Below are 69,170 nucleotides of genomic sequence, written 5' to 3'. Positions count from 1 at the left end.
GCTTGCCTGCAACTCGGGGGCCTGACTTTACTCTTGCCGCAGAGACCAGCTTCAGGGATGGTAAGACTGAGCTGGGGAAGGGATCTGCAGCGAAAAGGGCCGACGCAAAGCTCTTTTGGGGGCTTTTGGAAGCCGGCAAAAGCCCTCGGCCTGTGATGAGGGCTGTCTGCTGCTGGGCGGGCTGCTGAGGGAGCCTGGGGGCGGAGACAGCACCTCCCCCGATCGATCAAGCCACCAGGTTATAGGAAGCCTCCAGGAGGGCAGGGACTTGTCTTTGCCCAGAGCGAGCAACCAGTGCTCCCCTCAAGTGACCGTCGAGTCACAAGGTCTCGCTTGTGTCTAGAGATCCAGCCGTGGTTGCTACCCGGTCGAAGGCGGCTGTTAAAAAAACTGTGGGCACCCAGACAGAGGCCCCGCGCAAACATGTGGGCATCCAGGCCTCTGGCTGCAAAGAGTGCCGGAGCCTGGCACTCGCCATGGAGGGCAGCGGAGACAACACCTGTGTCAGATGTGAACAGGTAAATGATCTGCTCATTCTGGTGGCTGAGCTGAAGGAAGAAGTGGAAAGGTTGAGGAGTATGAGAGAATGCGAGAGGGAGAGTGACTGGTGGACCCGCTCCCGGAGAGAAAGGGAACAGGGTGAGGCCCCACACAAGTCAGAGGACCCCCTCCCCTCTCGTCACCAGGCAACAGGAGGGGATGGCAGAGACGAGGGGGAATGGAAACAGGTCCCTGCTCGGGGAAGCAGGAGAATCCCCTCCCGGCCCCTCCCACCTTCCCAGTTACCTTTGCAGAACAGATATGAAGCCCTGCAGGAGGAACTGGCTGTTGGAGAGGAGGATGATACACCCAGGCCAGGAACGCCAGAAAGACCAAGTCGCCATGGACCCAGCATCACAACTGGCTCCAAAAGGAAAAGCAGACGGGTCATTGTGGTGGGTGACTCTCTATTGAGGGGGGCGGAGGGGCCAATATGCCGTCCAGACCCACTTCACAGGGAAGTCTGCTGCCTCCCTGGGGCACGGGTCAGGGATGTGTTGGACAAACTTCCGGCCCTAGTAGACTCCTCTGACTACTACCCCCTCTTAGTATTGCAGGTGGGTAGTGATGAAGTGGGTAGGAGGAGCCCAAAATGGATTAAAAGAGATTTTAGAGCCTTGGGGCGACGGCTTAAGGGGTCAGGAACACAAGTTGTGTTCTCCTCTATCCCTTCAGTGGCAATCATGAATGAGGAAATTAACAGGAAGAGGCAACAGGTCAACTCGTGGCTCCGGGACTGGTGTTATGGGCAGGGCTTTGGGTTTTTTGATCACAGGCTGCTATAGGAGTGACCTGACCTGCTGGTGGCAGGTGGGACGCACCTGTCCCAGAAGGGAAAAAGAATTGTGGGGCAGGAGTTAGCAAGGCTCATTGACAGGGCTTTAAACTAGATATGAGGGGGGAAGGGGAGACAACTGGGCCTGTCAGGAATAAATCAAAGGGGAGGATAGCGAGGACTCTCACTCTGACATTTCATTGGAGAGAAGGGATAGACGCTTAGAAATCATGGAAGCACCTGAGAGGGGTCTGGTGGGAAATGGGGCCCACACCCACAAAAAGGTGCTGGAGTCATTAGCACATCTGAAGTGCATCTCTACCAATGCATGCAGTATGTGCAACAAACAGGGGAGCTTGAAGCCATGATGCACCAGGGAAACTAAGACATAGTGGCTATCACCGAAACGTGGTGGGATGCGTCACAGGACTGGAGTGCCACAATCGATGGCTACAAGCTCTTCAGGAGGGACAGACAGGAAAGGAGAGGTGGAGGAGTGGCCCTGTATATTAGAGAATGCTATGAGAGCTCAGAAATCGAGTATAGTGATGACGGGGTGGAGAGTGTTTGGATTAGGTTAAGGGCCGATAAAGCTGCTATCGCTGTGGGAGTCTGCTATAGACCTCCCAACCAAAGCAGTGAGGCGGACGAAGCTTTCTATAAGCAGTTGGGGGAAATCTCGCGATCACTTGCCGTTGTTCTTGTGGGGGACTTTAACCTCCCGGATATCTGCTGGGAATACAACACAGCTGAGAGGGAACAATCCAGGAGGCTCCTGGAATCTGTGGAGGATAACTTCCTCACACAGCTGGTAAGTGATCCGACCAGGGAAGGTGCCCTCCTGGACCTACTTCTTGTGAACAGGGAAGAACTTGTCGGGGAAGTAAAGGTTGGTGGCTGTCTAGGGCACAGTGATCATGAGATGATCAAATTTCTGATTCTTGGGGAAACAAGGAGAAGGGTTAGTAAAACTGCCACCTTAGACTTCCGGAGGGCAAATTTTGACCTGTTCAGAAGACTGCTGGACAAAGTCCCTTGGGAGGGACAGGCTGTGGACATTGTCTACCTAGACTTTCGAAAAGCATTTGACACTGTCCCCCATAGAATTCTCATGGAAAAACTGGCGGCTCACGGCCTGGATGAGCATACGATCTTCTGGATCAAGCACTGGCTGGATGGGCGGTCCCAAAGAGTGGTGGTCAATGCAGTTAAATCCAGCTGGCGGCCGGTCACAACTGGTGTCCCTCGGGGCTCGGTGTTGGGACCATTTCTGTTCAACATCTTTATTGATGACCTTGATAAGGACAGAGAGTGTATCACCAGCAAGTTTGCAGATGACACGAAGCTAGGCGGGAGTGTTGATCTACATGAGGATAGGGAGGCTCTACAGAGAGACTTGGACAGATTGGACCGATGGGCCAATGCTAACGGTATGAGCTTCAACAAGGCCAAGTGCCGGGTCCTGCACTTGGGCCACAACAACCCCATGCATCGCTACAGGCTTGGGGCAGTGTGGCTCGAGAGCTGCCTGGCAGAAAAGGACCTGGGGGTTCTAATTGACAAGCGCCTGAACATGAGCCAGCAGTGTGCTCAGGTGGCCAAGAGGGCCAATGCCATCCTGGCTTGTATTAGAACTAGTGTGACCAGCAGAAGGAGGGAGGTGATTGTCCCCCTGTACTCAGCACTGGTGAGGCCACACCTTGAGTATTGTGTCCAGTTCTGGGCACCTCAATCCGAGAGAGATATCGAGGTGCTGGAGCGAGGGCAGAGGAGGGCAACGAAGCTGGTGAAGGGCCTGGAGAATAAATCTTATGAGGAGCAATTGAAGGAGCTGGGACTGTTTAGTTTGAGGAAGAGGAGGCTGAGGGGAGACCTCATAGCTCTCTACAACTACTTGAAAGGCCATTGTAGAGAGGTTGGTGCTGGTCTCTTCTCACAGGTAATTAGCGATAGAAGAAGAGGGAATGGCTTCAAGCTGCAACAGGGTAGGTTTAGGCTGGACATAAGGAAAAAATTCTTCACAGAAAGAGTGGTCAGACACTGGAATAGGCTGCCCAGGGAGGTGGTGGAGTCACCATCCCTGGATGTGTTTAAGACTCCTTTAGATGTGATGTTAAGGGATATGGTGTAAGGGAGAACTTTGTAGAGTGGAGATGATGGTTGGACTCGATGATCCCAAGGGTCTTTTCCAACCTAAATGATTCTATGGTTCTATGAAGTGCTGGAGTGTGTCCAGAGGAGAGCTACCAGGCTGGTGAGGGGTCTGGAGACCAGGGCATATGAGGAGAGGCTGAGGGAGCTGGGCACTTTAGCTTGGAGAAGAGGAGGCTGAGGGGAGACCTCATTGCCCTCTACAACTACCTGAAAGGAGGGTGTAGAGAGGTGGGTGTTGGCCTCTTCTCCCAGGTGAATAATGACAGGACCAGAGGAAATGGTCTGAAGTTGCGGCAGGGGAGGTTTAGATTAGATATTAGGAGGAATTACTTTACTGAAAGAGTGGTCAGGCACTGGAACAGCCTGCCCAGGGAGGTTGTTGAGTGCCCATCTCTAGAGGTATTTAAGACATGTCTAGATGTGGCACTTCAGGGCATGCGCTAGTGTGGAGATTGTGTGTGTGGGGGGGTTGTGTGTGTATGGTTGGACTCGATGACCTTAAAGGTCCCTTCCAACCACGAAGATCCTGTGATTATCATCCCCCTTGACGCAGCACTGGTGTGGCCACATCTGGTCTAGTGTGTCTGTGTGTGGGGCTCTCTGTTCTGAAGGAAGGAGGAGGAACTGGAGAAGCTCCAAAGGACACTGGCCAGGATGGGGTTTGGGGCATGTGTGGAGAAGCTGAGGGAGCTGGGCTTCTGTACCTATTGAGGTAGAGGCCCAGGGCTCTCTAGCAGTAGCTTGCACCTGCTTGAAGGGTGGCTTCAGAGATCATGGAGATTTTCTTGGTAGTGGGAAGAGAAGGAAACCTCAACAAAGTGCAGCTTGGAAGGGTCGGACTGCATGTGAGGAAAAAGAAATCTCACTCAAATGGTTGCACTGTGGTGCAAGAGGTCACCCAGAGGGAGTCTTGATCAGCCCATGGCTTTGTGTTTCAAGGAACAGCCGGTGAGAGTGGAGAGACATCAGAAAAGATATGGAAATGCCGGGGTGAGAGCGATGTGGGAAAGCACGATGGGTGCCTGCAGCCTACAAGGAAAGAGGTGCAGGCATGGGACAGTGATGGACAGCCTGCAGTAGAGGTGGCCTAGGGCTCTGGCAAGGTTAAAAAGCCCAACAGCACCAAGCTCATTGTCCCCTTGGCTATGGCAGTTGCCTCTGCCACCAAGGCCTACTAGAAAAAACTTTATTTTGAAGCTCTGGGCTTGGTTTCTGCTTCACTCTTGCACGAGGAAGCCAGGAGGTGTTACACAGCCCCCCTACCCTTGGCCTTGCTCACCCTCACACCCCACTACCCCCAGGAAGAGCCCTGAGCCACACCTGAGGGGCAGGATCTGCCTTCCCAGGGCCTAAGGGTCAGGTTTGGCCCTTCTGCTTCATCAAACAAAGCAACAGTTTTCTCCACATTACAGCCACCTGCACTGTGCCTTTGCCTTCCTGCAATCACAGCCTCCAGCTATCTCCTCTAACGAGTCCATGGGGAGACTTTGTCAGCAGTGGCCCTCAGTGGGGCCCATTAATGCTTCAAGGTACTTGAGTTTTTCTTCTGACTTCTTGAGCAGTGTTTTCAATCTTCTCTCAGTATCTGAGGTTCATGGACTCAGAGCTAAATACGCCATGGGGCTCATTAAAGTACAGAAAGCCCTAACAAGCTGTTTCTCTTCTTTTAATTTCCTTCAAGTCTTCAAGACTTCTACAGCTAATTGGAGCTCTTTCATACTGTAGTTAAGAAGGAAGATTTCAAAGAAAACCTAGTTTTTTTTGTTTTTTTTTTTTTAAAGGCTTTGTTTTACTTTACTTTTCAGTCTACAGAAGAGGTGATAGAAGTCTTCTGCAACTGATATTGGTCCAGAGGGTCTCCTCAGGAGGTCTGGATGGCTAGGAAATGCAGTCCCTTGAGGTCTGACACTGTATGGACAACACTACTCCTCACCGCCCCCACCCCAACCCCACCATGTCTGTCATTGCCCAGTTGGGATTTACATCAGTTTCCTTCCATCAGACTTCTCCACTGGTCTCTGCAGCTGGATGTTACAGCTCCATTGCACCAGCTCCCACCTGAGCTCCTTAGAGACCTGGCTGCACCCAGGCACAGAAGGGTTTTTCCTCTTTGCAAGCAAAGAAAAGTAAAGCCTGATCATGTCGGATCACGTTTGGTAAACAATAAAACACCCTCTGCGGCCATATGCTAAGTACATGCTGCCTCTAATGAGGTTGCTTTTCTGCAAGGGGTAATCTTATGAGAAATGCTTTGGATAGATAGGTACAGAAAGGTTGATATAAACATAGTTAAAGAGTTGGCTACAGGAGATAATTAGACTACTGAAAGACAGGGAAACTTTTAACCACGTGAAGCTCAAAGCAGCAGCTGGATGGGTGACAGGAACCTGAATGAAGAAAGAGTAAGGGAAGGAGAAAACAGGACTATAATAGAAAAGGCCCCTGTCTAGACAGTCTGCACCTGGAAAGATGACTTTAGACATGGTCATTGTATCAGGACAGGTGAAAACATAAGAAAGATTAGAGAAATGAAATCCATCATATAACAGGCAAAATAGTGGTAGTGAAGTTACAGAACAAGATTGACATTTCTTTGGAATATCCCTTTTGAAAAGTCCTTGGGTTAGCAGAGGTCTCTTGTGAGAGAGGACAAGCAAGTGTTGCACCCAGCTCTGAATGAGGCCAAAAATGCAACTCAGGGAACAACTCACTGGCTGTACAAGCTCACATTGGTGAGCAGTGTGCCACCAGTTAGTCTCCTCTTGGGTGATATTTCTGGGCACCAAAAAGAGAAATTTGTCTTCAAATGCAGTCAGCATGGACTTACTGAGGGTACGCACTGGGACATGCTGGGGCATTGTGGGGCAGCACAGGGATGCTGGCTCCTGGGCCCTGTTCGGTTTAGCACCTGTGTCCGTGACCCAGAGAAGGCAACTCTCAGCATGTTTAACAAGAACAAATGGTGCATTCTACACCAGGGATGAAATAATGGTGGCCACAAGTATAGGCTGGAAGAGGAGTGGCTAGAAAGCAGCCCTGCAGAAAGGGATCTGGGGGCGCTGGTTGGCAGCTGGGTTAATGTGAGTCAGGAGAGTGCCCTGGCAGCCAAGAGGGCAACCTGCATTCTGGGGTGCATAGAATCATAGCCTTGCCTAAGTTGGAAGAGACCTTTCAGATCATCGAGTCCAACCACCAACCTAACTCTGACAAAAACCATCACTAAAGCATATCTCTAAGCACTGCGTCTACCCGTCTTCTGAATACCTCCAGGGATGGTTGCACTTCCCTGGGCAGCCTCGTCCAATGCTTAATAACCCTTTCAGAGTACAATGTTTTTCCTAATATCCAGTCTAAACCTCCCCTGGCGCAACTTGAGGCCGCTTCCCCTTCTCTTATCGCCTGTTACTTGGGAGAAGAGACCGACCCCCACCTCTCTACAGTCTCCTTTCAGGTGCCTGTAGAGAGCGATAAGGTCTCCCTCAGCCTCCTTTTCTCCAGACTAAACAATCCCAGTTCCCTCAGCCACTCCTCATAAGAATTGTTTGTCACTGAGTTTCCTCTGCCCTCTCTGGCATCCCTACCCACTACCAATCACTGCCTCACCACTAACTGAAACGTTAAGAAGCTCTCAGGGGCTGACCATCTTTCTCCATTTACCACTCATGCATCCTAAAGACACCAGTGGAGGAAGCATATCTCGGGGAGAGGAGGACCTCCTAGAGGCACCTCTCTGCTCTTTGAGGTCTAAGTGCTTGTCAAAGGCCCCAGGAGGAGTTCATCTGGTGCCCACATTTATATTGCAGATGGTTGGTCTGCAATGGACAGGGAATGAGACAGAGAAGCGACCAGGAATACCATGGAAGGGGAGATTCAATGCATTGGGAGTGGCTGGGGTGGAGATAATCCCCATGGATAAAGCCTTGAGCAATGTGCATGGCTGAGTAGAGACCTGCTGGTCAAACTAAAAGGCAAGAAGGAAATGCACAGGCAGTGGAAGCAGGGACAGGTACCCTGGGAAGAGCATGGGGATGTTGCCCAGGTGTGTAGGGATGGGGTCAGGAAGGCCAAGGCGCAGCTGGAGATGAACTTGGCAAGGGAGGCAAAGGATAATAAGAAGGGCTTCTATAGATATGTCAGCCAGAAAAGGAAGGTCAAAGAAAGCGTACCCCTCCTGATGAGCAAGACTGGCAAACTGGTAACAATGGACGAGGAGAAGGCTGAGGTACTCAACAACATTTTTGCCTCAGTCTTCCCTGCCAACCTCTCTTCCCACACCTCTTGAGTGGGTGGACCTCAAGGTAGGGACTTGAGGGGCCAAGTCCCCCCCACTGTGGCAAAAGATGAGGTTTGTGACCACCTGAGGAACCTAAGCATGCAGAAGTCTATGGGGGCTGACAAGATGCATCCCAGAGTCCTGAGGGAACTGGCTGGTGGAGTTGCCAAGCCACTCTCCATGATATTTGAAAAGCCATGGCAGTCAGGTGAAGTCCCCGGTGACTGGAAAAAGGCAAACATTGCACCAGAGTCCACCAGAGCTTCACACTCCCATGGGGTTGATATGCCAGGCGTTGACCCCAGACAGACTCGCTCCTGCCTCCATCCCTGGGGAAGATCCATCTCCAACCAGCCGAGGGCAGAGCTGGGGTCATGGCTCAGGCTCCAGCGCCATCCGAGTGTGCACGATGAGCACTGAACGAAGTGTTCCCACCAAAGAAGAAGCGGTACATGCACTTTCCCTCCCCTTTCCCTCTGTAAAACGGCGGGACGCCTCACTGCGGGTCAGAGCCTGAGGAGAACAACCCTGATAAAAATTTATTTGGAAAATAAATGTGGTAAAACTCCCCCTGCCTCCCAGAAGGGACTGTAGGAAAAAGAGAGAAAGGTACAGACGTGCTCTTGGCCCCATGGGAGGTTCCCTCTGGGTGCTGCCCTCAACGGTGATCCACTCGTTTGGGGATTGGCAAGACCTTTCCTTGACGGGACACTTCTCCTTTGCGCTCAACGGGAGTCACCTCCAGATCTGTGCCCTGCGCCCCTTTTTGTTGGGCTTGTTAAAAGCTGGTTTCTGTTGGCATTTTGGGGTGCTCGGAAGCGTCGGTGGGGTTTTGTCTGGGACACGAACTGTCAAAGCCACAGGCCTTGCGCTCCCCCTGAGGAGGCGGCGGGGGGACAGCACAGGTAGGATCAGCCACCCTTCAGAGCGACCTTGAGGAGGCTCTTGTCCAGTCCTTGGTCAAACCGGCCAACTGCTGACATTTACCTTTTTCAATGCGTGGCTCACGATCACAACCACCCGAGCGCGTCGTCGTCGCCACTACTGAGCCGGCAGAGGGAACCTCCCCGAACACCACCGTGAATGTCAAGGAGCATCCAGTGCCGCCCGCTGGTTTGCGTTTCTCTCATTGGCCGCTCCTAATCCCATATTCCTCAATGGTGTCAGCGCCTACGATTCGTCGATTCTTTTCAAAAAAGGCCCGGAACGCAAAAAACAACACAGCGTGTTTAAATGCGGTGCATGATTCCGCGCCGGGTGACTTGTCTGTCCAACAGATAACGCAGAAAGCAGAAGCTGTCAAAATGAACACCTGCCAGGTGGCTGCCTGCTCTTTGGGCATTTCCAAAGCAAATATTCCAGTCAGGCGCCTTCAATCTTTTCACGACCGAGCCACAAAAGATCCCTTATTTAGAGTTAGTGTCTCGTGAAGACACGACCTTATCCCTAACCCTCGGAAATGCCATCTAATGTCAACGAGGGCCCTGAGCTGTTGACGGTTCTCGTGTCTGACTTCTCAGCGCACCCTCGTCTCCCTCTTCTCGGGCAGATGACCCCAGACAGGGTTTCTGCCGAGCCGGGACAGGAGCCTGTCCCGTCACGGGGACACGACCAGCGACACCTCAGTTTCGCTGAAACTCGGGCAAACCTCCCAGCCGACTTCCAAAGCCCCGTCCAGATTTTTCCCACTGGCCTTTGACTCCCACCCCACGTCTCCTACAAACACAAACCACCCCCCCAACCCCAGGGGCCACGGACTCCAATTGAGCGCTGTTTTACTTTCAGCCGTGGGCCGTGGGCCACTGGGTGGGTTAGGGGGTGAACGGCCCTTGGGCAGCGCAGCGCGGTGGCTGGAATTCCTGTGGCAGGGAACAGAGGAAGAGCTTACAGAGGAACGCACCGGCCTTACAGAGCACCCGCGGGTTTGCTGGGATAACGCCGACGTCCCGGGAACTCAGCGCAGGCGGCGAGTCCAAGGCGTTCGGTGCCGCCGTTGCTCGGCGCGGCCAGTGGATTTGCTGGTTGTTACGGGCGGTTCCTTCTGCCACCCAGAGAGACCCGTCGATCCGTGCTGCGCCTCCCGATGGAGACCTTGCCGGTCCCATGTCCTCCCAGCGGTGGCTCATGCCATCGAAGGGCTGGTCTCCTCGTTATGCAGAAGCCAATCAGTCGCTCTCTGTGCCGCTCTTTGTCTCCCCTGAGAGCTGTGTGCGTCTGCAGGGGGGAAAACCCGGGGTACCTGAGCTCCTCGAGCCAAAAATGCCCATGTCCGCCCTGAAGCTGTCCCTGTTGGGAGAGGTCCCGGCCGTTCCCTCTGCCCTTTGGGGCACTTGTGCCCTTGAAGAGAGCAGCCGGGGCCGATTGCGGGAGCGTCACGATGGCAGAGAGCAGCTCCATTGGCGCCGGCTTGCTGGAAAAGGTCTGGCTCGGCTTGTGCGGCTTCCCCCGGCGGCTCTCCCCGCTGGGAGCGGAGCCCCGCACCGCTTACGACCAGCCCCACGCTGTCCCTACCCCACAGCGCCCCGAGGGGGCTGCCCAGGGCCCCCAGGGTGGTGGTGGTCGGGCTGGGGGTGAAGGAAACCAAGCTGGAGAGCCAGGGCCAGCGCAGGGCAGGCGGAGGAGAGGGAAAAGGACACGGCGCCCCTGGGGAGGCAGCTCCATCACCCCGGCTGCTCGGACCCCCGGGCTCCCCCAAGGAGAGCAGCCCCCCCGGCTGTCCGGCTGCTCCCCCAGCGCCGCCCCGTCGCCGGCGTAGGGATTAGCTTCACTCGTAAGAGAGCAGCAGTGAAATAGTGATGAACAGCAAACACCATTTACCAAAGCCAGCAGTGAAGGCGACAGTGTTTTACGGGATTCGATGGCAAGGGGCACCCGGTTATTTACCGCACGGGGGCCAGGGCCAGGCGATCCGCGAGGGAGACCCTCCCGTTGGGTCCCGGGGCTCGGTAAGGACCCCCCAGCTTTCCAAACTCCTTCTCCGAGAGGAGTCGAGGTGCAGCTGGATCCAATCCGAGCCCCAGGCTTGGCCAAGGGTTCACGTCTAAGGGATTACAGCCACGCCATCAACCCTTACGTCACTTAGCCAAGACTTCAGGGTTTAGCACGCCGCCGAGAGCCTCTTGTGGTGAGGAATCTGCCGGCCCCGAGGAGCAGAACCTCAAGCGAGCGTCCCCGCTCCAGGGGAGATCCTGGGGCGCAGGCGCCGCCGCGCAGGAGAGCCCCGAGGGCTCCTGGGCTGTGCGCTCTTCACGGGGTAGGAGAAGTGACCCACGGCCATATTCGCAAGGGGACAAAACCCCTCGGTCCCCGCCCCAGACAGCGCTCGGCTGCGGGCAGCCCCCCCCCAAGGCCGGGGTGCGCCTCAGGACACCTCCCACTGATGGCTGTGGCTGGGGCAGGAGCCGGGGGGAAGGAAGGGGGAAAGGGAGATCCCCCGTCTCTGGGCGCCGGCCTGTCCCCGGGGAAGGAGGGACCGTGGCGCTGGGGTGCCCCAGGACCCGCTGCTCCCCGCTCCCCCCAGCACCGCACTCCTGAGGGGCCTCTGCCCGCTGGCAGGGCTGGAGGGCGCCCCGGCTGCTGTCGCCCCCGCCGTTCTGCCCCCGAGCGGGCTCTGGGGAAGCCCCGGGGGGGCTGGAGGGCCCTGTGTGCCGCGGGGCGCGGGCAGGTGTCAGAGGTGCCGCGGGACAGACGTCCCTCCTCTCGCCGGGGGGGCTCCGTGCCCGCCATCAGCGCCGAGGGGCTGCCCGGGGATGAGCCGAGGCTTCATCGCGTCCCTCTGAACAGCCGCGTCCAGGGCCAGCAGAGGCCGAGGACACCGGAGGGGACGAGGGCCTTTGGCGAGCGGTGGCCGAGCCCCAGCGGGGAGCGGAGCCAGCGCTGCACCGGGGCCGGGGCGCTGGGACCTGCTCTCGGGGCCGGCTCTGCCCGGGGGACCCCGGGGATGTGGGGGGACGGGGTGTCCCCAGGCGGCGGCGGGGCGAGGGCCAGGGCAGGGGCCAGCCCCCTCTGCCCGGGGGGGGGCCCTGGCTGGGAACGGCACCGGTTTGGGTCCCGCGGAGCCTGGGGAACAGTGGGGGCTGGAGCCAGGCACGGCCGCCCCCCAGCACATCCCCCACGCTGAGCCTTCCCCTCTCCACGCCCAGCACCCACCAGTGTCCCCCAGTGCCCGAAGGCCCCAGTCTCCTGCCGGCCCCGTGGCCCCTGCCCCCAGCCGTCCTCCCCCCTCCCACGTTCCCTCCTCCCGGGGTCCCCGGTGCAGAAGAAGAGGGGCCAGTTCCAGCCCCCCCTTTACCCGAGGGGCTGGGGACGAGGCAGAGGTATTTCTGCCCTGAGAGCCCTGGTTGGAGGGTGCTGTCACCCCTGGGGGGCCCTGGAGGGAAAGGCTGGTCTGGGGGTGAGGGGTACGGGGAGATGGGGGTCTGGGGGTGAGGGACGTGGGGAGATGGGGGTCTGGGGGTGAGAGATGTGGGGAGATGTGGGTCTGGGGGTGAGGGACACGGGGAGCTGGGGGTGAGGGACGTGGGGAGATGGGGGCCTGGAGGTGAGGGACATGGGGAGATGTGGGTCTGGGGGTGAGGGACGTGGGGAGATGGGGGGTCTGGGGGTGAGGGACATGGGGAGATGTGGGTCTGGGGGTGAGGGACGTGGGGAGATGGGGGGTCTGGGGGTGAGGGACGTGGGGAGATGGGGGTCTGGGGGTGAGGGACACGGGGAGCTGGGGGGTTCTGGCTTTAGGGGCTGTTGGAGGCCGGTCTCATGATGGAGCAGTGGGTCACGGCTGTCGGGCGTCCGGCTGTCGGGAGGCTCCGGCCGCCCCCTCCAGCCGCCCCCCGGTGCCGGGGCCCTTCCCTGCCCAGCTGCCCCATGCCCACGCTGGACCGGTGCCGGGACGGAGGTGACTCTGTGCCGGGGCTGGGCTGGTGGCCAGGGCCGGTGTCTCTGCCAAGGCCAGCTTTGCCCCGGGGGCTCTCGGGGCGGGGAGGGAGGAGCAGGAGTCCCGGGGGGGATAAATCTGCCCCTTCACCTTCCCCAGCTGCAGCCGGGACTCTCCGCACGGCAGAGGAAGATGAAGGTGGCGGTGCTCAGCCTGGCCCTGCTCTTCGCCGTCCTGCTCTGCACCCCGGAGGATGCCCAGGTGGGTCCCCAGGGCTGCGGGCCGGGGCCGGGCTGGGGGACGCCGGCTCCGCCGCAGCGGGGGGCACGAAAGCCCTTGGCTTGGCCTCTCGTCTCGGCGCCCCCACATCCGTCCCATCCCCCCCCGGCACCCCCGAGTCCCGTCCTTTTGGGCCCCGCTGCCATCTCCGCCCGGCGACACGCTCCGTGTCCCACCTCTCCGTCGCTGCCGAGGTCTTTCTTCCCCTCATCCCCCTCAGCCCTTCGCCTTCCCCCCTCTCCCCGGCAGCGGTGTCCCCGCAGCCCCTGCCCGACCCCACCGTCTCCCTGCGCCGTCCCCTCGTTGTGCTCCTCCGCTCTCCTCCCCCCTCTGCCCCCCCAGCCACCGCCTCGGAGCCCCCACGGCCCCTCCGCTTGGGTTCCTTCCCTCTCCTGTCCATCCCACGCCCCCCCGGCCCTCCAGAGCCCCCGGCCCCGGCCCTCGGGGGTCCCGCCGACCGCCCCCGCGCCCCATCGCTGCATCCCCACCACCCCCCGCCCCCGTCCTCTCTGGGGCTCCTGAACTCCCCGTGGTTCCTTCATCTCCGTCCTCACCCCTGGTCCTCGCGTGAGGTGAAACCTGGGGGGGGGATGGTGCTGGGGGGCAGCAGAAGGCCTTTTCCTGGGAAGCCTTGGGGCCGAGGGGAGCCTGTGTTGTCCCCCCCGGCCCCACCATGGTCCCCTCCAGCCCCTGCTGCGCTCTTTCTCCCCAGGCCTTCGAAGCAAGCGGAGGTTACTGCATCGGGGTAAGCGGCGGGTGGGCTGGGAGGGCGCCCAGTCTGCGGAACTGGGGGGGCCGCTCGGTCCCCCAGTTGCTCGCCGGGGCTGGGGACATCCCAGTAACCCGGGCGACCCCATGGTCTCTCCACAGGGGGCAATCGACTTCGGGCGAGTGAAGAGGGCTGCGGTAGGTACAGCCAGCTCTGCTGCCCCCAGACCCTCCCTCCCATGGCCACTGCGCTCCAGAGCATCCCAGTGCGCCCCAGTACCTGCACTGGGACCCCACTCGACTCTCCAGTGTCTGCACTGGGACCCCACTCCCTCCCAGTATCTGCACTGGGACCCCACTCGCCCCCCCAGTACCTGCACAGGGACCCCACCCCCTCCCACCAGTATCTCCACTGGGACCCCACTTGCCCCCCAGTACCTGCACTGGGACCCCACTCGCCCCCCACTATCTGCACTGGGACCCCACACCCTCCCACCAGTATCTGCGCTGGGACCTCACTCACCCCCCCAGTATCTGCACTGGGAACGCACTCACCCCCCCAGTACCTGTGCTGGGAACCCACCCCCTCCCACCAGTATTTCCACTGGGACCCCACTCCCCCCCCAGTACCTGCACTGGGGCCCCACTCCCCCCCAGTGCCTGCACTGGGAGCCCACTCCCCCTCAGTGCCCGCACTGGGAGCCCACTCGCCCCCAGCCCCCCCAGGGCTTTCCCAGCGCCTCCCTGACCCCCCCGTCTCCCCAGGCCCCCGGGGCTGAGAAGCTGCTGGAGCTGGCGCGCCAGAGACGCATGGCTGAGGCGGCCGAGGCCTAGGTGAGCGACGTCCCGGCCGCTCCAGCCCCACGGAGGGTCCTGGGCCCCAGGGGGTCCCCGAGCCCTCGGGGCCGGGACTGCCGGCGCCGCAGGAGCGGGACGACGAGGGGACGGCGGCGACGACGCGTGTCCCGGGCCAGCGGGACGCAGCTGCTGCCCTGCCAGTCCCCGCACCCGGGGGGGGTTGAACGGACTGCCCGGGGCCCCGCCGCGGCCGGGCGGGGGGCTCTGGTGCCCCCCAGGATGCCCGCGGGGGCCGGGCGGGGCTCGGGGAGGTTTCAGGGCGTCCCCGGGTAAGGCCACGCCGGGTGAGGGGCTGGGGGTGCCCCGGGGGGCTCAGGAGAGCCAGGTCCTGCCCTGGGTGCGTGGGGGGCTCCGGGTCCCTTCTCCATCCCCAGGGCTCTGCGGGGAGATGGGGGGGACGCGGCCGCTCTCCTGGCCCGGCGCACGCCGGGAGGGTCTCACGCCGGGCTCTGTCTTCCAGGACTGGAACCGGCGGTGACACCCTCGTCCCGTCCCCCCGCAGCAGCACGAGGAGATGGTCATCCCTGGATGGCCCCCCCCGACCCCCGGGAGCCCCGGACTGTTGCCCTCTCGCCATCAATAAACTCCTTCAGCAATGCTTCGCTCCGCGTCTGCCTGCGCGTGGCCCCTCTCCCCGTGGTGTGGGGCAGGAGAGGAGCGTGGAGGGACGGCCCGGACCTCTGGGCTCCTGCCCCACGGACTCAGCCCTCTGGGGGGTTCCCAGGCCATTTCGGAGCCCCACGCCTGGCCACCTGCCTTCCCGAACCGCCCCCCCCCAGCCCACCCCCTTCTCTGGGGCATCGCGGGTTGGGGAGGAGCCTCGGGAACCCGGAGAATCCCCCAGGGATTTGTGACCCAGCTCCGTCCCCGCCGGGGGGCTCCTCCGATGTCCGGGAGCGGGGTTTGGCGCTGGCTGCGGTCGGAACCGCCCCAAAAAGGCTGCTCCAAGGAGCCCCCGGGGGGGCTGGAAGTGGCCAACTGGGACAGACCGTCTTGGGAGAGGAGGGGGACGGGGAGAGATGGGGGGCACAGGACGGAAACGCTGGCGCGGGCTCGTCATGGGTCCCCCTTGGGAGAGAGCTCCGTGGGAGCCGGGCTGGAACTCGCCCCTCGGCTCCGCGCAGTGCTGGCGCCTGAGCTCACAACCTCTCCTGGGAATTCCCCACCATTTTGGGGGGAAATTCCCTCCTTTTGGAGGGGGGGGGGCCAGGAAGGGCCGGCACTTGGTGGGTCTCTCCCGCTAGTCCCCGAGGCAGCTCTTCTCCCTGGGCTGTGGTGGCCCCGCGCCTGTCCCCGGCGCTGCCCATCCGCCACCTCTGGCTCGGGGATGGCACCTTGGAGCCAGCGTTCCCCAGGGAAAAGCCTCGGTGTCGACACGCCACGAGAGGAAGGACAGATGGCATCTGGGTTCCAGAGAGAGCCCCAACCATTGGAGGAGTCCCCAGAGACCCACGTCCCTCAAAACCCCATGTCCCCCAATACCCCATATCCATAACAAATTGATGTCCCTAAAGCCCATGTCCCCAAAAACCAACGTCCCCAAACCCCACATCCCCCTCCTTCCCGTGGACCCTTTCCCATGCCCTCACCCACACCCTTCCCTCTCCTCCATCTCCTTTGGACACCATCATCCAGCCCCCGCCAGCGCCGAGGAGGGGAGACACGCTCCTGCCTGGCCGGGGGCCGCTGCAGAAACAGCTTCTTCCGCCCCAGAGAACCACAGAATTGCCCAGGTCGGAAGGGACCTTTCACATCATCGAGGCCAACCATGGACCAAAACTGCCAAATCCATCACTATTCCATGTCCCCAAACCCCCATGTCCCCAAAACCCCACATCCATCAAAATCTATGTCCCAAAACCCCACGTCCCCAAAACCCCATATCCATCAAAATCTGCCCCTAAAACCCACGTCCCTAAAAACCCACGTCCCCCAAACCCTATGTCCCCAAAACCCCACATCCCCAAAACCCAGGTCCCCAAAACCCCACGTCCCCCTCCTTCCCATGGGCCCTTTCCCATGCCCTCACCCCCCCACTTCCCTCTCCTCCGTCTCCTTCGGCGACCATCATCCAGCCCCCACCACAGCAGGGTCACCCGGGGCAGGTGGGCCAGGACCGCTCCAGGCAGAGCTGGGATATCTCCAGAGAAGGACACTCTCTAGGCACCGTGTCCCCAAGCTCCATCTCCCTCCAAGCGAAATTTTCCTTGTTTGCCGTGTCCCGGTTTGTCCCCATTGCCCCTTGTCCTGTCACTGGGCCCCCCCGCCCCGTAGCTATTGAGGAACGGTCACAAATATCCTCCTTTGAGGATCTTCAACATCTTTTCCAACCCAAATGATTCCAGGATTCCAAGATTTCCCGTCTTCAGGGGGGTTGGCTGTGGGGGGATCATTCCCGGGGGGCACCAGAGGGTCCCCGGGGGGGTGGGGGGGGACGCGAGGGTTGCGGGGCTGGGAGCTGCCAACTGGGAAACTGGGAGAAACGGGAGAAACCAGAGACCAGGCGAGTGGGGTCCCAGTGCGGAGAGTGGAGGGCACAAGGGGGGGCGTATGGGGCAAGGGGGGACCTATGGGGCAGAGCAGATGTCCATGGGGTGGGGGATGTATGGGGCACAAGGAGTGTCCCTCGTGCCCGCAGCCCCCTCACACACGCGGCTCTTGCGCACCTCCGAGGGTGCACGCCCCGGTCTCACGGCCCCGTTACGCGCACAGGCTGCCATCCGCGGCACACACCGCTGACCCCCACCGCACCCACAGCTACACACTGCGCGGCAGCGACTGGTTACTGCGCTCGGCCCAGCCCCTCTGCTCTCACGGACATAAAATCAGACCTCGTCGTGCCGCACTCATCGAGTACGGACCACAAACAAGAATCACAGTGGGCCACGCTAACTCAATCTTCCTCCCCCGGGCGGGCATCCGCCACCACCCCCTACCCAACGGCGACCCGCCCTACCCCCCTCCCTCCGCCCCCCTCGAACTCCCCTGACGCCCCCCGCCGTCTCCCCCCATCCCCTTCCCTCATCCCCCTCCCGATCCCCAAAAAACCCCTCCTTCCTCTCTCCCGCGCGCTCCCAGCCTGCCCCGCGGCTCTCATTTGCATGAGGAGCGGGGCCACCGCCCCGTCTTTCTGCGCCAAAGCCGTGGCGCGCCGGCGCTTTCCCGCGCTAAACCGTTTAATTTCTCAACACGGCGGTAGAAGTTGGGGGGGGGGGGAAGGGGGGGTTCGGGGGCACGCCGGGGGGTCAGCGCATATTCGGGACCCTCGGGGGGGTTCGGGGGGGGGGTACGGACACCGACAACCCCCACCCCGGGGCTCAGAGGGCTCTTCTCCTGCACCCCAGAATGGAGACCAGCAGCAGCGCCTCGGTGACAGCGGGAGGGACACTGCGGGGCGGGGCGGGGGAATGGGGGGTGTCAGTCAGGTGTAAGCGGGGGGGGACACCCCAAAAAAGACCCCCTCCCCCCCCGACCCACCTGCAGAGGCCGAAGAGGAGCCAGAAGGAGCACCCGTCCCAGTCCTTCAGCAGGGCCAGGGCCAGTCCCAGGGCAGCCGCCACGTGGGCCCCCAGCGCTGCCCCACGTCAGGGAAAATCACCCCAAAAATGGGGGGGGGGGCGGCCCCTCCCCCCCGGGCACCCCCCCCCCCAGGGCGGAATTGGGCGAAACCCGCCCCCCCCCGGGCCTGGCAGGGCCCCCCCGTGACCTTTGGAGAGGGGAAGGAACCTCCCTGATGGCAGCCCCCCGGTTTTGGGGTGTCTCACCCCCATTTCAGGGATCCCCCCCTCATTTCGGACCCCCGCACACACCTTTTGGGGTTCCCCCCCCGTTTTTGGCCCCCCTCCCATGTTGGGCCCTGTCCCCCCTTATGTTTCGTCCCCCCCCATATTTTAGGCCCCCCCCGTGTTTCAGGGTCACCCCCCATGTTTTGTGTGTGTGTGTCCCCCATTTCGGGGTCCCCCCCCCTGTTTCAGGGCCTCCCCCGCTTTATTGGGTGCCCCCCCCCATTTCAGGGCATCTCCCCCCTGCCCCATTTAAGGCCCCTCCCCCCCCTCCAGTTTTAGGCCCCTCCCCCCCAGTTTTAGGGCCCCCCCATTTTTAGGGTGTCCCCCCCCGGGTTTTGGGGGCCCCCAAAGATACAGAAGAGGCTCTGCCCGGGCCGGAACATGGAGACCCCTGAGAAGAACCCGACGAACTCGACCCCCAGCAGCCCCAGGGTCCCCCCAAAAGCCCCCTTCAGCCTGCAGGGACACAGGGGGGGTCGGGGGGGGCACAGGGACATCCTCCCCCCCGCGGGGAACATGGTGGGCACCGAGATACCCGGGGGAGGGGAGGCAGGGGGAGACCCTTTTGGGAGGGACAGGCGGAGGGTGGGATAAACACGGGGACCCCCACTGGGGACACGGGGGACACTGAGATACCCGTGGGGGGGGGGGGCAGGGGGAGACACTTTTGGGGGGGGACACGGAGGGGGGGGACAAATACGGGGACCCCCACTGGGGACACGGGGGACACTGAGATACCCGTGGGGGGGGGGCAGGGATACACCCTAGTGGGTGGGGACAGGAGGTGGGGGGGACACACGGAGATCCCCCCCAGTGGGGACACGGGTGGGTCGGGGAGGGGGCCGCCCCACAGGGGACAGGAGGGGATGTGGGGGGGACACCAAGATGGTGTGGGGGGGTCGGTCTGAGGCATGTGGAGGTGTGTGAACATGTGTGTGGCCACGCACGGTGGGGTGTGGAGGCGTCTGGAGGTGTGTGGGCACGTGTGGATGCGTGTGGGCACGTGTGGAGAACGGAGTGGAAGCCTGTGGGGGTGTGTGGACACGCGTGTGGACACGTGTGGAGGCCTGTGGTCAAGAGTGGACACGTGTGGAGGTGTGTGGACACGAGTGGACACGTGTGGAAGCCCATGTGGGTGTGTGGACACGTGTGGAGACAGGAGTGGTGGCATGTGGACACACATGTGGACACATGTGGAGGCGTGTGGACACATGTGCAGACACGCGTGGAAGCCTGTGGGGGTGTGCGGACATGCAAGTGGACACGTGTGGAGGCGTGTGGTTGGGAGTGGAGGCATGTGGAGGTGTGTGGACACATGTGCAGAGACGCATGGATGCCTGTGGGGGTGTGTGGACACGTGTAGACAGGTGGGGAGGTGAATGGACACACGTGTGGACACGAGCGGAGGGGGAGGTGCTGATCTGCTCTCTCTGGTGACCAGCAGCAGGACACGAAGAAATGGAACGAAGCTGCATCGGGGGAAATTCCGCCTGGACGTGAGACAAAGGTTCTTCACTGAGAGGGTGGTCGGTCGCTGGCTCCCCAGGGGAGTGGTCCCGGCACCCAGCCTGCCAGAGGTCAAGGAGCATCCGACATCGGTCTTTGTCATATGGTTCAGTTTCAGGTGCTTCCGTGAGGAGCTGGGAGTTGGACTTGAGCCTTGTGGGTCCCTTCCAACTCGGCATCTTCTGTGATTCTCTGGGGGGGCAGCAACTGGAGAGACCCCCTGCGGTGGGTTCGAGGCCGAGTCCGTGAATGTCAGACACTGCGAGGAAGTTGAAGGAACCTCTCAAGGAGTCAAAGTCGGGTTCAAACTCCAAAGTTTCTTGTGTTGTTGATGGGTCCCACTGAGGGACACCACTGAGGAATTGCCCTCCGGGTCTGGTTACAGCAGAAAACTGGAGGCAGCGATGGCAGGTCGGGAAAAGCAAGTTGAAGGTGACTCTCACGCTGGGTAACCCTGGATGTGTTTCATTAGTGCAAAGGGCCAAGGCCTGACTCCATCACCCAAAGGGCCAAGGCCTGACCCCCAGCCCCCAGGAAGGGAGATCCTGTCCCTCACTCCTTCCTCAGGGCTCTTCCTGGCACAGTGGGATGTGGAGATGTGCAGTGCCAAGGGCAGGACTAGGGTACGACACCTCCCAGGCTCCTGAGTGTGGACAAGGAGGCAATGAGACCCCAGTGCTGGAAGGACTGGTTGTCTCAGAGGCATCAGTGGCAGAGACAACAGCCATAGCCCAAGACACGAAGAGGTTGGCTCTGTTAGGGGCCTTTCAGCTTTGCCACATCCCTGTGTCATCTCCACCACAGGCTGTCCTACAGTGTCCCATCACCTCTGCCTCTTTCCCTGCAGGCTGCAGTCATCCACCCGGCTGCCCCACCTTGCTGCCACCTTCCTTTGCTGAGATCTCTCCATCCTCCCTGACTCTTCCCTGAAACACAAAGCCTTGGGCTGATCCAGAGTCCTTCTGGGTGGCGCGTTGCACCACAGCACTGCCCTTGGAGTGATGTTTCTTTCTCCTCGTGGCCAGCCTGCACCTCCCTACTTGCCCGTCGTGGCAATATTTCTTTCTGTTTTCCACTGTTTCATGCTGTTTTCCACTACGAAGAAAAGCTCCACCAGCTCTGAAAGCACCCTTCCAGCACGCTCAGGCTCCTCCTATACCGTCCCCAGTCTCCACACCACTGAGCCCAGGGCTCTCAGCCTCTAGATACTGGTCAAGTGCTTGAGGCCTCCAAACCTGTCTTGGGAGATCTCTGGGCTCTCTCCACAGTGTTTGCAGGTGAAATCACAGTGGTCATAGGCCAAGAAAGATGGAGTGAGACTTTTTACCAAGGCCTGTAATAGCAGAACAAGGGGCAATGGCTTGCAGTTGCGGATGCCCCATGCCTGGACGTGTCCAAGGTCAGGAGCTTGGAGCAACCTGAACTAGTGACTAGGGACGATGACTTCCATGGTCCAATTCACCACACTGTTCCTGATAGAGGCCAGGATGCTGTTGGCCACCTGGGCACACTGCTGGGTCATATTCAGATGCCTGTCAACCAAAAAACCCCCAGGTCCTTTCCTGCCAGGCAGCTCTCCAGTCACTCCTCCCCAAGCCTGTAGCGATGCATGGGGTTGTTGTGACCCAAGTGCAGGACCTGGCACTTGGCCTTGTTGAACCTCATGCCCTTGGCCTCGGCCCATCTATCCAGCCTGTCCAGGTCCCTCTGCAACACCCTCCTACCCTCGAGCAGGTTGACACACACACCCAACTTGGTGTCATCTGTGAACTTACTTGGGGTGCACTCGATCCCATTGTCCAGATCATTGATAAAGATTTTAAAGAGAATCGGCCCCAGTACTGAGCCCTGGGGAACACCACTCGTGACCGGCCACCAACTGGATTGAGCTCCATTCACCACCACTCATTGGGCCCGGCTGTCCCAGAAGTTTTTCACCCAGCAAAGTGTATGCCCATCCAAGCCATGGGCAGCCAATTTCTCCAGGAGAACACTGTGGGAAACTGTGTCAAAAAGCTTTACTAAACTCCAGGTAAACAACATCCACAGCCTTTCCCTCATCTACTCAGCGGGTCACCTTATTTTAGAAGGAGATCAGGGTTGTCAAGCACGACCTGCCTTTGGTGAACCCATGCTGACTGCGCCTTATCGCCTGGTTGTTCTTCATGTGCCACATAATGGCACTCAGGATGACCTGTTCCATAATCAGGATGATGTCTTCCAAGTTGCTCTTCCATGCGGATAATGTGGGAAGGGAGGTGCAATGACACGTGCAGAATGACAGCAGGACACCTCCCAGGCTCCCAGGTGGGGACGAGGAGGCCATCAGGCTCTTGTACTCCTTATAGGCATCAGTGGCAGAGATAACAGTCACAGACACGGAGATTAAGACCTTGGATCTCTTGGGGGCTTTTCACATTTCAACAGCCCCACACTGTTGAAACCACCGCAGGCTGTCCTATCGTGTTCCACACCTGGGCATGTTCCCTGCAGGCTGCAGACATCTCCCCTGCTTCTCCACCTTGCTCTCGCCTGAGCAACTCACTAAGCTTTCTGAAGTCTCGCCATCCTTCGGGGATATGTCTTTAATAAACACAAAGCCACGGGCTGATCCACATTCTTTCTGGATGGCCTCCTTTTCCACAGCACTGCCCTTGGAGTGACGTTTCTTTCTCCCATTTCCTGTTTAAACCTCCCAAGCTACAAGTTCTGGCATTATTTCTTTCTCATGCGGTCTCCCACGAAGAAGAAAAGCCCCGTTATCTCTGAAACTGTCCTTCGAGCAACCCCTGTCCTGCCCAGAGCCCCTCCACCATGGGGCCAAAGGGGCAAAGAAGCCCACATTCCTCAGCCTCCCCACGCAGCTCATGTGCACTATACGCTGAACCACACCTGGGCAGACCTCCTCTGGGCACTCTCCAGTTCCTCCCCACTCCTCCAAAATGGGGAGCTGCACACAGGGGGACACTTTTCTTTGGAGGGCCACTCCAGTTCCCAGCACCTTCTCCTCAGGACCACTGCTCAGCCCGTTAGGTCCCAGTGGGCTCTGATGCACCTGGTTATTCCTTCCTCCCCCTCAGTGCAGGACCGGACACTTCTCCTTGTAAACTTCTGGAGGTTTCTCTTGGCCATATCCCAGAGTTTCTTATGGTTCCCCTGAAGTGAAGCTCCATTGCCCTGGAATGAAGATCCATTTGCTCATCTGTTAATGTTTCTATGCTGATGGCTCACCCTGGTGGTGCTGTCTCTCACAAGATAACCTGAGGGGTTGCAGGCCACAATAGACAATTAAAGGAGGTACTAGTTCAATAGAACTGCCACCTCAAGTAGGAAGTACCGTGACAACCATCACCAAAATACCAGTGAGGGTATTGGTACGGTGCGCTGCCTGTATGGCAGACTACGTCAGTGGAAAATATAGACCTGTGTAGACACACAGAGAAAATGGATCCCTCCAGGAGCTGGTTGTAGATGCTCTATCTAGAAGCTGGCCCCAGGATCTCCTCATCACTTCAGTTCCCCCCCACACAAACAAGCACACGCACACACAACTGCCTGTCGCCGGTATGGAAACACAAAACCCCTGAGGCTGGCAGGCAGCCAGCTTCCACCTCCTCTGTGCCTCCTCTTCAGGCTTGGGTTTTGTCAGCAGCTTCTTTCTCATCCACGCCTTCCTCTCTGAATGTCAAGGCGGGCCGTTCTGGAGCGTGAAGAGGAGGTCCTCAAGCAGCCCTCTGCACCCTGCTTCTCCGCAGGGCCGTATCCCACAGGATTCTTCCAAGCCAGTCCCCCAGCAGGCCAAAGCCTGCTCTCCTGACGTCTCCTGCTCTCGGGCTTTTTCCTTTCTCTCAGGAGCCTCAACTCTACCTTCTTAGCCCTGGTTTTTACATCCCTGACTAGCTGTTGCTTGTTTGTTGGTATGAAGTCTGGAGCAGACATTCACCCGCCACAAAGCTGCCAGTTTCCCAGGTTGTTCTGTCCTCTCCTGTTGACGCCTCAGCTCCCAGCCGAGTCTGTCTGTCCCCAGGCAGAGCTCCCTGCATTCCTGCTGCTGCCTCACAGAACGGGCCAGAGGAATGCCACAGAAATGATCAGAGGGATGGAACCCCTCTGCTGTGAGGACGGGCTGAGAGAGTTGGGGCTGTTCCGTCTGGAGAAGAGAAGGCTCCGGGGAGACCTTCTTGCGGCCTTTCGGTTGCTACTTCGAAGTTTTCCCCTCTGAGACCTGCTGTCTGCACTCTGCGTCTCTCCTTGCTTACTCCCCTGGGGAGCTGAGAACCCGCTACTTGATGGACACTGCAGCCAAGGCTGCCACTCCATTATCACAGCCCTGATCCCTTTTTCCCTGATTCCCTGATGATTCCCTGGGTAGGAGACCCAGGTGAGCATCACCTCTGTTGGCACATCTGGCAGCTGTGCTCAGAAGCTGGCCCCAGGAACTCACAGAAACTTCTGGGTCTGTTTGAACCCTGCAGGGTCCCCTCACCCAAAAGGGCTCACCGAATCTGCTGCCCGACCCCTAGAGGATCTCCATTCCCCCAGGAAGCTCCTACACTGAAGGATCCCCCTCCTGATCTTAGAATCACAGAATCTTCATGGTTGGAAAGGACCTTTGAGATCATCGAGTCCAACCAAACAACATACAGTCTCTGCCACTAGCGCATGCCCTGAAGTGCCACACCTAGACGTTTCTTAAACACCTCTAGGGCTGGTGACTCAACCCCCTCCCTGAGCAGGCTGTTCCAGTGCATGACCACTCTTTCAGTAAAGTCATTCTTCCTAATATCTAACCTAAACCTCCCCTGCCGCAGCTTCAGACCATTTCCTCTGGTCCTGTCATTATTCCCCTGGGAGAAGAGCCCAACACCCACCTCTCTCCACCCTCCTCTCAGGGAGTTGTAGAGGGCAATGAGGTCTCCCCTCAGCCTCCTCTTCTCCAAGCTAAACATGCCCAGCTCCCTCAGCCTCTCCTCATATGCCCTAGTCTCCAGACCCCTCACCAGCCTGGTCGCTCTCCTCTGGACACGCTCCAGCACCTCAATGTCCCTCTTGTACAGAGGGGCCCAGAACTGAACACAGCACTCGAGGTGAGGCCTCACCAGTGCCCAGTACACAGGCACCATCACTTCCCTGCTCCTGCTGGCCATGCTATTCCTGATACAAGCCAGAATGCTGTTGGCCTTCTTGGCCACCTGGGCACACTGCTGGCTCATGTGAAGCTGGCCGTCCACCAGCACCCCCAGGTCCTTTTCTGCTGGGCAGCTTTCCAGCCACTCCTCCCCAAGCCTGTAGCGTTGCTTGGGGTTGTTGTGACTGAAATGCAGGACCCGGCACTTGGCCTTATTAAACCTCACACAGTTGACCTTGGCCCATCGATCCAGCCTGTCCAGGTCCCTCTGGAGAGCCTTCCTACCCTCAGGCAGATCAACACACCCACCTAGTTTGGTGTCATCTGCAAACTTACTGAGGGTGCACTCAATCCCCTCATCCAGATCATCAATAAAGATACTAAAGAAAACTGGCCCCAAAACTGAGCCCTGAGGGACACCACTGGTGACCAGCTGCCAAGAGGATTTCACCCCATTAATCACAACTCCCTGGGCACGGACATCCAGCCAGTTTTTAACACAGTGAAGAGTACACTTGTCTATGCCAGGATTCGCCAGCTTCTCCAGGAGAATGCTGTGGGGGACGGTGTCAAAGGCCTTATCAAACCCAGATAGACAACGTCCAGAGCCTTCCCCGCATCTAGAAGGCAGGTCACATGGTCATAGAAAGAATTCATGTTGGTTAAGCAGGACTTCCCTTTCCTAAACCCCTGCTGGCTGGCCCTGATCCCTTGGCTGCCCTGCACTTGACGTGAGAGCTCACTCAAGAGCTGAGTGAGCTCTCCCCAGCTGTCTCTTCTCCAGACTCTGTATCCATCCACTGCAGCACCTCAAGCTTTCTGACTTGTCCCACACACCTCGGCAGTTATTAAGTCAATGTCACAGCTCTGTGAGAGCACACAGGGCTCCAGCTCCTCCTGTCTGAGCCCCAGGCTCTGGGCTTTGTCGCACATTTGGGCTGCAGCACCTCAGCTGTGGCACCGGCGCCCAGCTCTAAATTGTCACAGGTCTTGTGCCGTAGATCCTGGGCAAGCAAAGACTTTGTCCTGGTTTGAGGTAAAACAGAACCAACTTTCTGTTCAGTAATTTTACTTTTTAGCTAGGCCTCTTCTAACTCTCTGACACTAACAGCATGTTGTGTCTGAAAGGGTTCGTTCAGGGTGATAAGACAGTTTGTGCCAAGGAACACTACACAGCGAGGCTCTTGCTTATACTTATTGCTGTAACAACCAAGGTCAGCTAATTCTCATTATTTGCCCCGTTAGAGGGTCAGAAGTGGAAAAGTGTAGAGGGGTCCCACCTGTGGGGAGGAGCGGACAGGACAGGTGACCCAAAATTGACCAACAGGGGTATTCCCAGCTGAGAGAGCTGGGACTCTTTAGCCTGGGGGAGAGAAGGCTGAGGGGAGACCTTATTAATGTTGACAAGTATCTAAAGGGTGGGTTGAAGGAGGATGGAGCCAGACACTTTTCAGTGGTTCCCAGTGACAGGACGAGGGGTAACGGGCACAAGCTGGAACACAGGGAGTTCCGATCAAATATGAGAAAAAACTTACTTTACGGCGAGGGTGACAGAGTCCTGGAACAGGCTGCCCAGGGAGGGTGTGGAGTCCCCTTCTCTGGAGACTTTCAAGACCCGCCTGGATGCAGCCCTGAGTCATGTGCTCTGGGCAGTCCTGCTTTAGCAGGGGAGTGGGACTAGATGATCTCTAGAGGTCCCTTCCAAATCTGGAAAAATCCGTGACTCTGTGATTCCGTGATCCCATCTGCCCCATGCTCAGTATAAAAGCTGAGGGATCAAAGGGTCAACTCTCTTCCTCCAACAGCTGATGTCCGAGGAGAACCCTGTCTGTTGATCTGCCTTTGATCCCGAACCATGCGTTCCTGACCCCAACTCTGGGACCTGGTTCCCACCCGTTGCTCGGTCCAGCCTGGGACTTTCACAGTGCCTGCTGGTGACATCATCCTGGGAGCTTAATACGGTTTTGTATATACTGTATCTATTTCATTATTTTCTTTTTTATTTTATTATTAATATTTCATTAAAGTAGTTTAGTTTATTCTAAACTCGTAAATCACTCTTTATCTCTCCCTCTCCTCCCCATGCACGAGAGGCTTGGGGGGGATCATCAGTCGCCAGCCATTGGCCAATTTGGCTAAAACCATGACAGACTTTCCTTCAGAGCAGAGACGTGCTGGTCTGGATGGCAGGTGGCAATGTAAGGGTGAAAGTAGGGGCCCACAAAGTTAGAAAACTGTGCTCTTCCCGAGGCAAGAGAGAAACAGGGCTTGCCTTTGCAGCCCTGACAAGAGAGGGCTTTTCTGTCTGTGGTGTGATGGAGGTCACGCTGATCTCCAGGAAGGACAAGGTGCTGCTAAGAACGTCCTTGGTTATGGACATTGACCAGATACACTGTGAAAATTGTTCCCCTGTTCCTTGATTGTGTTATCAAAGAGGGGAATGAAAGATGAAGGCAAGAAGAATCAGCAGCATTTGGAAGTGTTGGCACAGGAGTGGAGACCCTGCTGTGATGTGCCTCGTATTTGTGCTGGGCAGCTTTGGCATCTGAGGTAGCGCCACAGGCCTGCCTGTGACCACTAAGTTGAGCAGCTGCCCTGGGCTAGGTTAGGCAACGTAGGCAAATAGGAAAACATTGGTTCCACTTGGTGGAGATGTAGGAAATACAAGCGAAGGAGAAGAGAAACACAGGCTGAGCTCCCCCTGTGGCACGTGACTCCATCTGGGCAGATGAATACCTCCATCGGCTGCACTAAGCATACTGAGGTGGGACAGGTTGAGTTGTCCTAAACGTGATCATCTTCTGTCATTTCAGTTGGCCAAAGGGATTCCCCACCATCATCCAGGACGATGCCCCCAGATGCTGCCCTGTCTCTCACAACTGCTCCATTAGAGCTTGCAGTGCCCCGCACCTGTCCTGAGACACCTCAAGTGTCACCCTGTGTTTGCATCAGAAAAGGTCCCCCCTGGCCTCTATCTCCATTTTTAACATGGCAGCTCAGATAAAGAGCTCACACTGATTTTGTGCAGCTGAGCTGAGGCAAGAGGAACCCCACCTCCTGTGGGTCTGTGGGATGCACTGGAGAAGCTGAGTGCCCCTCCAGCCTGGGGAATGCTGCTGAGAGCTGAGGTGCCTACATTGGCTTGGCTCAACCCCCGTCCTGCACAGGTGGAAATGATCCCCTGCCTGTTACTGCCTACGTGCCCTGCCTGACAATGGGAGAGGAGTGGGGGTTTTGAGATGGGAACATTGGCACCTCCTGTAGATCCACACATCCTGGTAGAGCAATTCCCACTGCAGGAATCAGTCTGGCCAGTGTTTAGAGAGGGACCGTTGGTGATTACTTCAGTTTGCTTTGAATCCTGTTCCCCAGGAGAGACCCTGCTGCCTTTCAGGAGCTGTCAGCCCTGGAGGCCCAGGGCCACCTCATGGGAGTCGGGGAGGATGGGGAGGAGGCAGAGAGAGTTATGCCTGGTCTTCTGCTGAGCTGGGCTGGGCTCCTGGGATGGAGGGAGCTCACGGCAAGCGGGCAGCGCTGCAGAGAGACAGCTCTGCCCAGGAGCAGCTCCTCTGCCAAGCACAGCAGGGCTGAGGGCTCTGCCTGCAGGCAGCGAGGGCAGAGGAGGGAGGCAGCATTAAGTTAAAGGCAGCCTGGAGAGGGAGGATGCTGAGAGTTAATAGGGGGAGAAATCTTCATAAAGCAAAGCAGCTGTGGTTCCTGCAGAGATCTCCGAAAGCTGGCACATCCCACAGCCCATGGGATCTTTCAGGAGGACGCTCACAACTCCTCTGTTGTGTTTTAGGAGGACATGCTGGCGAGCAGGGCTTTCCTGTGGCACCATCAAAGGCACAGGGCATGACGGCTGCCTTCTTCCATGAACAGCCCAAGGGCTGTGAAGGTGGGTGTGCAGGCAGGGGTGCCCAGGGCTGTCCGTCAGAGCAGGGTCCCTGCACCCCATGGGCTGTGTGCTGGGGCAGGGACATATCTCCTGCCAGGGTCAGCTCTCAGCCTGCCTGGGGAGCTTCCCACAGCAACTGTGGGGAGAAGCTGTGGGTGGAAGGAGCAACCACGGGTAGGGGAGGCACCTGCTGTTGAGAGTACGCTGCGTGTGTCAGGGCTGCTCACAGCTCAAGATCACCTCCAGGCATTCCGGAGAGGACTTTTCAAGACAGAGTTCCCTGGAAGGGAAGTGTCCCTCTTTTGAGATCTCTCATCTTGTTGGCTGGGTGGGCAGTGGCACATTTTCAAGGCAACTTTTCAATTGCAAGCTCAAATGAGAGATCACTGTATAGATTGGGAGCTTTTCTGGGTCTGTGTTTAGTTTCCAGTTTTTCAGGTTTTTTGGGGGATACAGACAGAACCAGCATCCCCTTTCCAGTCTCCTCAGGGTTTGTGGGACCTGCTCTTTAGCCCCTGCACACACGGAGAGGCTGCAGGGCAGAGCTGGGTGCAGAGGGGCTGGGCTGGGGTCTGGGAGCACTGGAGGGAAAAGATGAGGGGCCAGGGAAACAGCTCCTGGCAGGGAGAGCTCCAGGCAGCAGAGATGGGCAGGGGAGGAGGGAACTGCTCAAGGAAACCCTGTTGTAGGGGAGATATCGGCACCTCCCAGCCACCCCCGCAGTGCAGACACCTTCCTTGAGCAACCCAGCCCAGCCCTTGGACCTCACGGCCGTGGGTTCTCAGGTGGGAGTCACCTTTCTGTCCAGCAGAGCAGCAGAAGAGACGAAGGGGATCCCTTCTGCCACATGCCCATTTCTGGTGATCAGCAATCGGGACGAGGGCAACTGTCCTGCCTTCTCACTGTCCGGGAGGTGGCATGCACAGCTGGGTGAGGGTAACGCTGTCCTGAGGGCTTGGCTGCCTCTGCCCTGGCCTCTCTCAGCCAGACCCTCACAGTATTTTTCCTGCTTTATCCACACGTCTGTCTGAAGTTATCTTTTTATTGCTGTCAGACTCCCCGGGGAGGGGAATTTCGGCTGCAGAGTCCCACACTGATCTTGTTCATCCATTCCTGTAATTTGTCCATAGGAACAAGTGTCCCAGCTTTCCTCTAAGCTGTGGGGCTGTGGGCAATGCAGCCTGTGGGGCTGAGGAATGAGTCAATTTTCTCTTACTGAGATGCAAAAATTAGGACAATGGGCTTCTCCTTTGGGCGTCCATCCAAGCTGTGAGCTGCCCTCCAGGATTGAAAGCTGTCCCGTAGCACCACTGTGTTATCCGAAAGCCCCACGGAGAAACACAGAGACTCTGTGGCTGAGGAAATGCTGTTGGGTCGGTGAAATGAGCCCTGTGTGTCCTTGGCTAGAAGTGGGTGCTGAGACCTTCAGAAAGGGTGAGACGTTTCATGGTCTGAGGTGGATCCCTCTGCTCTCAGCAATGTCTGGTTGCAACAAATGAGTGTGATGACCCTCCCTCTCATGAGGCTGCAAGGACTTGTCAGCTGGGAACAAGATGGATGGACAAACCAGGTCCCCGACTCTGCTCTAAGCCACAGGCAATCATCCTGCTTTACAGGACTCACTCTTTTCTCCTTGAGTGTGGCAGAAATGCGGAGCATTTTTGACACGCAAGAAAACTCCCCAGGTGAGATCTGGGGAGCTGTAAAGAACCTCAGACTTCTCAAACTGCCTTCTGGAATCTTAGTTCCTTAGCAGAGAGAGTGCTGATGCTGACAGGCCCTTCTGCATTAGAAGTGCTTTCATCAGACAAAGTAGAACACCAGGGTTGGTCCCTGACACCACCGTCCCATGAACCCACCGCTGCAGAGCAGCGCGGAGTCCTCGGCAGCCAGCAGGCAGAGGCCCTGCTCCTCCCAGCACGTTCAGCCAGCACCGACCAGAGCTCCAGCCATGGAGCTGAGGAAGGTCTTCTGGAAAATGAACAGGGGTGTGTGCAGCAGGGGCAGAGTCCATGGGAAACGGATTTGATTTTGCTTAGAGAACTAACCTCTCCACTAACCTACTGTGTTTTCCTGCTTGAGCAGATTGCCCAGAGGCAGCAAATGTCCAACAGCAGCTCCATCACCCAGTTCCTCCTCCTGGCGTTCGCAGACACACGGGAGCTGCAGCTCTTGCACTTCGGGCTCTTCCTGGGCATCTACCTGGCTGCCCTCCTGGCCAATGGCCTCATCATCACCGCCATCGCCTGTGACAGCCGCCTCCACACCCCCATGTACTTCTTCCTCCTCAACCTCTCGATACTGGACCTGGGCTCCATCTCCACCACTGTCCCCAAATCCATGGCCAATTCCCTTTGGGACACCAGGGGCATTTCCTATGCAGTATGCATTGCCCAAGTCTTTCTGTTTGCCTTCTTGGTTGGAGCAGAGTTTTCTCTCCTCACAGTCATGTCCTATGACCGCTACGTTGCCATCTGCAAACCCCTGCACTACGGGACCCTCCTGGGCAGCAGAGCTTGTGTCCACATGGCAGCAGCTGCCTGGGGCAGTGGGTTTCTCAATGCTCTCCTGCACACGGCCAGTACATTTTCAATCCCCCTCTGCCAGGGCAATGCTGTGGACCAGTTCTTCTGTGAAATCCCCCAGATCCTCAAGCTCTCTTGCGCAGACTCCAACCTCAGGGAAGTCGTGCTTCTGGTGGTTAGTTTCTGTTTAGTCTTTGGATGTTTTGTTTTCATTGTGCTGTCCTATGTGCAGATCTTCAGGGCCGTGCTGAGGATCCCCTCTGAGCAGGGACGGCACAAAGCCTTTTCCACGTGCCTCCCTCACCTGTCTGTGGTCTCCCTGTTTGTCAGCACTGCCATGTTTGCCTACCTAAAGCCTCTCTCCATCTCCTCCCCAGTTCTGGACCTAGCGTTTTCAGTGCTGTACTCGGTGGTGCCTCCAGCAGTGAACCCCCTCATCTACAGCATGAGGAACCAGGAGCTCAAGGATGCCCTGTGGAAACTGGCCCATGGGATGCTGTTTCCCCGACAATAACCTGCCTCTGCTTCTCCGCACATTTCACAGAGTTTATCTTAGGCCAGAGTCTGGTTTTTTTCTCTTGTGATAGTCCTACTTATTGATATATTTCTGTGTTTATACTACTCGTCTTAAGCTGTGTCTGACTCTTGCACGACACTGTGTCAGATGTGGCCTGTCAGATAACTGCTCTTCAATAAAACAGGATCTCCCAGGTTTTCGTGATTCAACCCTGGACAACAACTAGGAAAACACAGCCATTTACTCACTTTCCGCCCCCTCTGCAACAACAAGTAGGATAAGGAATTGAGGGAGAAAAAGGATAAAACAAATCTTGTGGCTTGAAGTAAAGACAGATTAACAGACAAATAACATAAGAGGAAAATAATAATAACAGGCAAAAGAATACACAAAATAATTGATGCCACAAAATTTGCTCTCACCACCCAATGAATGATTGCCCAGCCCGTCCCAAGCAGCAATCATGGATCACTGTCCCCCGGCCAACCCCCGTTTATACGCTGCGCATGATGGCTATGGTATGGAATACTCCTTTGGCCAGCTTGGCCTGCCTGTGCTCCCTCTCAGCTTCTATATATATATACAGACACAGAGATATTAGTCTGTGGACCATCCCACTGAAATGTCCGTTGAGCTCATTTAGTCCATGACTTTGGGCTCCATCTGTCTTAATTATCTTTCAAGGCAGGAGAGATAGTGTGTGGTGTAGAATTGTTATATGCTGCACCTGGAGCTCGCAGCTGGTGTATCTGCACAGCCCATGCTCATGCCCATGGTCTACGGGTGGAAGATGTCGGTCTCAAGAAGATTGCTGGGCACCAGCTATTGAGGTCAGCTCTGGTTCCATCACTTCTGCACTTTGTTCAGTTGCGTCCAAGTTCATTCCTCATTAATTTAGGTGACTCTCACAGTAATACCATCGATATAGCATACAGCAACTGTAGTAGTGATGGCATATAGGGGTAATTTGGCCTCTTGAGGGACCTGCTTGGCAGGGTAACATGTGAAAAAATAGTGGAAGGAAGAGGGGCCCAAGAGAAATGGATAATATTCAAGGATCACCTCCTCCAAGCTCAGGAGAAGTGCAGCCCAAGAATGAAGGAGTCAGGCAAAAAAGTCAGGAGGCCTGCATGGATGAACAAGGGGTTCCTGGACAAGTTCAAAAGCAAAAAGAAGGCCTACAGAGGGTGGAAGCAAGGATGGGTTGACTGGGTGGAATACAGAGAAACTGTCCAAGTGGCCAGGAACCAGATTAGGCAAGCTAAAGCCCAGATAGAATTAAATCTATCTAGGGACATCAAGGACAACAGGAAAAACATCTGTAAGTACATCAGGGATAAAGGCAAGACTAGGAAAAATGTGGGCTCTCTCTGGAAGGAAAGAGAGACCTGCTCAGCCAGGATATGGAGAAGGCTGAAGTACTCAATGACTTTTTCGCCTCGGTCTTCACCAGCAAGGGCTCTAAACACACCGCCCAAGTCACACAAGGCAAAAACAGGGGCTGTGAGAATGAGGAACAACCCACTACAGGAGCACGAGATCATCTAAGGAACCTGAAGGTACACAAGCCCATGGGTCCTGATGAAATCCATCTGTGGGTCATGAGGAAACTGGTGAATGAAGTTGCTAAGCCTGTTTCCATTACATTTGAAAAGTTGTGGGAGTCCAGTGAAGTTCCCACTGGACTGGAAAAGGGGAAACATAACCCCCATTTTCAAAAGGGGAAAAAAGGTAGAACTGGGAAATTACAGCCTGGTCAGTCTCACCTCTGTGCCAGCAAGATCACGGAGCAGATGCTCCTGGAATCTCTGCTAAGGCACATGGAAAATAAGGAGATGAATGGTGATAGCCAGCATGGCTTCACTAAGGGCAAGTCATGCCTAAAAAATTTGGTGGCCTTCTATGACGGTGTTACAACATTGGTGAATAAGGGGAGAGCAAGGGACAACATTTACCTGGACTTATGCAAAGCATTTGACACTGTCCCACGTGACATCCCGGTCTCTAAATTGTAAAGGCATGGATTTGATGGATGGACCACTTGATGGATGAGGAAGTGGCTGGATGGCTGCACTGGAAGGGTTGCGGTCAGCAGCTTGATGTCTGAGAGGAAACCAGTAATGACTGGCATCCCTCAGCGGTCGGTACTGGAACCAGTGCTGTTTAACCTCTGTGTAGGTGAAGTGGACAGTGGCATTGAGTGCACCCTCAGCAGGTTTGCTGATGGCACCAAGCTGTGTGGCACGGTCAACACGCTGGAGGGAAGGGGTGCCATCCAGAGGGACCTGGACAGGCCGGAAAGGTGGGTCTGTGTGAACCTCATGAAGTTCAACAAGGCCAAGGGAAAGGTCCTGCATGTGGGTCAGGGCAATCCCAGGCACAAATACAGGCTGGGCAGAGAATGGCTTGAGAGCAGCCCTGAGGAGAGGGACTTGGGGGTGCTGGTGGATGAGAAGCTCAGCACAACCCAGCAGTCTGTACTCCCAGACCAGAAAACCAACTGTATCCTGGGCTGCATCAAAAGAAATGTGGCCACCAGGTCAAGGGAGGTGTTCTACCCCTCTGCTCCATGGCAGGGGGGTTGAACTAGATGGTGCCTTCCAACCTAAACCATTCTATGAGTGTATGATTCTGTAAGAAAAATTGGAGAATGGAGGGAGGGAAGAAGGGCTTGGCCAGCAGAGATGAAAGATTTTGAAGAGGTAAGATCTGTTCAGATGATGTTTAGACTTCTGTGACACTGACTGTGAAAACATTCATGAGAGGCCTTTACCCTATTTACAACCAGTAACCTGAAGCCCTACCACCACCTCTAAGTGAAGGTAGTAGGGTAGCAAACACCGAGGGAAATGGGCAAGACAAATTGTAGCAGGGCTGAGTAGAGAGGAAGGATCACCTCCACCGACCTGCTGGCAGTGCTCTTCCTAGTGCAGCCCAGAAAGCCATTGGCCACCTTTGCTGCAAAGGTGCAAAGCCTGGAGAAGAGAAGGCTTTGGGGAGACCTTCATAATATCAGCCTTCCCACATCTTCTTGGCTGTCACCATGAAAATGCATCCAGGCTCTTCACTGTTGTGTGTGATGGGAGGATGAGGGCCAATGGCATCAGCTGAAACAAATGAGTAAAACTTTCTCCCTGTCAAGACAGGCAAACACTGGAGGAGATTTCCCAGAGAGCTTGTGTCATCTCCATCCTTGTACCTTTTCAAGCCCAAAATGAAGGAAGCCCTGAGCAACCTGGCTTCAGAGGTGGTGGAGCTTTTCTTGGTAGTGGGAAGAGAAGGAAACCTCAACAAAATGCAGCTTGGAAGGTTCGGACTGCATGTGAGGAAGAAGAAATCTCTCTCAAATGGTTGCACTGTGGTGCAAGAGGTCACCAAGAGCGAGTGTGTATTAGCCCATGGATTTGTGTTTCAAGGAACAGCCGGTGAGAGTGGAGAGACATCAGAAAAGATACGGAAATGCCAGGGTGAGAGCGATGTGGGAAAGCACGATGGGTGCCTGCAGCCTACAAGGAAAGAGGCACAGGCATGGGACAGTGATGGTCACTCTGCAGTATAGGTGGCCTAGGGCTCTGGCCAGGCTAAAAAACCCAACAGCACCAAGGTCTTTGTCCCCTTGGCTATGGCACTTGCCTCTGCCACCAAGGCCCACCAGAAGAAACTTTATTTTGAGGCTCTGGGCTTGGTTTCTGCTTCACGGTTGCATGGGGAAGCCGGGAGGTGTTGCACAGTCTCCCTACCCTTGGCCTTGCTCACCCTCACACCCCACTGCCCCCAGGAAGAGCCCTGAGCCACACCTGAGGGGCAGGATCTGCCTTCCCAGGGCCTGAGGGTCAGGTTTGGCCCTTCTGCTTCATCAAACAAAGCAACAGCTTTACAGCCACCTGCACTGTGCCTTTGCCTTCCTGCAATCACAGCCTCCAGCTATCTCCTCTAACGAGTCCATGGGGAGACTTTGTCAGTAGTGGCCCTCAGTGGGGCCCATTAATGCTTCCAGGTACTTTGAGTTTTGCCTCTGACTTCTTGAGGAGTGTTTTCAATCTTCTCTCAGTATCTGAGGTTCGTGGACTCAGAGCTAAATACACCATGGGGCTCATTGAAGTACAGAAAGCCCTAAAGACCTATTTCTCTTCCTTCAATTTCCTTCAAGTCTTCAAGACTTCTACAGCTAATTGGAGTTCTTTCATAGTGTAGTTAAGAAGGAAGATTTCAATCAGAACCTAATAAATTATTTTTTTTTTAGTTTAAAGGGTTTCTTTTAATTTACTTTTCAGTCTATTGAAAAGGTGATAGAAGTCTTCTGCAACTGATATTGATCCAGAGGGTCTCCTCAGGAGGTCTGGATGGCTAGGAAAAGCAGCCCCTTGAGGTCTGACACTGTATGGACAATGCTACTCCTCACCGCCCCCACCCCAAACCCACCATGTCTGTCATTGCCCAGTTGGGATTTACATCAGTTTCCTTCCATCAGACTTCGCCGCCGATCTCTGCAGCTGGATGTTACAGCTCCATTGCACCAGCTCCCTCTGGCTCTCCTTAGAGACCTGGCTGCACCCAGGCACAGAAGGATTTTTTCTCTTTGCAAGCAAAGAAAAGTAAAGCCTGATCATGTCGGATCGTGTTTGATAAACAATAAAACACCCTCTGCGGCCATATGCTAAGTACATGCTGCCTCTAATGAGGTTGCTTTTCTGCAAGGGGTAATCTTATGAGAAATGCTTTAGATAGGTAGGTACAGAAAGGTTGATATAAACATAGTTAAAGAGTTGGCTACAGGAGATAATTAGACTACTGAAAGACGGGGAAACTTTTAACCATGTGAAGCTCAAAGCAGCAGCTGGATGGGTGACAGGAACCTGAATGAAGAAAGAGTAAGAGAAGGAGAAAACGGGAATATAATAGAAAAGGCCCCTGTCTAGACAGTCTGCACCTGGAAAGATGACTTTAGAAATGGTCATTGTATTTGGACAGGTGAAAATGTATGAAAGATTAGAGAAATTATGTACGTAGGATTACAGGCAAAATAGTGGTAGTGAAGTTACAGAACAAGATTGACATTTCTTTGGGATATCCCTTTTGAAAAGTCCTTGGGTTAGCAGAGGTCTCTTGTGAGAGAGGACAAGCAAGTGTTGCACCCAGCTTTGAATGAGGCCAAAAATGCAATTCAGGGAACAACTCACTGGCTGTACAAGCTCACGTTGGTGAGGAGTGTGCCACCAGTTAGTGTCCTCTTGGGTGACATTTCTTGGCACCAAAAAGAAAAAATTGTCTTCAAATGCAGTCAGCATGGACTTACTGAGGGTACGTACTGGGACATACTGGGGCATTGTGGGGCAGCACAGGGATGCTGGCTCCTGGGCCCTGTTCGGTTTAGCACCTGTGTCCGTGACCCAGAGAAGGCAACTCTCAGCATGTTTAACAAGAACAAATGGTGCATTCTACACCTGGGATGAAATAATGGTGGCCACAAGTATAGGCTGGAAGAGGAGTGGCTAGAAAGCAGCCCTGCAGAAAGGGATCTGGGGGCGCTGGTTGGCAGCTGGGTTAATGTGAGTCAGGAGAGTGCCCTGGCAGCCAAGAGGGCAACCTGCATTCTGGGGTGCATAGAATCATAGCCTTGCCTAAGTTGGAAGAGACCTTTCAGATCATCGAGTCCAACCACCAACCTAACTCTGACAAAAACCATCACTAAAGCATATCTCTAAGCACTATGTCTACCCGTCTTCTGAATACCTCCAGGGATGGTTGCACTTCCCTGGGCAGCCTCGTCCAATGCTTAATAACCCTTTCAGAGTACAATGTTTTTCCTAATATCCAGTCTAAACCTCCCCTGGTGCAACTTGAGGCTGTTTCCTCTTTTCCTCTTGCCTGTTACTTGGGAGAAGAGACCCACCCCCACCTCTCTACATCTCCTTTCAGGTGGCTGGAGAGAGCGATAAGGTCTCCCCTCAGCCTCCTTTTCTCCAGACTAAACAATCCCAGTTCCCTCCGCCGCTCCTCATAAGACTTGTTTGTCACTGAGTTTCCTCTGCCCTCTCTGGCATCCCTGCCCACTACCAATCACTGCCTCACCACTAACTGAAACGTTAAGAAGCTCTCAGGGGATGACCATGTTTCTCCATTTACCACTCATGTGTCCTAAAGACACCAGTTGAGGAAGCATATCTTGGGAAGAGGAGGACCTCCTAGAGGCACCTCTCTGCTCTTTGAGGTCTAAGTGCTTGTCAAAGGCCCCAGGAGGAGTTCATCTGGTGCCCACATTTATATTGCAGATGGTTGGTCTGCAATGGACAGGGAATGAGACAGAGATGCGACCAGGAATGATATGGAAGGGGAGATTCAGTGCACTGGGTGTGGCTGGGGTGGAGATAATCCCCATGGATAAAGCCTTGAGCAATGCGCATGGCTGAGCAGAGACCTGCTGGTCAAACTAAAGGGCAAGAAGGAAATGCACAGGCAGTGGAAGCAGGGACAGGTATCCTGGGAAGAGCGTAGGGACGGGGTCAGGAAGGCCAAGGCGCAGCTGGAGATGAACTTGGCAAGGGAGGCAAGGAATAATAAGAAGGGCTTCTATAGATACGTCAGCCAGAAAAGGAAGGTCAAAGGAAGCGTACCCCTCCTGATGAGCAAGACTGGCAAACTGGTAACAATGGTCGAGGAGAAGGCCGAGGTACTCAACAACAGTTTTGCCTCAGTCTTCCCTGGCAACCTCTCTTCCCACACCTCTCGAGTGGATGGACCTCAAGGTAGGGACTTGAGGGGCCAAGTCCCCCCCACTGTGGCAAAGGATCAGGTTTGTGACCACCTGAGGAACCTGAGCATGCAGGAGTCTATGGGGGCTGACAAGATGCATCCCAGAGTCCTGAGGGAACTGGCTGATGGAGTTGCCAAGCCGCTCTCCATGATATCTGAAAAGCCGTGGCAGTCAGGTGAAGTCCCCAGGGACTGGAAAAAGGCAAACATTGCACCCATTTTTAAAACGGGTAGGAAGGAGGACCTGTACTTGGGGAGCTGTGATGTTTGCAATCACAGCAATGGAGCTGTGATGCTTGCACAAGAGACTGCAACTCCTACAGCGTTACAACGGGAAACCAGTAGGTCTGTGAGGAACCTGAAAAAGTGCCTTTACCCATTCCTTTCTCTACAGAAAGCATCATCATTTCTGTGATCTCGGCATCTATCTCACCTGCTTCTTAGGACTTTCTGACACAGAGATGCTCCTGGGCAGTGCCCTGCTGCCAGGAGGTGTCTGCAGGGCAGAGCTGAGCACCCAGCGGGTGGGATGGGCTCTGTGAACACGGACAGGGAGGAAACGGGCACAGAGCAGCAGCTCCAGGCAGCAGAGACGTGGCATACTTTTTGCCGGACGCCCCCTCTTCAGGGCATACAGAAGTGCACAGCTGGTCCAAGGGAGGGGAGTTTAGAGATCTGCACTTTGAAAGTGGATTCCTCTGCTCCCAGCAGTACCCAGTTTCCTTTCAGAAGAACAGCTGAGTGTGATCATCCTGCAGCTGTGAGAGACCAGGGCACCTGGGAGCAAGGCTGATGGGCAGACCAGCTGTCCTCACTCAGCACTAATGGTCTGTCCCTTTGCATCCCAGGACTCTCAGGATAGAAATGTCAAGGATGTCTTCCTTCAGAAAACACTCCTCAGAGGTGAGGGGGACAACAGGAGTAAAATAAACAACAGAAGATCAGGCCAGCTCTGCTCTGCAGTAGGGTGAATTTGGAGAGTCAATGCCAAAATCTCTTTGATCGCAGGAGCAGATTTAAGCAGAGATCGATCCTGGTTCCCATTTTCCTGTTGGTGCACAGCGAGACTGACTCCTCCGGAGCAGACAGACAAGTCTCCTGATGCCCGTTGCACGCTCAGCCTGTACAATGCAGAGCTCAAGCTGAGGAGCAGAAGCAAGTACTTCCTGGCAGGACGAAGGCCACGCCGGGGGTTCTGTGAAAAATGGCATAGGATTTACTCAGAGGCATCAGTCTTCACTTCTCACTACCTTTTCCTTAAAAATCAGGCCCCCATAGCCAGAGGGAGAAAATGTCCAACAGCAGCTCCATCACCCAGTTCCTCCTCCTGGCATTCGCAGACACACGGGAGCTGCAGCTCTTGCACTTTGGGCTCTTCCTGGGCATCTACCTGGCTGCCCTACTGGCCAACGGCCTCATCATCACGGCCATCGCCTGTGACAGCCGCCTCCGCACCCCCATGTACTTCTTCCTCCTCAACCTCTCTGTTCTTGACCTGGGCTTCATCTCCACCACTGTCCCCAAATCCATGGTGAAGTCCCTGTGGCACACCAGGGCCATCTCCTACCCGGGGTGTGCTGCCCAGTTGTTTTTTTTTTTTTTTCTCTTTTTGATGTCATTAGAATATTGTCTTCTCACTGTCATGTCCTATGACCACTATGTGGCCATCTGCAAACCCCTGCACTACGGGACCCTCCTGGGCAGCAGAGCTTGTGTCCACATGGCAGCAGCTGCCTGGGGCAGTGGGTTTCTCCATGCTCTCCTGTACACGGCCAATACATTTTCCCTGCCCCTCTGTCAGGGCAACACAGTGGACCAGTTCTTCTGTGAAATCCCCCAGATCCTCAAGCTCTCCTGCTCAGACTCAGACTCCCTCAGGGAAGTTGGGCTTCTTGTGGTTAGTGTCTCTTTAGTATTTGTTTGCTTTGTTTTCATCGTGCTGTCCTACATGCAGATCTTCAGGGCCGTTCTGAGGATCCCCTCTGAGCAGGGACGGCACAAAGCCTTTTCCACGTGCCTCCCTCACCTGGCCGTCGTCTCCCTCTTTATCAGCACTGGAATATTTGCCTACCTGAAGCCTCCCTCCATCTCTTCACCAGTTCTCGACCTGGTGGTGGCTGTGCTGTACTCCGTGGTGCCTCCAGCACTGAACCCCCTCATCTACAGCATGAGGAACCAGGAGCTCAAGGATGCCCTGTGGAAACTGATTCAAGGCTGAAAGGCCTTGATGATGTGCTTGGGTGCTGAATGGACGTGGGGGATGGATGGGGGCATCCCTCACGTCTCATCATGATGAGAAGTCATGACATGAGATGTCAAAACTGGCTCATAAGTCATGACTGACTCACCCCAGAATTCCCTCTCGATTGCCGGTACATCACCATTCAGGGACGGAGCACCAGCCACGTCCCTTGCCTTTGGGGATTCACAAAGTCCAAGCCTGATGGTGAAGTCGGCACTCACAGGAGTGATGGGTGGCCCCATTGAGGCCATCGCTGCCATTCAGGAACAGCAGGGAAAGCTCTGGATGACGAAGGATGCCAGGACATGCTCCAGAAAGAGAAGATCAGTGCTAATCCTGACACCTGAGTGCAAAGAAATAGTTGCACCTCAACAAAATAAATTACAAAAAATCCCAAACTAAACCCAGAGAACAGCATCCGCCACCAGCACCGTTTCAGTGGTAGTTCCAGCCGCTGCAGAGCTGCAGCTGACGGCCCTGCTGTCCCTGTCGCAGGAATCCAACTGACAGCAGTTACCAAGGCCCTTTGGGAAGACTGCACTGGGTGTCACCTTCTCTGAAGAGGACCTGCTGCTTCCCTCTGGCTGCCATTAGCAGCAGAGCCCTCTGGTTCTCCACCCCACACTTTGCCCCCTTGGACACAGGAGGGACCGGCTTTCAGCCGCTGCCTTAACAGCTGCCTTTGCTGTGCTCCTTTTCTGTCTCTCTTCCTACCGCATCTGTCAGGATGGGCTTCTTCTCATTCCAGACGGAGCCCAAAGCCTCAGAGTACACTGCCACCCCTACTTATCCACCCTAGGATGTGTTGAAGAAATAACAATTAGCAAATAGGAACTCTACCCACAGTGCGTATCTGGCCAGCCTATAAAGCTGTAACAGCTCATCCTAAAGCTCCGAAGGCATAGACCAGCCATCACTTTGATCCCATATCTACCTCCTGTATGATCTGTCCTGAAGGTCAAATCATCGTTACCTTCAGAAGAGGATGGAAGGTGAGGAGAAGTGGGCAGTAAACGATGAATGGTTGGGAAAAAGCAGCCAAGCAAGTGGCAAAGGCAGGAGCCGAGTTGTCCCAAGGCCAGCTCAGCCCAAGGAGCTTTGGCTGGCCCGCTCTTGAGGATGCCAAGCCCTGGCCAGGTGAGCTCACAAGCAGTGGGTGGGTGCCGCATCACTGCCCCTTTGTGACAGGGGCCACCCCCAGACGCACGGGGACACACTGTGGCCCCTCAGCAACCACAGCTGGGGCACCTCCTGCAGCCACCAGCCGGCAGCTGTTGGGCTGCCCCAGGCACTGCTGGCCAAGGGCTGCTCGTCTGCCCACAGAGCTCCCGCCTCTGCCTGGAGCCGCACCAGCCCCAGGAATAAAAACCTGCCCAGGGCTGTCAGCGAGCCCCTTCACAGCTTTGGCTGGCACAGTTGGGGGGCTGAGGACTTCTTTTCCACTCTTCCCAGGTACAGGACTGCATCCACGAGACTCCTGCAGCAAAGCACCTCATGTCTAAAAAGGCCCCGCTCGCAGGGGCCATTAATGTCCCAACCACAGCAGGACCACCGGGGCTCCAGCGCCATTTCATGAAGAAGCTCCAGCTTCATGATGAAGAGGGTGTTCCCAACCACAGTCACAGGGCAGGTCATGAGAGAGAGGAGGACGAGAATTTTTCTGAAGGTTGAGGACATCTCGTACTAAAGGCATTTGCTTCTCTGTCAGGTGCTTAAAAATATCATGAAGGACGTTCAGAGAGGTGAAACATGGAGGGTGTGTGCCTCTCACTGCATTCCTACTCCCTAGACGTGCTCTGTGCTCTGTGAGAGGTGAGAAATGCCATCTTCTAGAGGGCAATGCCGCTCACGCCTGCAGAACCCTTTCGGACTGCACAGGGGAGATGCTCCACAGAGGTGCTTCTGTCACACCGTGTAATCAAAGGGACAGGCCATGAAGAGAGGGGAGGGTGAGGTAGCACACAGGTGTTCCTGGAGACACACACGGCACTGTCAGGGCTCTGGCAGGGCTGCTCAGAGACACGAGTCCTTCCCTGGCACGGGCAGAGGCCCTGCAGCAGACTCCATGGCCTCCTGTTGCCACTCCCAGAGGCCGGCAGCACCTCAGCCCCGCGCTGTGTCTCCCTGCTCGGCACCTCTCTGAGATGCCCCACGGCGTGAGGAATGGACACAGGGACCTGGGGTCAAGGAAGCCCATCCCAGTGCTGCATTCAGGGGGTTTCCCAGGGGACGTTACTCTCCAATGAAGGGACACGGCCTGTCCCACAGCACTTTCGGGCATTTCTAAGAACAGCTGCTGGTGTTTGTGCTCTCTCGGGTTCATGTCCCCACATGCACACGGTGTGCATGCCGAAATCTCCTCTGAACCATGCAAACAGGGACTTCTGACCTCGTTATTCGGTGTCTCTCCACAGGCAGACAAACATCCTCTCTGGGTTTGCGTAGGCGTCCAGTTCTGCAAATGGTGGTTTCAGGTGTCTGTTCTGTGACGATTGCCCTGGGACAGCTTCCCCGGGGTGTCCAGCAAACAAAGGCACAGACCAGACCCCGCTCTGCTGGTCCTTCAGTTCTGTCCCTGGAGGTGTGGCTGTGCAAGGACACTGTTGTGTGTGCCCTCACCCTGCACACGCACACTCTTTACCTCTTTACTGGGCATCCCTCACCAGGGCACGTTTGAAGGAACGCTCTTGACAGCAACTGTGGAAGAAGACCTAATCCTTCCTGCACTGCCCTGAGCAGATCCCCTTTCATGGTGGAAACTCTGTTATGCAGACGAGCTTTTTCTCAGAGGTGCCCATTGCTTCTCCGTGCCTGTGATCACAGAGCTGCTACACAGCAGCACCATGACCAAGCTGCCAGAGCACTCAGGCCTTAGATCAACACAGGGGCTCAGAAGGCGAGTGTGGAAGTGAAAATAGAGCAGCCCCGGAAAGAACAAGTGCTGGTGCTCTGCAAGTACTGGGATTCTTTCCCCTCCTCCTCAGCGCTCAGGCTCTACCCCTGCAGCTCTACCCGTGCAGAAAAGGCCTGAGAAGAAGGATTTTGGGCATGAGTCTGTGAGTCTCAGAAATTTGGATAGATAGGTAGTAAAAAAAAAATCTCAAATAATGACATTTATTTGAGGACAAAAGTACATAATTTAAAAAAAAAAAAAGTAAGAAAAAGCCAAAACCCTCAACCAAACCTAACACACAGTTACCTAACCCCTAACCAAACCTATAGAAGACGGGCTTGGCGTATAATGAATTACATTATGAGTGATTTGCAGGAGACAGTTTATTGCTGCAGAAAATAACCTGGTCATTAATTTCCAGAGGGCATCCTTGAGCTCCTGGTTCCTCATGCTGTAGATGAGGGGGTTCACGGCTGGAGGCACCACCGAGTACAGCACAGCCACCACCACATCCAGGGATGGGGAGGAGATGGAGGGGGGCTTCAGGTAGGCAAACACGGCAGTGCTGACAAACAGGGAGACCACGGCCAGGTGAGGGAGGCACGTGGAGAAGGCTTTGTGCCGTCCCTGCTCAGAGGGGATCCTCAGCACGGCCCTGAAGATCTGCACATAGGACAGCACGATGAACACAAAGCACACAAAAGCTAAAAAACACCCTAATACAAGAAGCCCAACTTCCCTGAGGTAGGAGTGTGAGCAGGAGAGCTTGAGGATCTGGGGGATTTCACAGAAGAACTGGTCCAGGGCATTGCCCTGGCAGAGGGGCAGGGAAAATGTATTGGCCGTGTGCAGGAGAGCATAGAGAAACCCACTGCCCCAGGCAGCTGCTGCCATGTGGACACAAGCTCTGCTGCCCAGGAGGGTCCCGTAGTGCAGGGGTTTGCAGATGGCAACGTAGCGGTCATAGGCCATAATGGTGAGAAGATAAAACTCTGCTACAGCACAGAAAAAGAAAAAAAAGACCTGGGCAACACATCCTGCATAGGAGATGGCCCTGGTGTCCCACAGGGAATTGGCCATAGATTTGGGGACAGTGGTGGAGATGGAGCCCAGGTCAAGGAGGGCGAGGTTGAGGAGGAAGAAGTACATGGGGGTGTGGAGGCGGCTGTCACAGGCGATGGCCGTGATGATGAGGCCGTTGCCCAGGAGGGCAGCCAGGTAGGTGCCCAGGAAGAGCCCGAAGTGCAAGAGCTGCAGCTCCCGTGTGTCTGCGAATGCCAGGAGGAAGAACTGGGTGATGGAGCTGCTGTTGGACATTTGGTGCCTTTTGGTGTGGAGCACTGAACAAGGAGGAAAGCACAGTGACAAGTTAGGGGAGACTTTTCTGAGAAAAATCAACACCAGTTCTCATACCTCACACTCTGCTCTGCTTTTCCATTTCTGTCAGATCTTCATTCAGCTCTGTGGCTGGAGCTCTGGTTGGTTCTGTCCAGGTGTGCCAGGAGGAGCGGGACCTCTGCCCGCCGGATGCCCAGGAGTCAGCCCTGCTCTGCAGCAGCAGATTCGTGGGAATGGGGTGGGCAGTCCTGGTGTCCCAATTTCTCAGATAAACCTCTCCTCGTGAAAAAAGGGCTTGTCAGTCTCTGCACTCCCATTGCCATGAAACCACAGTTGCAAGAGTGTTGGAGAGAGGTTCTTATACAGCTCTCTCCCGTCTCAGCAGGAGATTCTCTTGGATTTCAGAAACCCTCACCATTTCTGCTGCGTTCAGGGACAGCAAAGGGAGTCCTGCCAGGCCAGGGGATTGTCTGAGGGTTAGTGCAGAGCGAGGGGAGCTGGCCTGTCCCTCTGTCTTGTTCCCAGCTGCCCTCTGCTTGTGCCTTTCTGAGACAGAGGGGAATCACACTCACATGTAGACCTGAAAAGACACCAGGCGCTGCTGAGAGCAGAGAAACCCACTGCCGAGAGCTCAGCGTCTCACCTTTTCTCAAGGTCTCAGCACCCCACTTCTCGCCACGGACACACATGGCTCATTTCGCAAACCCAGCAGCCTTTCCTTGGTCGTAGCGTCTCTGCGCTTCTCCACTGGGCATTCAGGTAACACCAGGATGCTCCAGGACAGACTGGCATCCTGGAGGGCAGCGCAGTGCTTGGAAGGACACCCCAAGGAGACACCCAAGTGTCCTAGTGATGGTATCTCAGAAGGGGAGAGTCAGCTCATTCCCCAGCCACATAGACTACTTTGCCCACAGCCCCACGGGTTAGAGGAGAGCTTGGACACTTCATTCCCATGGAGACACTTGCTCAGGGGAAGGGGTCTGCATTGGAGGGGATCATACAGAGTTTTCTGAATCCTTCCTCCCACAGCATTTCTGGTTTCTCTTTCCTCTCATTCCCTGATCATAGCTCTGCTGCCGGGAGATTTTCCTCCTGGGAGGTGTTTCCCTGTCCCATGTCTTTTCCCTGTCAGCTCTCACAGACCCCATCCCAACCCCTGTGCACTCCCCTTGGCCCCACAGAAACCTGCCTGTTTGCCGGGCACTGGCCGGGTTCACGTTCCTGTTTGCAGGTGGAAAAGGGCAGGTCAGAACAACCCCGATGGGTCCAGCAGAGCTGATGCTGGTGCTGCCCATGGGCAGAGGAGTGGCTGAAGGCACTCCAGGAGGTTCCTGGCAGACCTACTGATCACTCAAAGCTACAGCTCAGGAGTCTCACTGACTTCTTCCCACTTGAGAGCTCCCTATACATGTATCCCTTGTTCTACCTCCCCACCCTCTCACTAGGAAAATAAAAACACAAACGCAGGAAAGCTCCTTATCTGTAACGTAATTCCTGCCTTGAGCTTTCCCTCAAACAATCCCCTGGGAAATGTCCTGGGGGTGAACTGCAGCTGAGAGCAGCCCTGCCCCACGCAGCACCCCCTTGACAGCAGGACACTCTCCTGCCAGGAGTTGCCTCTTCCCCCCACAGCTTCTCCCCGCACTGCTGTTGGGAGCTCCTCAGGTAAACGGAGAGCTGATCCTGACAGGAGATAAGTCCCTGCCACGGCACAAAGCACCCTTGGGTGAAGGGACCCTGCTCTGAAGGACAGCCCTGGGCACCCCTGGCTGCACACCCACCTTCACACTGCAGCCATCCCCGGGTGAAGGCAGCTGATGTGCCCTGTCCCTTTGACAGAGCCACAGGGAAGCCCTGCTCCAAAGCAAGTCCTTTTCCTCTACGCTGGAGAAACTGTGAGAGACCTCCTGATAGATCCCAGAGGCTGTGGGATGTGCCAGCTTTGGGAGATCATTCCAGGAACCGCAGCTGCATTGCCCTGCAGCCAGAGACTTACCCTGTTCAGGGCTGTGATGATCTTTCTCCAAGCGAGCTCTCCTCTCTCCTCCCACCCCAGACTGCCTTTACACTCTCTGCCTCCCTCCTCTGCCCTCGCTGCCTGCAGGCAGTGCCCTCAGCCCTGCTGCGCTTGGCAGAGGAGCTGCTCCTGGGCAGAGCTGTCTCTCTGCAGCGCTGCCCGCTTGCCATCAGCTCCCTCCATGCCAGGAGCCCAGCCCAGCTCAGCAGCAGAGGACCAGCCCAAGGCAGCCCTTTCTCTGCCCCCTCGGGGCTCCCTCCAGGTGTCCCTGGGGCTCCAGGGGAACCTGCTGGGAAACAGGATGAAGTCACCACTGATGTTCCCTCCCTCAGCTGGGCAGAGACACTTCTTTCCAGAACTTTTAATTCTCCTCTCAAAGTTACATCGAAATATCACCTTTTTTGGTCTTATTATTAGATAACCGCAAGCTCTGCTGGAGCCGTTCATAGAGACAGGGCATCGTCTCAGGGATCATGAATGAGCCTGGTGGGAAAGCCCTTTGGCCAAGTGAAATGGCAGCATCCTCCAGATCCAGCAGTGGTGCATATCAAAACTCAACTGAAACTCAAATAGGAATTCCAGGGCACCGAGATGAGCTTTAGGTAATTCAGGAACAGTTAAACGAAGAAAAGGGAATAATGTAGGACCGCTGTCGAATTCAGTAGGAGTAGGACTAGACCTGAGATATTCAATGTCCTCTTTGCCTCAGTTACCAGCAGCGAGGTCTCCCAGGCCTTGGTGCTTTGAGGCAGGACTCTGATGGGGATCAAGCCAAGGGTTACTTGAGCAAACTACACCCTTATCAGTCCTTGGCTCTGAAGCAATCCCTTATGTTCCCTGCATCAGCTGGGCAGAGACACTTCTTTCCTACAGTTGCATTTCTCAATTAGACAGATATAGGTCCAAGAATACCTTTTTTCTTTCATTTTGTAATAGAACGCCCAGAGAATGCTAGGGAAGAATCTCATTTAACTGTTCTGGGAAAAGCGATTCATCTGAGTCAATGGAGGGTCCTCATCCTGGGCTTGTAGTCCTCGGGCGTAAAGGAGGAGTTAGCTCCATCCCATGCACACCACAGACCCCCAGGAGGTGGGATTCCTCTTTCCTCAGTTCAGAAGTGACCGAAATGGGCTCCTGCATGTCAGCTCCTTGCCTCAGCGCCCTTGCTAATGAATGGAGAGGGTGGGCTGGAGATGTTACGGTATGGTCATGTGGTGATTTTGTGGTGATTTTGGTGACAGAGGTGACCAAGATTCATACTGATAACTTCAAGCTCTAGCTCTAGTGGAGCAATTCATAGAGACAGAGCAGCGTGTGGGAGCATCTTCTTTGAGGGTAGTGAGGCTTTGGCCCACTCCAGGACAAGTGAACAAGGACATAAGGACTCTTCCTTATGACCAGGGCAGCCTAGAGAGGGATTCAGCTGACCAAATGGAGTCACGTGGCACAGGGAAAATGGAGTCCCTCTCTTTCTGATCTCCATCAGCTGTATTTTCTACATGTCTCACATACCCTTCATTGCCTAATCTAACTCAGGGCAGCTGAATCTTACTTTAATTGACCCATTCAGGCCTGTGGTGCTGTGGGAGGTGCCAGGGCTCTCCAGCACAACTGCACGCAGCTGACATGGACAGCACAGGCCCTTTACAGGAGCCCCGTCCCCATCCAGACTAGCTGTGGGACAGGCATCCCCCAGGGCATCTCAGAGAGAGACGCTGCCTTTGGGCCACTGACTGAATCCCACCACTGCAGTGACGCAAGGGCTGTCCCTTCTCTTTACGGTAGATGCCGGGCAGGGCATGAATACCAAGCACATCACACCAGGGTCTCCACACGTGTTCCTTCACTCTCACACTCTGCTGGTTCTTCTCTCCTCCAGAGTTTAACCATCCCCTTGATGATACAGTCATGGATCAGGCCAATGATTTTCACCGTGGACCTCAATCACAGGATTTCCACACACAAGGACATTGTCAACATCATCTGCTTTGAAGAGCAAAGGTGCCCAGGAAAGCTGGTCATACTTCAAGCAGGTGCTCTTAGAAGCACAGGTGAAGGCCATCCCCATGTCCCGAAAGACGAGCCGACGGGGAAGAAGGCCAGCCTGGCTAAATAGAGAGCTTTGGCTGGACCTCAGGAAAAAAAGGAAGGCTTACATTCTCTGGAAAAGGGGCTTAGCAACTTATGAGGATTATCAAGATATAACAAAGCTATGCAGGGGGAAGATTAGAAGGGCCAAAGCTCAATCAGAACTCAGCTTGGCCACTGCAGTTAAAGACAACAAGAAGAGATTTTTCCAGTATATCAACAGAAAAAGGAAAACTAGGGAAAATATAGGTCCACTGATGAATGAGACGGGTGCCCTAGTGGTGGAAGACACAGAGAAGGCAGAGTTACTGAATGCCTTCTTTTCTTCGGTCTTCACTGATAAAGCCGTCCCTCACACATCCCATACCCTGGAGGCAAGGGGGAAGGTCGGGAGAGAGGAAGACTTTCCCTTAGTTGAGGAGGACCGGGTCAGAGACCACTTGGCCAAGCTGGACATTCATAAGTCCATGGGCCCTGACAGGATGCACCCGCGAGTGCTGAGAGAGCTGGCAGATGTTATCGCTAGACCACTCTCCATTGTCTTTGCAAGGTCATGGGGAACAGGAGAGGTGCCTGAGGACTGGAGGAAGGCTAACGTCACTCCAATCTTCAAAAAAGGCAAGAAGGAGGACCCAGGGAACTACAGGCCAGTTAGTCTCACCTCTGTCCCTGGGAAGGTAATGGAGCGACTCATTCTGGATGTCGTCTCCAAACACATAGAGGAACAGGAAGTTATTGGAAGTGGTCAGCATGGATTTACCAAGGGCAAATCATGCCTGACCAATCTGATAGCTTTCTATGATGTTATAACGGGTTGGCTGGAGGAGGGGAGAGCCGTAGATGTCATCTACCTTGACCTTAGCAAGGCTTTTGACACTGTCTCCCATAACATCCTCATTAGGAACCTGAGGAAGTATGGGCTAGACGAGGTGACAGTGAGGTGGATCGAGAGCTGGCTGAGTGACAGAACCCAGAGGGTTGTGATCAGCGGCACAGAGTCCAGTTGGAGGCCTGTAACGAGTGGTGTCCCTCAGGGGTCAATACTTGGACCAATTTTGTTCAATATATTCATTAATGACCTAGATGAGGGGACAGAGTGTATCCTCAGCAAGTTTGCTGATGATACCAAGCTGGGAGGGGTGGCCGACACTCCGGAGGGCCGTGCTGCCATCCAGCGTGACCTGGACAGGCTGGAGAGCTGGGCAGAGAAGAACCTAATGAGGTTCAACAAAAGCAAGTGTAGGGTCCTGCACCTGGGAAGGAAGAATGCCAAACACCAGTATAGGTTAGGGGCGGACATGCTGGGAAGCAGCTCTGAGGAGAAGGACCTGGGGGTCCTGGTAGACAGCAAATTATCCATGAGCCAGCAATGTGCCCTTGTCGCCAAGAAGGCCAATGGCATCCTGGGCTGCATAGGGAAGACTGTGGCCAGTAGGTCGAGGGAGGTCATTCTTCCCCTCTACTCTGCACTGGTGAGGCCACAACTGGAGTACTGTGTCCAGTTTTGGGCTCCCCAGTTCAAGAGGGACAGGGAACTACTGGAGCGAGTCCAGCGAAGGGCAACCAAGATGATTGTGGGACTGGAGCACCTCCCTTATGAGGAAAGGCTGAAAGAGCTGGGACTCTTTAGCCTGTAGAAGAGAAGGTTGAGGGGGGACCTGATTAATGTTTACAAGTACCTAAAGGGTGGGTTTAAGGAGGACGGAGCCAGGCTCTTTTCAATGGTTCCCAGCGACAGGACAAGGGGCAATGGGCACAAGCTAGAACATAGGAAGTTCCGTTCAAATACACGGAAAAACGGGTGACAGAGCACTGGAACAGGCTGCCCAGGCAGGTGGTGGAGTCCCCTTCTCTGGAGATTTTCAAGACCCGCCTGGATGCAGCCCTGAGGGATGTGCTTTAGGCAATCCTGCTCTAGCAGGGGAGTTGGACTAGATGATCTCTAGAGGTCCCTTCCAACTCTGAAGATTCCGTGATTCCGTGATTCCGTGATCTCTTCCTTCGTGAGATCAGCTTCCCCCCCAGCACAGGCCCTCAGGGCTGCAGAGACACAACAGAGAGCAAAGCCCTCTCCTGCTCAGACTGACTGCTGAGCTCTGTTTCTCTCTGGCCCTTTGGAAAGCAGGGTTTGATCCCTTTGAGAGGACCCAATTTCTTCTTCACATGACTATCTGCCATCAACTCCAGCCTGGAAGCAAAGCCTTTGCGCACTTGAGGTCTTGGGGGCTTGGAAGCAGGTTTCCCTTTGGCAAATCTACTCTCACCCCAATTGTGCCACAGCTGAGGTGCCGCAGCCCAGACATGGAGAAACAGGAAAGTGATGGGGAAGCTCCATAGACAAAAGGAAACATGCAAGAGGTGGATGCAAGGATTAAAATAAAAAGGAGGAATTCAGAAATACAGTTGGAGTTGGAAAGGCAGAGCTCACGCAGAGCTAGAACACGTGCAAGGGAGTTCAAAGGCACAAGGATGAGCTGTTCCTCCTACAGGAACGGTTGAAGGAGAAACAAAGATATTGTCCACCTCCGTGTCACAGTGAGACCAGGGGACACTAGCGAGCCCACTGGGGGCTGGAGAGGGGCCCCCAGGCTCAGTTGTGTTTTGTAAAGTCTCCTTTCAAGAGCACAAAAACGCATTTTTTGTTTCCAAAGCTTCTATTTCAGGCTCCAAAAAGGCATTTTTAAGATTAAGCCAGTCAGTTTTAGGGTCCAAGATGCATCTTGGATGTCAAAACCTTAATTTTTATGGTCCAAACCCCTCTTTTAGGGACCAAATTATCATGCATTTGAACCCAAAGCTTCATTTTTAGGTACAAACCCTCATTTACAAGTTCCAAAGCCCATTTTAAGATTCAAAGACCCATTGCCAAGTTCTAAACAAGCATTTTTAGGATCCAGCCAGTCATTTTTAGAGTCCAAGCCACATCTTGACTGTCCAAAGCGATAGCGAGTGGCCCACACGCGTGTCCAGGTGGGCCTCCAGGTGGGCCCCGGGGTGGCTGGGCAGCAGCCGGGCAGTGGCGTGGCAACATGACGATGTGCAGTGCGGTGTCGTGGCAACGTGACGATGCAACAATGTGCGTCTGCTCTCTAGAGCCGCTTGCTGGGAGACTGGCTGTGGTGGCCGCAGCTGGGTGCCTCTGGAGCGAGAGGTGCCATCACTCTGTCTACCCGTCTTTTAATTACCTCCAGGGATGGTGCCTCAGCCACTTCCCTGTGCAGCCTTTTCCAATGCCTGAACAACCTTTCAGGGGAAAGATTGTTCCTAATATCCAGTCTAAACCTCTGCTGGGGCAACTGGCGGCCATTTCCTCTTCTCCTATTGCTTGTTTCTTGGGAGAAGAGACTGACCCCCACCTCTGTACACCCTCCTTTCAGGGAGTTGCAGAGAGTGAGAAGGTCTCCCCTCAGCCTCCTTTTCTCCAGGCTAAACAGCCCCAGCTCCCTCAGCTGCTCCTCATCAGACTTGTTCTCCAGGCTCCTCACCAGCTTCATTGCTCTTCTCTGGACCTGCTCCAGCCCCTCAATGTCTTTTTTGTGGTGGGGGGTGCAAAACTGGACACGGCAATCAAGGTGAGCCAAGTGCAAGGTCCTACACTTGGGTCAGGACAACCCTCGTTACCAATACAGGCTGGGGGATGACTTGGTAGAGAGCAGCCCTGTGGGAAAGGACTTGGGGGTCCTGGTGGATGAAAAGCTGGACATGAGCTAACAATGTGTGCTTGCAGCCCAGAAGGCCAATCGTGTCCTGGGCTGCATCAAAAGAAGCATGGCCAGCAGATCCAGAGAGGGGATTCTCCCCCTCTACTCTGCTCTTGTGAGACCCCACCTGGAGTACTGTGTCCAGCTCTGGAGCCCTCAGCACAAGAAGGACATGGACCTGCTGGAGCGGGTCCAGAGGAGGGCCACGAAGATGATCAGAGGGCTGGAGCACCTCTCCTGTGAAGAGAGGCTGAGAGAGGTTGGGTTTGTTCAGCCTGGAGAAGAGAAGGCTCCGGGGAGACCTTATAGCGGCCTTCCAGTACCTGAAGGGGCCCTGTCAGAAAGCTGTTGCAAGGCTGTTTGCAAGGGCATGTAGCCTTAGGACGAGGGACAATGGTTTTAAACTAGAGCAGGGCAGGTTTAGATTAGAGTTTAGGAAGAAGTTCTTTCCACTGAGGGTGGTGAGACAGTGGCACAGGTTGCCCAGAGACGGGGTGGAGGCCCCATCCCTGGAGACATTCAAGGCCAGGTTTGATGAGCCTCTGAGCAACCTGATCTAGTTGTCGGTGTCCCTGCTTACTGCAGGGGGGTTGGACTAGATGACCTTTAAAGGTCCCTTCCAACCCCACACATTCCATCATTCTATTATTCCATGATTTGTCCAAAAGCTTGTTGCTGCTCAGGGCCCCCTTTAGGCAGATTTGTGTATTCAAAAGACCATTTGATTTTCTTTGTCTCTTTGCTTCTCTCTGCGAATCGAGGGAGCTCGTGACGTGAGTGTAAGCCTCACTGCGTGCAAAGAACAATTATGGACAAAGAAAGAAAGTCCAGGACAGGGAATCTTTTGGGAAGTCTTGGGATCTGTGATTTAACAAAAATTATGTTTTCTGTTGGTCTAAGGTTAGCCGCTGTAGGAAGCAGATTTCGGTGGGGGTAATGTGGACTTTACACATAGCTGAGGAATGTCTCATTTTTTTACTGAACTATGCATTCCTTTGTTTCCATTTGTTGGCAAGTGACAAACACCCTTCTGTGTCCGTGTGCTGCTCGTTCTCCAAGTAACCCAGGTGGGAACCGGTGCCAATGGGCTGAACCGCGCAGCTTCAGTGGAGGAAGCTCAGATTGGAACAGGGCTGCTGTAAGTCCCAGGGGGCTGATGAGAGAAATGCTGGGTTGGGGGCAGGATGAAGACTGGCCATAGGTTGTGGAACACAAAGGGTCTTGATTTTCATATCTGTTCAGACTGCATTAGCAGACGCTCAGGATCAGTATCACGTAGAGACTGCTGATTTCCATTCATGTATAAGCAGAAAAATAAAGTAGGAAAAAGAAAAAAGAAACCCTTTCTTCTTGTTGTTTAGTAATCATATTATTTCACTTTGATTACATTCCTGAAACTTCTCTAATTAAGCACATGAGAATTGAAGACTTTAAGGAAAAATATGCCCAGAGAGACTTGACTTGTTAGGGCGTTTTGCATGTTAATGAGCCCTCTGGTGCCAAGTGCCTGAACTGCAGATCCTGAAAGACTGAACAAGCCTCAAGACAAGTAAAAGTCAGCAGCAAACCTCCAAGAGTTTCCGAGAGTCCTTGGAGGCTGGTGAAGCAGGAAGTCAGAGGTGCTGCTTCGAGGTGGAAAATCAAACGTGGAACGTGGTTGTGAAAGCCCTTGATGTGTGTCACCAAGCAGGACAGCCAAGCCCTGACCCCATCTGCTGGGAAAGGGGATCCGTCAACTCACGGGATGCTCACACCTCAAGCCCTGCTCCCCCGGACACTGCTTCAAGGCTTCTAACAGAGATGCAGACTGCTGCATTGGACATATGTATGTTTATATTTTTTTTAATAGGTACTGATACTCCTTGGGAGATCAAACAAACTCCTGAAGGAGTACTGAAGGATTCTTGATATGGTCAGGGCTGTATAAGGGCACGTGTAAAGCATCCCTGCACCTGATGCGAATTAATTCGGTGGCCATGGAAGCTCTGAAGCACACACAAGATGCCGGTGTGACCAGGAAGGGGAAGACTGGATCTAAACAGCACGTTTCCAAAGCTGAGAGCATGAGCGTCATGGTTTCACTGCAGGAGAGCTCCAGCCTTGGGGCAAAATCACAAAAGTGGTCTAGTACATCAGGGCCAGCAAATGTGTCTGGGACAAGAAGGAAATGATTACTGCAGATGACAGAAATCCCCCCAGCCAAGGTGCAGCTGTCTTCTAGCGACAACCCTTCCAGTTCAGGAGTCTTGCAGAGAGCAGGGGGTGGCACAGAGCCAAGTACTGTTCATAGCATGTGGCCACCAGCAGGAGCCACTCTGTACATGCCAAAGGTGCAGGAAATAGCCCTAAGAGCGCTGTGAGCAGAGATGGTGCTGTGCCCAGTGGGAGGACAGTCAGGGTGGCGGAGCTGTAGCAGGTTTCCATGTTTTCCACCAGCAGCCCCATGCTGAGGCTGTTCCCAACTGCAATTATGGGGCAGGTCATGGGAGGGAGGAGGAAGAGATTTTTCTGAAGGTTGGGGACGTTGCCCATTCCCATTAGGGGAAACTCCACTGATGATGACAAATTGTCCTAATCCCCTTTTTCCATGGAAAATTTTAGGTCTTCCTGTCCCCTCTCTCCTTGTGGGTACGCCTTCGAGTGACAACATTTGTTTCTCTGTTAGGTGCCTAAGGACATTGGGAAGGAAGTTCAGAGAGGTGAAACACGGAGGTGCCTGTGCTTCTGAGTGCATCATAGTCCCTAGACGTGCTCTGTTCTGTGTGAAGGGTGAGAAAAGCCATCTTCTGGAGGGCAGTGACACTCCTGCTTGCAGAACGCTTTCGGACTGCGCGGGCGAAATGCTCTGTGGACGTGCTGCTTTCAGACTGTGTGAAACAAGGGATGGGCCATAAGGACAGGGGAGGGTGAGGCAGCACACAGAGGCACTTGCGATGAACCGGAAAAGGCAGGTGAGAGAAATCTCATTGGGCCGGTGGGGTTGTTCCTGAAGTCACACGCAGAATTGTCAGGGCTCTGACAGGGCTGTTCAAAGCCGCGAGCCCTTCCCTTCCACATGCAGAGGCGTAGGGACTCTCTGGCCTCCTGCTGCCACTCCCAGATGCTGGGAGGCACCTCAGCCCTGTGGCGTGGTGCCCATCTGAGATGCCTCATGGCATGAGGTATGGACATAGGGACCCTGGTTCACGGAAGCACATCCCAGTGCGGCATCCAGGTGGTTTCCCAGAGGACGTTCCTCTCAAAGTCAAGTTACCCGAAGACAGAGTGTGTCCCACAGGCCTTCGTGGACGCTTTGGGAATAGCTGGTGGCACTTGTGCTCAACTCGGGTTCCTCTCCCCACATGCACATGATGTGCATGCTTGAGTCTCCTCCATGCAATGCAATCAAGGACTTCTGACCTAATCAGGTGGCACTTTCTCAGCTCACTGTGGCTCCATCAAAGATGTCCCTGAAGCTCCAGGGGAACATGCTGTGAAACAAGCTGAAGTCATGACTGATGTTTCCTCCCTCAGCTGTTGGGGGGGACATTCCTTTCTGGCAGTATCATTTCCCCTATCAGAGGCAGAGTTAGGTCCCAGAACGACCTCTTCTTTTCCACCTATGAGACAGGACACCCAGACAATGAAAGGGAGGAATCTCCTGTACCCCTGCAAACCACAGTGCACATTTGAAGTGCCAGAGGTGGCCCAAGACATGTGCAGGTATCTCTAAACTTTGATGGAGCAGTTCAGAGGGACAGGGCAGCGTCTGGGGCCATCATTTTGGAGGCTCTTGGGGCATTGCTTTGGGCAGCTGAAGTGACAGCAGATGGCCACCTTTAGGACAATGAAGCCTGTTCCTGCTCACTATGTACAGGGCAGCCTGTAGAGCTGTTCCTCTGAGCAAATGGAGTCATTGCCATCTGAAGAGCTACGTCTCTCTCTCTTCTCCACCAGCCGTCGTTACCAGATCTCCATTGGCAGTTAGGGCTGGGTTCTCACTGGCACCCCTACAATGCCCAACCTAATTCAGGGCAGCTGCCCAATTTCAAGGTTAACTCCATCCTGTGGAGCTGCCTGAGGTGCCAGGGCTCTCCAGCACAACTGCGTGCAGCCGGCAGGGACAGCACAGGACTTGCGCGAACATCATCCCCATTCAGAGCAGCCGTGTAAGAGACCCCAAGAGACCTTCTGAGGCGTTCAGTGCTTTCATTCAAGCAACTGCAGTGAGGCAAGTGCTGTCCCATCTCAATCCAGTAGATGCAGGGAGTGCTTCTCCCACATCCCTCAGTCATCCCTTTGATGATGCAGTCAAGGAACAGAGCAATGATTTGCACAGTGTTCCTGGATCTCAGGATACCCATAGCCAAGGACACTTGCAAAAGCCCCTTGTCCTGCCTGGAGATCAGCTTCACCTGCACCACAGGCCCTCTGGGGCTGCAGAGACCCCGCAGACAGCAAAGCCCTCTCCTGCCGGGGCTGCAGAGTCCAGCCCTGCTTCTCTCTCGTCCTGAGAAGAGCAGGGATTGATCTCCTCCTTTCCCCTTTACATTGCCATCTGCCATCCCCCCCAGCATGCTCTGACGCAAACCTTTTGCCTGCACGGTACTTGGGCACTTGGTAACAGCTGGCTTTGTTGCACGCCTGAGCTTGGCCCTGGTGCCACGACTGAGGTCCAGCACATCTCTGCTCTGACACAAAGAACCTATAATGAAGGAGAGGAAGGGGAACAACTCTTATTTAACCAACCTGAGGAAGTCTTGGGCTCACCAACGACTTAACGTTTTACCGGGGACATCAATGACCCTGTGTATTGCGTTGACATGGCTAGGTTTTGGTAGGGGTGAGGGGGCTGCAGAGGTGGCTTAGGAGAAAAGGGATCAAGAGGTGACTCCATGTGAGAGACAGCCACTTTCAGCTGGCTCCAAAAGGGACATGCCACTGCCCAAACTGAGCCAGTAAGCAATTCTCGTGGCACCTCTGTGAGTGACTCCCTCCAGAGTCCTGCCTCAAGGCACAAAGGCCTGGGAGAGCTTGCTGGAGGAGACCAAGGCAAGAAGGACACAGAGAATCTCAGATTCATCTACACCTGCTGTTACTAAATTCCAGCAGTGGCCACTCATTCTCTTTGTTTCTTCTTTAACTGTTCCTGAAGCAGCAGCCTCTCCTCTTAGTGCCCTCGAACCCTTGCCTTGCAAGGGTCTACACTTGGGAAGCTCTAGCTTACCTGAAGCCATCCCCATTTCTCCTCTAGAGACCCAGCATCTGTAGTCTGGCTTCCGTCTTTTCTCACTCCCCTTGGGAGCTGAGACCCCACTATTTCATGGTCGCTACAGCCCAGGCTGACATTTTCACACCCCTGATCAGAATTCCCTCTGAATTGACTGGACTCAGCAACACCTTTGTTGGCCTACCTTGCGCCTGTGCAAAGATGTTGTCCCAAGAGACACAGAAACCTGCTGGACAGTATGCATGCTGCTGTGTTCCCCTTCCAGTGGTGTCAGGGTCATTAATGTCTCCAATAAGACCTGGGGTCATTATTCTGGAGACTTCCTTGTGTTGCTTAAATAGGCAAATGAGTGGAGATCCCAGTGTGATGTGCTTCCTGTTCCTGAACTGCTCTGCATCGACTGGGTGGAGGTGGGTCAGACCCTGCCTCATTGCCCTCGTGGGATTCAGTTGCCGGCCAACAGAAACTGATCCTATCAGTCATGGCATCTGGAGTGTGTGTCTCGCACCCACTCTGAAGGCGATGCCTTTCCCGTAGGTCCTGTGCAGTCCCTGCCGGCCACCTGCAGTTGTGCTGGAGAGCCCTGGCACCTCCTGTAGCACAACAGGCCTGTCCATGGCCATTGAGTAGCTGCCCTGAATTAGGTTAGGTGATGTGGGGATGTCCATGAGACATCTGCCGTTACAGTCAGTGGGGATCTAGTATACACGCCTGATGGAGAAGATGGATGATGTCAATGGCAATGAGTACATCTGGTCCCCTGACTACCTCAGAAGGCTGCCCTGGATTGAAAGAGTAGGGAAAAGTTCAGTTGTCCGAAATGTGGGCACGTGCTGGTGGCCAAAGGAATTCCTCATGAATCTCAAAGATGACGGCACCAGATGCTGCCCTGTCTCCATGAACTGCTCCGTTAGATCTTGCAGTTACCGGCACGTATCTTGGACCACGTCTGAGACCTGAAATGTCAGTAGGTGTTTGAGTCTGAAGAGCTCACTGTTGGCCTCCATCTCCAGGAATGACGCTGGGAGCTGAGACCAGCAGCTCCCATGCAGCAGGTGCCTATTTTGTGCCCACCTGAAGAGAGGCAAGAGGAATCCCCCCTCCTGTGGGATTGTGGCAGCCCTAAGTGAGAGCTGAGTCCACTTCACACCCAGGACTACAAACCAAGGAGGAGATGCCTCAATTGACGAAGCTGACTGCCTTTGCTCAGCCGGGGCAAAGGAGATCTGGCACTGTCCAGGTTTCCTGTCTCATACCAGAAGGAACAAGACCTTTCTCGTGCGCAGCTCTCTGACAGGAGAAATTACCCGGCTGGAAAGAAGCGTCTCTCCAGAGGTGCAAGAGAGACCACACAGTATTACTTCAGTCTCTTTCCCAGTAGGTTCCCCTGGAGGCACAGGGACACCTCCAGGGAGCCCCGAGGAGGCAGAGAAAGTGACATCTCGGGCTGGTCCTCTGCGTCTGGGCTGGGCTGGGCTCCTGGCATGGAGGGAGCTCGTGGCAAGCGGGCAGCGCTGCAGAGAGACAGCTCTGCCCAGGAGCAGCTCCTCTGCAAAGGGCAGCAGGGCTGAGGGCACTGCCTGCAGGTAACGAGGGGAGACGTGTGAGGCCAGCGGATCTTAAAGGCAGCCTGGGGTGGGAGAGTGCTGAGAGCTCACTGGGAGAAATCCTCACAGCCTTTGCACAGTCTCTGGCTGCAGGGCATTGAATCTGCAGCTGCTGGAGGGATCTCTAGAAGCTGGAACAACCCCCAGCCTACGGGATCTGCAAGTACAACTCTCACAGTTTCTCTAGTTTCGAGGAGAAGGACAACGTGTGGAGCAGGGCTTCCCTGCTGCACCGTCAGAGGGACAGGGCATGCTGTGTCTCTGCTGCAGTATAATGCAGAGAGGCTCCCTGGAGCAGTCTCCTAAAGCTGGCATAGCCCATGGCTAATGTGATCTGTCAGGAAGGCTCTCAAGGCTCCGTCGGTGTTGAGAAGGATGTGCTCGAGAGCAGGGCACCCCTACCACATCACCAAAGGCACAGGGCATGTCGGCTGCCTTCTCCCAGGGACGGCTGCCGGGCTGTGAAGGTGGGTGTGCGTGCAGGGGTGCTCAGGGCTGTCCTTCAGAGCAGGGTCCCCGTGTCCCAGGGAACTGTGTGCTGGGCCAGGGACTCTGCTGCCTGCCAGGGTCAGCTCTCAGCCTGCCCGGGGAGCTCCCCATGGCGCTGCGGGGAGAAGCTGTGGGTGGAAGGAGTGACCCCAGTCGTGTCATGGCAGGGTCCTTCTGCAGTCGTGAGGGTGCTGCATGGGTCGTGTTTCCTCCCAGCTCCAGATCACCCCCAGGACATTTGCAGAGGATCCTTTTGGAGAAGGACTTCAAGGCAGCATTTACCTGAAAGAAATGGAGCCCATGTTTTGAATTTTCCACCTTTAGTGGGATGCATGGGGAGTGGGAGAAAGGAATTTCCTTTTCCATTTAGGATGGCACCTCCCCACCACCACACATACATTCCCTGGAGACACTCCCTGGTCTCCTCTCCCACATCCTGGAGGAGAAATGTTCAAGTGTCTCCCTGTCCTGACTCTTTTTGAAGAAGAATTTTCACCTGTTCCCCTCTCACCCCTGCTGTCCTTGTTCCTTCCCTTCTTCCACTGTGGTGGGGGCTGAGGATTCAGGTGCAGCTCAGACACTGACGCTGCACGTCCTGTCATGCAGGTGTATCCAGGGAGGAAAAGCATCCAAATGCCTTTAATATTTTGGGCTCTGGGGACTGCAGTGTGTGGGGCCGAGAGTAAGCCACCCCATCTTTAGGCTAGTTGACTCTTTCCCAGGAGTGTCCTGCTTGGCTGCACGCTGCCCTCCAGAAGGGCTCAGCTCTCCCGTGGCATCCCTGTGTCGTCTAGCAGCCCCACGGAGTAGACATGTCAGTGCCAAGGCCACGTAAATCCAGCTGGAGGGCTGAATGTAGGCAGCTGCAGTGAGCCCCCTGTGTCCCTGGCTGGGAGGGGAGAGCTGAGATCCTCCTCGGGTCCAGTGAGCTCAGGTGAGGGGCTGGGAGAACTGCGCTTGTAAATGGGACTCCTCTGCTCTCAGCAGTGTCCAGGTTCTTCTCAGGGGAATGTCTGCTTGGGATCATCCTCCAGCTCAAAGGGGCAGCAGCACAGGGCAGCTGAGAGCAATTCCGATGGACAAACTCGCTGTCCTCGCTCTGCACTGAGGGACAGTCCCCTTGGCTCGTAGGACCCACAAGGTTTCACTTGCAGCACAGCAGAAATGCCAGGGATTTCTGCCTTAAAAACACTCCTCAGGTGTGGTGGGGAAACTACAACAGAACACCACCAACAACAAGGTGCCCTGAGCTCTGCCCTGCAGTCGGGTGACAATGCTGAAAAGCCCTTTGATGCCAGGAGTGGATTTAATCTGAGATCACCCCGTGTTCCTTTTTACCCATGGCTGTAGGGCAGGACTGAATCCTGCAGAGATCTCAGCTCTCTGGTGGACTATCAGCCAGCACCAACCAGAGTGTACAAAAAGGACCTGCAAAAGGTCTTCCTGAAAGGCGAGAGCCAGTTTGGTGGGTTTCTAAGACCAATTGAATACTTTAGTTTGAGAGAAATCTTCCCTAACTTCTCACTGCTTTTCTTTCCATTCACAGGTCTCCAAGCCCAGGGGAAGAAAATGTCGAATGGCAGCTCCATCACCCAGTTCCTCCTCCTGGCATTCGCAGACACGCGGGAGCTGCAGCTCTTGCACTTCTGGACCTTCCTGGGCATCTACCTGGCTGCCCTCCTGGCCAATGGCCTCATCATCACCACCATTGCCTGTGACCACCGTCTCCACACCCCCATGTACTTCTTCCTCCTCAACCTCTCCCTCCTTGACCTGGGCTCCATCTCCACCACTCTCCCCAAAGCCATGGCCAATTCCCTCTGGGACACCAGGGACATCTCCTATGCAGGATGTGCTGCACAGCTCTTGTTCTTCATCTTCTTTCTCACAGCAGAGTATTGTCTTCTCACCATTATGGCCTATGACCGCTACGTTGCCATCTGCAAACCCCTGCACTACGGGACCCTCCTGGGCAGCAGAGCTTGTGTCCACATGGCAGCAGCTGCCTGGGGCAGTGGGTTTCTCAATGCTCTCCTGCACACGGCCAATACATTTTCCCTGCCCCTCTGCCAGGGCAATGCCCTGGACCAGTTCTTCTGTGAAATCCCCCAGATCCTCAAGCTCTCCTGCTCACACTCCTACCTCAGGGAAGCTGGGCTTCTTGTGGTCAGTGCCTGTTTAGGCTTTGGTTGTTTTGTGTTCATCGTGCTGTCCTACGTGCAGATCTTCAGGGCCGTGCTGAGGATCCCCTCTGAGCAGGGATGGCACAAAGCCTTTTCCACGTGCCTCCCTCACCTGGCCGTCGTCTCCCTGCTTGTCAGCACTGCCATGTTTGCCTACCTGAAGCCCCCCTCCATCTCCTCCCCAGTTCTCGACCTGGTGGTGGCTGTGCTGTACTCAGTGTTGCCTCCAGCACTGAACCCCCTCATCTACAGCATGAGGAACCAGGAGCTCAAGGAGGCCATTAGGTATCTGATTTCTTGGATTTTTTTCAAGAGGGAGAAATGTTCCACCTCTCTCCACAAATGACTCCCGCACTATTTGATTCCATCTGCTTTTTTGTGTGTTTTGTTATTGGCTTTGTGTTTTTAATGATTACATTTCTCATCATTGCTGTTGATATTGTCATTTATGGTTTTTATGCTCCTACACAAAGGTTTCACTTGTGTCACTACACCTGAGACATTTATTTCTTAGTTTCACCTGGTTCCCTTCTAAAAATGTATTTCACAGTGGCTCAGAGCTGGCCTCTTTCACAGAGTCTCCGTTAACAAAGCAAGATCTCCCTGGTGCAGTGCTTTAATGCTGGGGTCTTTCTCCAAACATGCCTGAGGAAATTCACCCCTGAAGGTCTTCTTCCTCCTCCATGTGTCCAGGAATAAAAAGCTGACTGTCCGTTTGTAACATTTTAGAGATATTGGACTGGATTTAGGAGTCACCAGTTGGTGTCTGGTGAGAGGTAAGATCATGGGTTTAACTGAGGGACGTACCCCAGCCCTTCACACAGATGACATAAAGGCCACCCATCCTGTGGGAGGGGAATCTGGAGCTGTCTGGAGAGGCTGGTGTTTCTCCAGGGACAGCATGTTCCTGGGGTTGTGCTGGGATGGCAGAGGTCAGAAGGATGGGGTCTGGGGCCTCAAGCAGAGGCCATGTGCAGACCTCCTCTGGGCACTCTCCCGTTCCTCCCCACCTGTCTACAGCAGGAATTCCCACAGAGGGACAGACACGTCCAGGTGTGGCCACACCACGGCTCACTGAAAGGGCATGAAAAGTCAAGCTGTCTGGGTAGCCCTCTCCTCCTAATCCATCCCTGTGTGCAGCTGGCCTCGTTCATGGTCAGCATGCGCCACTGGCTCATGTGGTGTCCCTCATAATGCGTGGGCCCTTCTCCTCAAGGTCACTGCTCATCCTGTCACGTCCCACCTGGCACTGTAATATGGTGTTTTTCTTCCCCCTGATGTAGGACTGGCCACTTCTCTTTGTAAAACTTCAGCAGTTTCTTCTGGCTGAGTCCCAGAATTTCCCAAGGTCCCCCTGGACTGAAGATCCATTTTGTTCGTTCTTCATGTTTGCGTGCAGACAGCTCACCATGGTTGTGGTGATGCATCAGCACAAGATAACAGCACGAGGAGTTGCAGGGCACTACAGGGAATTAAAGACATTCCTAATTTTGTACTGTCCAGCAAAGGAATTGTCATAACAGCTATGTTAGAAACATCTTTGTGCCCCGTAGAGAGGGCACAAAGCAAGCAAATGTAGGGCCTGTGGGGAAAGAGAAGCTGGGCTGTTTGTAGAGGAATCTACGACAATGGTTAAAGAAAAGAACTTGGGAAGGGGAAAGAGGAAAAAGGAAAACCGAAAGTTCAACTCCAGCACAGAACCACGGAACCCTGGAGGCTGGAAGGCAGCCAGCTTCCACCTTCTCTGTGCTTCCTCTTCAGGCTTGATGTTACTCAGAGCTCTTTTCTCATGCATGCCAGCCTCCTGACACCTTGGCATGACTTCCTGCATGTTGGCATGGACCATTCTGGATGACGAAGAGGTGATCCTTGACCACCAAAAAGCTCTCTGCAGGACCCACCTGGCCACAGACATCCTCTGATCCAAGGTTATCAAAATCTACCTCCCTAACTCTTGTGCCCATCAGTCTTTATCGTATGACAAGGAATTGACTTTCTTAAGATATATAGCTAGCTAGCTCCCATTGTGTACTGATTTATCATGCTTGGGTGAGTTAAAGGAGGTCAGCTCATCACAAGGAGCAGAAGAACAGCCCTGCCCTCAAAATAAGGACTTCTCAGAATCATTCAGCTGTCCATGAAGGATAAAAGATACCCCTGGAGAACCGAGATAATGCCAGTATCCTCGTCCCTCTTACACACCTTTGAAACTCTCCCAGTGTCCAGCATCACAGACAAGTAATTAGCAATAGACCAACTCCGGGGACGTCTGGATCAATAGACAAGCCGCGAGAAGGCTGATGGCTGATGGAGCTGCAGAGATATAGCTACTTTGTGCAGTTTTACTGTGATTAGGAATTGGTACTCCGTGTGTGTGTTAGTTAGTCATTAGTTAAATAATAAGGTACCTGAATGCTTGAATGGCATAAGAACCCTGTGTTTAACCGCATTTGAGGTACCCCAATTGAGCTCGGACGCCTCATGCGCATGACTAAATATTTACGCATGCACCTCTGTACTTTGTGTCCTAGCCTCTCTGCTCGGTCAGCACGGGCCACTTGCAAATTTTCATAACACAAGTGACTGATTGCCACTGCAGTGGGGCAAGGTCTCTCCCTTCTCCATGCAGTAGATGTGAGGCAGTTTAGAACACAAGACACGTCGCACCAGGGTCTCCACTCATGTGTTGCACTCTCAAAGTGCTGTTTTTTCTCTTGCCCAACATTTACTCGCCCTCTTCATAATACAGTCAAGGAACAGGCCAAAAAATCTCGTGGGGGACCTGTCAGCAGCACCTTGTCATTCATGGAGATCACCTTCACCTTTGTCAAAGGCCCTTGAGGGCTGCAGAGACACCACTGACAAAAACCCTCTTTCTTGCCAGGGCCGCCCTTCCCAGCCCTGTTTCTCTCTGTTCTTGCAGACAGCAGGCTTTGCTCACCATCAACATCCAATTTCAGCTTTAAGCTTCCAGGTGCCGTCCACTTGACCGTGTCTCTGCCGTGAAGCAAAGCCTTTGCACACAGAAGGTCTTCAATGCTTGGTACCAGGTTTCCTTTAAGAGACGTCCGAGCTTGGCCTGGAGCTACACCTGAGGTGCCACAGCCCAGATGTGCACCAAAACTCTCAGCCAGGGGAAGAGACAAGTTGAGAGAGAGCCTGTGCTTTTTGACTTTGACAGAGGAACTGCCAAGGCGTGGTGGGACAAGGCACACAGCTTGGGGTGCTGCAATGGATGGCTACAGGCTTTTCAGGAGAGACAGGCTGGAAGGATCAGGAGTGGGGTTTCCTGAAAGTGAAGCCGTTAACTGGATGTATGGCGCAACTCCTTGGGGCAGGTGAAGAGTTTGGTGAGCCTTTGTGGGGGAGGGTGAGAGGAGAGGCCAGTAGAAGTGTCCTGTCGTGGTGGGAGATAAGGAACCCACAGTCAGGATGAGGAAGAGGGTATAGTCTTTCTGAAGGATCCCAGGGAAGCGTCTGGCTGTACGAGCCTGGGTCTCGCTGGGGACTGCCATGATACTGGCAGCTTCTGAAAGAGCAGCACAGCAGCATGTACAGTCCAGGTGGTTTCTGGAGTGTCTTAGGACAACGTCTTAGCACAGCTGCCAGATGGGCCAACAAAAATAATGCCAACCTTGATGTGATACCTGCAATGCAGGAAGAGCTGGTCAGAGACGTGAAGATTGGCTGTCGTGACCCTGAAGTAGTGGGGTCCCAGCACTCCAGGGGAGTTCCGAGATACTCTATGTCTTTTTTGCCTCAGGCTTCCCCAGCAAGGTCTCTCAGGGCTTTGTGCCTCGAGGCAAGACTCTGGACAAGAACAGCCAATGGCGGATAGGAATGAAATCAGGATCTACTGGAGCAAACTCAACCACTACCAGTACATGGGAATGGACGGGTTACATCCAGAGGTGCTGGAAAGTAAGAGAATGTCACAGTGAGGCCTCTCTCCATCATCTTGGAGAGGTCCTGGAGGCTGGCAGGACTCCCTGACATCTGGCAAAAAGTAAATGCTGCATGCATCTTTCAAAAGGGTCCAGAGAAGGAGGTGGGGAGCTAAAGGCTGCTTAGCTTCCCTTTAGATGAGGAACATGTCCCAAAGCATGTTCTCTCGCACTGCATTTCTGGGTGCCTGAAGGAGACGGTGCCTGGATGAACTCAGGGAACATGTACACCGGTTACGGTTTGGCACTTGGAGGGCCATGGTGTTATGCCATTGTATGCCCCATAAAGATTTGGCCATCTCAAAAAAAGGGACGATAGGAGGGAAGTGCTAGCAGGTGGGACCATTGCTTGACTGCAAAGAGATAAAGGCAGGATCTATCCAACATATCCAACCTTCATTGATCCCAGCCCCTTTTAGATAGGATATATAGATGTGAAATGTATTAAAATAAACATGTCCTCGGAACACAGTCTGGGATCTGTGCTTGACAGGAAAATGTGTTTTCTATTGGTCTAAGGCCATCCAGAATGGAAAGTGAACTTCAGGGCAGGGAATGGGGACTTGACATACAGCTGAGGAATGTCTTCTCTGTATTGAACTCTGCCTGCCTTTGATTTCCTTTGTTGGCCATTAGGAAACACCGTTCTGTGTCAGCTCGTTTTCAAGGTAAAGCAGGTGGGAACCGGTGCCAAGGAGTGGAAACACGCAGCTACGGACTGGAGTGGAGAAAGCTCAGGTTTGAACAGGCTGCTGTAAGTCCTGGTTGCCAGGTGAGAGACATGGTGAGATTGAGACAAAGCCTGTCCACGGAGTGTTTGCAATAAAGGGTCTTGCCTTAAAGGGTCTTGAGGCTCCATTAGCAGAAATTCGGGGTCAATATGAACTGGAGATTGCTGGCATCATTTATTGTGTAAGAAGAAAAACTAAAGAACAAAATAAGAAGGAAGCAATCCTTCCTTATGGTTGTTTAGTATTGAAATGTATTCATCTGAGAACTCTCTAATTAAGCACAGAAGAACTGAGGAATCCAGGAAGACTATGCACAGAGACTTGGCTGGTTATGGCATTTTGTATGGAAATGAGTCCTCTCCGGCCAAGATCCTGTAGACCCTCAAACACTGGGCAAGCCTCTAGAGAAGTAAAACTCAGCAGCAAACCCCAAGATGGTGAGGGTGTTACCAGGCCCCCCTGATGCCCATCACTGGAGACACCATGGAGGGAATGACCGGACAAGATTCCTGTCCCTGGGGACCGGTGAAGCAGAAAGTCAGAAGCACTGGTTATAGGTGGAAAATCAAATGTGGAGGTGGCTCTGAAAACCCTTGATGCATTTCATCAATGGAGATAGCTACGCCCTGTCCCCTGTCCCTTGGGGATTTGCCAGAGCCTGTGAGACTCCAACAGTTCACCCACCTTCTTCCAAAGCCCTGATAATGTTCCCCTCGCACAGAAGATGCCTTAGCCCCCCGACTTGCTTGAACCTTCTGGTGGAAGTTCCAATATGAACTGGTGCCAAAGGCAGCCAAGTGGTGTGCTACATCTGACATTGCCAATGCATTCTTCTTTTTCAATCCCTTTGGCAGCAGGGTGCAGGCCACAGTTTGCTTTCACGTGGTGTCCAATGCACCTGGAATGCCCCCAGTGACAGGACAAGAGGTACTTGAACATAAGAAGTTCCATCCAAACATGAGGAGGAACTTCTTGACTTTGAGGGTGGCAGAGCACTGGAACAGGCTGCCCAGAGACGTGGTGGACTCTCCTTCTCTGGAGACATTCAAAACCCGCCTGGACGCATTCCTGTGCAACGTGCTCTAGATGAACCTGCTCCGGCAGGGGGGTTGAACTACGTGATCTCCAGAGGTCCCTTCCAACCCCTACCATTCTGTGATTCTGTAATCGACTATCCTACGGTTTGCCATGGACTAATCCAAACTGCACTGGAACAGCGTGATACCCCTGAACATGTACAATACATCCATGATCTCATCATGTGGGGCAACAAAGCAGAAGTGTTTGAAAAGGGGAAAAGAGCAATTCAGATTCTTCTGAAAGCTGGTTTTGCCAGGGAGATGTCTCCCCACCCTTGAGCACACCTGTCCCATGTGGTTCCAGCACGGTGGGGCCATTGGACCGTTAATGGGGCAGCAAGGACGGCCTTCCCATTGCTCTCCAGTTTCCCATCCCCTTACTCCTCGCTCAGTCACATCCCTCTAAAGTACCCAGGTGCTGCTTTGAGCTTCAGGCAGTTGGAAGAATGCCCTGGTCTTTCAGCAGGCTGATAATCTCTTCAGCCAAATCCTTCCATGTGTTTATATCTGTCATATCCCATCCATCTCTCTCCCATACTTGGAGTGAGGTTATTCCTTTTGGTTGGTGACCCTCGCTGGAGGAGGTTCACCAGGTTGAAGAAGCCCCTGTCCCTCATCGTCCCCACACAGGGCTTATGCGCTAAGCCCCAATCCTCAAAACTAAGAAATTCCAACTGAACTCAAGAAAACAGGTTTTGGCATCAAGAACCCTGGCACGGGCTGCCCTGAGAGGCTGTGGAGTGTCCTGTCGTGGAGATACTAAAAACCAGCCTGGACATCTTCTTAAGTGACCTGCTCTGGCTGACTCCCTCTAGGGCAGCAGGAATGAACTAGACGATCTCCAAAGATCCCTTTCAATCTACATGATTCTGTGAGGACATGGCAGTCCAGCAACATCTAGGGTAGATGCTTGTGAGGTCCCTTCTGCCTGAGAACCCAACAGGCCAGCAGCAGGCCAAGGCCTGGCGTGTTGATTGTGAGGTCACCGCTGCTATAACGGCAGGAACCTGGTGGCAGGCCAACCCCCGGCTCAAGGCTGGGTTCGGTGCCTACGAGGTCATTTCTCCATGAGTACCT

The 69,170-nt window shown here is 54.8% G+C and overlaps 4 protein-coding genes and 1 long non-coding RNA gene across 5 annotated transcripts; 4 read left to right on the top strand and 1 right to left on the bottom strand.

Moving 5' to 3' along the window:
- The first annotated feature begins 12,766 nt into the window (after nucleotides 1-12,766).
- LOC128903317 (uncharacterized) lies at nucleotides 12,767-15,055 on the top strand. Its single transcript, XR_008464073.1, has 5 exons — nucleotides 12,767-12,876; nucleotides 13,607-13,639; nucleotides 13,765-13,800; nucleotides 14,368-14,436; nucleotides 14,921-15,055. It is a non-coding gene; the product is annotated as an uncharacterized LOC128903317 (long non-coding RNA).
- A 13,280-nt stretch (nucleotides 15,056-28,335) lies between these two features.
- On the top strand, nucleotides 28,336-31,816 carry LOC128903362 (olfactory receptor 14J1-like). Its single transcript, XM_054187380.1, has 2 exons — nucleotides 28,336-28,407; nucleotides 30,863-31,816. The coding sequence occupies exons 1-2, from the start codon at nucleotides 28,384-28,386 to the stop codon at nucleotides 31,814-31,816; spliced, it is 978 nt and encodes a 325-aa protein (XP_054043355.1). The 5' UTR covers nucleotides 28,336-28,383.
- Nucleotides 31,817-39,851: 8,035 nt separating this feature from the next.
- Nucleotides 39,852-40,775, top strand: LOC128903364 (olfactory receptor 14J1-like; the record flags this gene model as incomplete). The annotated part of the gene is made up of 1 exon (XM_054187382.1): nucleotides 39,852-40,775. A coding segment is annotated over exon 1 (912 nt), but the record flags the coding sequence as incomplete, so codon positions are not given.
- A 3,340-nt stretch (nucleotides 40,776-44,115) lies between these two features.
- On the bottom strand, nucleotides 44,116-45,024 carry LOC128903360 (olfactory receptor 14J1-like; the record flags this gene model as incomplete). Its single annotated transcript, XM_054187377.1, has 1 exon — nucleotides 44,116-45,024. A coding segment is annotated over exon 1 (909 nt), but the record flags the coding sequence as incomplete, so codon positions are not given.
- Nucleotides 45,025-62,106: 17,082 nt separating this feature from the next.
- Nucleotides 62,107-63,859, top strand: LOC128903299 (olfactory receptor 14J1-like; the record flags this gene model as incomplete). The annotated part of the gene is made up of 2 exons (XM_054187315.1): nucleotides 62,107-62,568; nucleotides 63,848-63,859. Coding segments are annotated over 2 exons (474 nt in total), but the record flags the coding sequence as incomplete, so codon positions are not given.
- Between the last annotated feature and the right edge of the window lie 5,311 nt (nucleotides 63,860-69,170).

This window comes from Rissa tridactyla, unplaced genomic scaffold (genome assembly GCF_028500815.1).
Source record: "Rissa tridactyla isolate bRisTri1 unplaced genomic scaffold, bRisTri1.patW.cur.20221130 scaffold_29, whole genome shotgun sequence".
Classification (NCBI taxonomy): Eukaryota; Metazoa; Chordata; class Aves; order Charadriiformes; family Laridae; genus Rissa; species Rissa tridactyla.
Note: the sequence above shows the minus strand (reverse complement) of the source record. Positions and strands in the feature narration are given on the sequence as shown.

Bases quoted from the DNA above. Each gene is read 5' to 3' on its own strand.
- LOC128903362 (XM_054187380.1), top strand. From the start codon at position 28,384: ATGGAGGGAGCTCACGGCAAGCGG. The intron at 28,408-30,862 runs GCAGCGCTGCAG...CTGCTTGAGCAG, and splicing joins AGGGAGCTCACGGCAAGCGG to ATTGCCCAGAGGCAGCAAAT.